This window comes from Geotrypetes seraphini, chromosome 12, assembly GCF_902459505.1.
Source record: "Geotrypetes seraphini chromosome 12, aGeoSer1.1, whole genome shotgun sequence".
NCBI lineage: Eukaryota > Metazoa > Chordata > Amphibia > Gymnophiona > Dermophiidae > Geotrypetes > Geotrypetes seraphini.
In genome coordinates, this window is record NC_047095.1 from 119,277,692 (window position 1) to 119,336,336 (window position 58,645).

Here is a 58,645-nt window from a genome sequence, read left to right on the forward strand (position 1 = left end):
CACAAGGAGCAGCGTGGGCTTGAACCCACAACTAGAGAAGGACACGTTTTTTCCCCATCCCCATGAGTTCTTTTCCTGTCTCTGCCTCATTTCTGCAAGCTCCGTCCTCATCTGCACAAGCCTCAAACCCTTTAAAATCCTAAGTAGCAACATTCTAGAGCTCAGATTGTGATGTCATAATGCCTCATTCCACCAATGCCTAAGCTCCGTCCTCATCTGCACAAGCCTGAAACACTTTAACATCATAAGTAGCAACATTCTAGAGCTCAGATTGTGATGTCATAATGCCTCATTCCACCAATGCCTAAGCTCCGTCCTCATCTGCACAAGCCTCAAACCCTTTAAAATCCTAAGTAGCAACATTCTAGAGCTCAGATTGTGATGTCATAATGCCTCATTCCACCAATGCCTAAGCTCCGTCCTCATCTGCACAAGCCTCAAACCCTTTAAAATCCTAAGTAGCAACATTCTAGAGCTCAGACTGTGATGTCATAATGCCTCATTCCACCAATGCCTGAGCTCCGTTCTCATCTGCACAAGCCTCAAATACTTTAAAATCCTAAGTAGCAGCATTCTAGAGCTCAGTTTGTGATGTCATAATGCCTCATTCCACCAATGCCTAAGCTCCGTCCTCATCTGCACAAGCCCCAAACACTTTAAAATCATAAGTGTTTGAGGCTTGTGCAGTTAAGGCAGAGCTTACAGGAAAGGGGGCGGGGACGAGATGAGGAAATTGAGTTCCTGCGGGGACGGGAACAAATTTGTCCATGTGCCATTCTCTACCCACAATCTCAGGGTGCTGAGGCTGTAGCTTTAGCCACTGTGCCACACTCTCCCCTGATTCTAAGGATCCATGCTTTAAAAAATGGCAGGTAGCAGGAGAGGAACTGGTGAATAACAGCATGGATAACCTGACCTGATAGGAGTTGGGAACTCGTTCTCCTTCTCCCACCGCCCAAATTCAGCCAGATGTTTATGATTTCAACAGCCAAAACAACCCACCAAAATCAATCCAACCCATAATCGACATGCAAGGAAGATAATGAATAGGAAAAGGGCTCATATTTATGGTGAAAACCTTGAAATCGTGACTAGATCACGTTTGCAGACTCCCCTATCCTAGAGAATCAACCACTCAATCAGGGTTGGGAAATAGAACCATGAATCTGAAAAAAGTTTAAGGCTGGGCCAGGTACCGCCACTAACCATCAATACACGGAGTGAGCACAGCACAAACGATGGCACCGATAGCCAATGAATTACATTTAACAAAGGGAGAACCCGGAAATTCCAACAGCCACAATATTAGATGCATACCCAACAGGACAGCACAGCGACAAAAAATACTCCAGACCAATGAAGAACATCTCTAACCTCGGTATCAAGCACTGGGAAAATCAAACAAAATCAGATGGAATGGATTACAGAAGGATACTGGACTCACGCTCACCTTTCTACCCGTCTCTCCGTGATTACACAAAGCACGTGCATACGCACCACTTACACACAACCAGCGCAAGTCAAAAGAAGGAGCTCCTTTGGCTCTAGAGCAGGGGTGTCCAACCTGCAGCCCGGCAAGGTGTTTTGTGCAGCCTGGCTGGTGCTCCCGGCCTTGGAGTCATGGTCCGGGAGCTTACCATTCTCACGGCCCATCCCCAAGGCTCTGGGTGGTCCCTGTGGCCCAGCATGAATTCCTCCTTCTCTCCGCGCCGGTCCGATGTCACCTTCACCCGCTGAAAAATCTGCCAGCCTCAGTAGTGATTTAGCAATATTGACCGCAGCTTTTCTTCCATCTGCCTTGGTCTGTCTCCAATGACGCAACTTCCTGTTTCCACCCGGGTGGAATGAAGCAGACGGAAAGCAGGAAGGGGAGCCGCGGGCAACTTTGCTACTTCACTGTTGAGGCCGGCAGATTTTTCAGCCTGACAGAAGGTGAGGGTAACATCGGCCTAGCGCGAAATGGGAGAACATGCTGGTCATGCAGAGAAGGGTTCAGAAAGAATGTTGGAGCACATGCTGGGGACGGAGAGAAGGGGAAGGACATACTGGGTATGGAGAGAAGGAGGAGAACATGCTGGGCCGAGGAAGCCTCCTGGACTAACTGTTTTTTTATTTTAAGTACAAAGGGTAAGGGTATTACAAGAAGTGCCCAAATGGGCGTGGTGGCAGAACTTATGGGGCCAGAAACAGAGGACAGAGAGAGCGAGCTGGTGGGCAAGGGTCTGAAGGGAGAGACGTTGGACCTGGGGTGGTGTGGAGGAAGAGGGAAAGAGATACTTGAAGGGAGAACTGTTGGGAAGAGAAAGGAAGAAATGGTGGACCCGGGGGGAGGCAGGAAGGCAGGGGGAGAGATGGCAGTTGGGAAGAGAAAGGGAGAGAAGTTGGATTTGGGGATGGAAGGAAGGGAGAAACATTAGGCCTGCAGATAGAAGGCAGAGAGAGATGCAGCATCTTTCTTTTTTTCCCTTCCATTTCATTGTTCAGCATCAAAGGGGGAGGGAAGAAGAAAAACAGAAAAGAGAGGGAGCAAAATGTTGGACCATGGGGAGAGAGGAGGAGAGATGGACCCATGGGAGGGCAGGAGGGAAGAGAGCTAGGATAAGAAGGGACAGGGAGTTATACCCTGACCAGTGGAGAGAGGGAGGGGGATTCTGAAAGTGGTGAGTCATGTGGATGAGGTCAAAAGGGAGATGACAAGATACGTGAGAGAGCAGTGAGTACAGTGGTAGAAATGTGGTAATGGGGAGTAGATAGAAGAGAATAGGAGGCTGGGAAAGGAGTGAAATGGGAGAGCTAGAGACAGAGAAGATGGAGAATTGAGATAGCTGAACATTTAAAAAGAAGAAGGGTGAGAAAGAAGGCAAGATTTGAGTGGACAGAGGCAAAAAAAGAAAAGAAAAAGTTAAGAAAGCTGAAAGAGAACAATCAATACGTTGGAGAGAGGCATAAGGAGGGAATGGAACAAGAGAGAAGAGGAGAAACAAATGGACAGCCTACACTGGAAAGAGAATTAGTTGAAGATAGAGAAAAAGCAGAAAGAGAAACTGGGACCAAGATGATGGAAAAACAAAACATCCAGACAACAAGGTAGAAAAAATGGTTTTATTTTGAATTTATTAACTGGAATATGTTAGCTTTGGGATATGTGCATCACAATTATTTTTGTATTCAGTGGCGTAGTCATATACAGCTGATTTGGGGGAGGGACTGGAGCCCAAAATTAGTGAATGGGCACCAAAGTTTCTCCCTGCCTGAGTGCAATTTATAAACACTTGAGCTATTGGGGAGTCCCAAGCCCTGCCAACTGAAGACATCTTCCTCCAGTCCTGCAGGCCGAAATCTCCAAGCCTTGCAGCCTATGGCAATATCCTCAAGCTGCCCCTGCTTTCATGCTTGCATGAAAGCCAAGGAGGGAGGAGGGAGGAGGGAGGGCAGCATCTCTTCAACATTGCTGCCAGCTGCAGAACTTGGGAAGTTGGAGGGGTTGGAGGTGGCTGTCAGTTGGCGAGGCTTGGCGATCCCTACTAGCTACAACAAGGGAGATGTTCATTTTTGAGGGAGCCTAAGTTCAAAGTGGGAGGTCCAAAAACACGGTAATACTTACCCTGACTGAGCGATCCTCCACGTGTGCCGCTGACAGCTGATTCATCAACCCCGCTCTGATGAGGCTCACTGTAGCTGTACTAGAAGCGAATGGGAGAACCAGGAGCACGCGTCCCTGCTCATCAGGGTGGGGATGCGGAAGCCTATGGCTGTTCCCTCTGTCAGCAGTACACGTGGAGGATCACTCAGTCAGGGTAAGTATTACTACTTATTTGGGTTCCTTGCCACAGTGTCCCTTTAATGAAGGTTTATTATTAGATACGTACATCTTCTGTATTAGTGATTGCAAATTTGGGACCTGCTCAGTCTTTTTTTTTTTTTTGCTCATCAGATAGTGTTAGTGTTTGAGGGGCCGCAGAATTTTATTTTTCTTCCATTGCGGCCCAGGGAAGTCAAAAAGTTGGACACTCCTGCTCTAGAGTTTAAACCTCGCACTGTAAGCTGGGAGGTGGGGGAAGAAGGAGGCGGGGAACTTTCAGGACCCTGCTAGGTTCTTCAATCTGTAGTGGCATCCTCCCCCTCCCCCACCCAGCTAGCCATCATTGCTGCCTAACCCAATGCCTGCATATGTGAACCAAAAAAAATTAAATTAAAAAAACCCTCAAATAACTATTAAAAATATTACAACATGGAAGAGCAATATCGCAATGTATATCTTAGCAATTTTTTTAATGATTGAAATTGATTAGCTCAGCCACCCCATGGCCTTGGAGACAGCTGTATTTAAAGAGCTCCTTGAGGGTTTGGACTCTATGGAGGTTGGGGGGTGTGGTTTTGTGCTAGGAACAGGTGAGTGAGGTGCCTTCAGAATGACCTGGAGCAAACTGTCTGGGTTCATGTTTTAATTTCTTTCTCTTAATTTTAAATGAGGGGGTATTGAGTATAAGAAGTGGGGGGACTTTTTATAACTCTGCTTGTGTTTCATTTTAGGAGTAGGTTATAGTTTTGAGCTGGAAAATTGGTGCTTATCTTTTGTGGTGCCAATTATTTAAGACTAGCCAAAAAAATACTAGTTTTAGTTAATTATTCATTTCTTTCTTTTTCTCTTATTTTAAGTGTATTAATCTGGGAAACTGTTGTTTGTCTTCTGATGAGTTTAATTGATTCTTTACAGCATACAGTTAAATTCTACCTTCAAAAGCAATGTGTGCTATAGCATTTTTAACTGGGGTGACTCTACTAGCTAGATTTACAGATTTGTAACTTTCTCCCTCTATATGCTACTTGGAGCAGTAGTTAATGACTAGATATGACTCAACTTAACAGTTGTAATTCAAAGTGGTTTTCTGTCCTTAGAGGACTTAAACTTTGTACCTGAGGTAATTGGAGTTGGGGAGGGTGTATGTGTGTGTGAAAAGTGACTTGCCCCTATGTCTTTAGGAGCTCCCTTTTGACAGTTAATTGTTCTAACCTTGAGGCTGTTTCTCCACTTACTTTCTGTTAAGGCCCCTAAAATGTGTAGTATGGAGTGCATAATAACCCATATAGAAAGTGACTTATGTCTCTTGTATGCCAGGAATTTTCTATTGGTAGATAGAGAATAAGATCTTAAGTTGTGTTGAAATTGAGAGGTAACTGCTCCTGGAGAAGATGACAGAAGGGTGTAGTAGACCTAATCTTTAAAGGCCATCTAGATATGCTGTTAGATCCAGGACACTCCTGCAGGTTAAGATGTCTGTTGATGGAGGCAGCCATTTTGTGCTAGTGGGGGCAAACTGGTATTGGGCTTCTCCCTTTCCCTGTCTAGATAACTGATTCTTTATAGAGAACAGATATGCCTGAATAACAGAATGCCTCTTTAATTTGTGTTGTGTCTTCCTTCCCATTCTCTTCAGCACCTTCTCCCTTTTATCCCCTCACCCCCTCTTTAGGGTCTGGGCCATGGCTGTCGACATCATAAAGTTGTGGAAGCTGCATTTACTGCTGTTCCTCTTCTGGGTCTGGTGCTTGCCTCCCCCACGCAGAATTGTGTGGCGGTTGTGTATACTGCTATCTGTCTGCATCTTATGTTTCCTGATGCTGGGTTTTATATATTGGCTCTTCTTTAAGACTTCGATGCAGGAGCCATTGACTCAGGAGGCAGCCTTTAATCCCGGGCAAGCTATGGTCCATGTTACAAGTCCATGGAATGATAACAGCACATCTTGGGGGCAGAACTCGCCACCACAAGAGGATGAAGGGTCCATGGGCGGCCTCCCTGACTACTATTCTCCTGATGAGCTCCAGCCCCACTTCCAGCGGCCTCCCCAAGACCCCTGGTTCCCTGGCGCAGCAGGAAAAGCATACCGGGTGTCAGATTTGACAGCAGAAGAGAAGATGGAGCAGAATTTGGGCTATGCAAAGTATAACTTGAATGCCTTTGTCAGCGATCGTATCTCTCTGCTTCGGGACCTTGGACCAGATACCAGACCCCCTGAGTAAGATGGGAACAAAACTGTGTATAGTGTACAGTCTTTATTATGTGCTTCTTGCTTTCCTGTCATGCTCCCCTCATCTCTACACAGAGCTTAGTTTTCCTAAGGTTACTAACAAGCCTGATGTCGGTAGAAACAGTCTGAGCTGGCTCTGGCTTTGTCTCTATTGCCACTATAAATTTGTAGACCTAGTGGATGAGCAGGAAATACATAACCCAGCATGCAGTGGGGCAATGCCAGGGCTTAGCTGAGCCTGTCCCAGATGACTCTTTGAAATCCTGCAAGAATTGGTCAAACACATGCGTTTTGACTTACACCTTTAATCCTCTTTTGCTGATGTTATGGTTGGACTACAGACTCTATTTCCAGGTCTCCTGTCCAAAGAAGTCATATTGGGGGGGGGAGGGGGCGGCGTTTGACAAACCTGACCAGCTTAGGTAATGACTAGTGAGAGAATGAAAGAGTTGTCAATTGTATTTGATTTTATCTTGCTTGAAACTTGTACTTGGTCAAGGGGAACCATTTAATCTGAGACTGAAGAGGTGGCTTGACAGCACATGGGATAAGATTTTGTAGCCTGAAATGGCAGGTAGGGCAGGCCCAGTCTTAAAGGCCGGCAATTATTTCTAGTTTTACTTTGCATAAGTATACCAAGAGTTGGGAGTGAGATCCCCTGTGCAACTGGGCTAGAGTTGCTGGTCCCACAATGGGGCATCTTCCGTCTAAAAACTATTAAACTATTTCTATACTGCTACCGGACACATGTAGCACAGTATAGAGTTGGTCAACAATCCTTGCTTGACAGAGCTTATAATCTAAAACAAGACAGACAAAAGATGTCATTTAAGGGGAGCAGTTATTCTGCTGGCTGTAGCTGGATTTGCTGAAATTATGCAGCAAGGTTGACCCAGAAAGTTCAACATTCTCACACACAGTTCTAGGTTACAATTGTACTAGATTGAGTTCCAGACTTAACACAGACTACACTTATAAAAACAAAACACTCTTTCTAGCGCGGGCAGCCTCTCCAAATGGGTTTATATACCATGAGAGTAATAAAAACATAAGAAGTTGCTGAGTCAGACCAGAGGTCCATCTTGCTCAGCGGTCTGCTCCCGCGGCGGCCCATCAGGCCTAGTGCCTGAACAGTGGTCCCTGATTAATTTTGTAACTTACCTCTAATCCCATCCCTATAATCTACCTTTACTCTTATCTGTACCCCTCAATCCCTTTGTCTTCCAAGTACCTATCCAAAGCTTCTTTGAACCCCTGTAGCGTGCTCCTGTTTATCACATCCTCTGGTAGCGCGTTCCATGTATCCACCACCCTCTGTGTGAAAAAGAACTTCCTGGCGTTTGTTCTAAACCTCTCCCCTTTCAATTTTTTCTGAGTGCCCCCTTGTACTTATTGATCCCCTTAATTTGAAAAATCTGTCCCTGTCTATTTTTTCTATGCCCTTCATGATCTTGAAGGTTTCTATCATGTCTCCTCTAAGTCTCTGCTTTTCCAGGGAGAAAAGCCCCAGCTTTTTCAGTCTGTCAGTATATGAGAGGTCCTCCATGCCCTTTATTAGCTTAGTTGCTCTGGAACGTAACTTGTATGAAACGCTCCCTCTAAGGCTTGATCAGGTGAAGGCAGTTTGTTTGGGGGGTTTTTTTCCCTCATCTGAGCGACACTCTAAAATTTAACAATTTTCCAAATTTGCAAGTAATTTTCAACCACCATATAATATCTGAGCGATGCTCCTAAAATGTAGGAGCCACTTGCCCATGTCCTCTGCTTCGAAGGAATGTTGGGGATGACTTCAGAACTCAGATTTACTGCTAGCATTGGGCTGAAGAGACCTGCCAGAGGTCAGAGGGTGTAATGTAAAACATATCTAGGTTGGAAAATCTTTTTAATGAGGGCAACTGGCACCATCTTCCACCACATTGCTGTAGTTTCTAATTGCAGATGTTGGGTACCTGAGAAATAGCCTCTTGGTAATGAAATTTGTTTCTGTGATGGAAATCAGGGAGGCATTGGGATCACTGTCCTTATTTAAGTATTTATATACCACTTATAAACCTAAGTGGTTTTTATTCAGGTACTTGAGCACTTTTTCCTTATCTGTCTCAGTGGACTTGCAATCTTACCTAAAGTACCTGGGACAATGGAGGATTAAGTGACTTGCCCTGGGTCAAAAGGAGCAGAACGGGATTTGAACCCACAACCTCTGTGCTGAAGCTGTAGCTCTAACCACTGTGCCACACAGTCCCACACACGATTTTGAGGGTTTAGGTGCAGGAGACACTGCCTGGGAGCAAGGGATGGAGTAATGTCTTTCCATGCCTCTAGTGAACCCCTGAGACAATCCTTTATTGCTTATGATGTTACTTTCTGCGGTAACATAACCTACTCCTCTTGTCCCCTCCCCTGAAAGGTGTGTGGCGAAGGAGTTCAAGCGCTATCCGGCCCTGTCCCCTGTCAGTGTGATCATCATCTTCCATAACGAGGCCCGTTCAACTCTGCTGCGTACAGTCTACAGTGTCCTCTCCACTGTACCCCACTTTCTCTTGCTTGAGATAATTCTTGTAGATGATGCCAGTACCAACGGTAAGCCACTCCACCCCATAATGTGGTATCTTGGACAGGGGATATAGCATGAGATGTGAGAGAACCTTAGGAAACCCTCCTACCCCTCTTTGGTTTGACTAAAATGGTGGTCTGCTTTTTCGAGACCATAATGTACTGTTCTCTGGCTTAGGTGGGTGAAATGAGGTGCATTCCTCACTTGCCAGTGAATGAATACATGAACCAGATTTCATAACCTTCAGCTCTCTTCCCTCTGGAAAAGGCTAAGGAAATAGTTTATCAGATACAATAGTGTAATTTAAAATTTAAAGGCCTTGGGAGTTGTTGGCGTCCTAACTGGTAGGGAACCAAGCAAGAATGACAAGTGACTGGCCATTCTGTGTCTCTGGTGTTGAGATGCTGAAGACATGAAAAGGATGATTTATTAGAGCTGGAAGAACCTACTGTACACAGGGGCAGTAGATTCTGGGTGGACCAAGATCCCGGGCTGGCATTAGAGTGCAAACATGACTGTTGCCCAGGGTGTCCTTGGTGCAGGTGTCCCTAAGCTTGCTTAAAGCTGAAGAAGATGCAGCCTGCTAGTGGGCTTCAGGGGCTCCATTCCAAGTTTCTGTCCATAGACCCCCCCCCTCCCCAATATTACCATTGCTGACTCTGTTTAGGCCCTGTTAGGCCATTCTGCTATGTATGTTCCAGGTTGCACTTGGAAGAACTAGACCGTTAATCAGAGTTGGTGAATCTGCAATTTAAACAGATCAGAGTGGAGGTGTGTAAGCAACTAGAAGCCTCAACCTAGGATTAGCCTAGAAAGGGGTGCACAACCTTGATCCTCTGACCTCAACCCAGTCAGGTTTTCAGATTTCCCCTATGAATATGCATACAATGGAAGCCATACATGCAAATAGATCTCATGCATATGGATTGGAAAATCCTGAAAACCTGACTGGACAAGGGCCAAAGTTGGTCAGGGGTTGTCGACCCAGGCCTCGTGACATCATCAGGATTACGGGATACTAGCAACGAATATACATGAGAAAAATTTAGTCTCCTTTGTATGCAAATTCATTGCACATATCCTAAAAACCTGCCTGGGTTGAGAACCCTTGGCATAGACTGACCCGATAGTATGCTCCAATGGAAGTTACTATGTACTGGTTCTGACGAAGGTTTTGATGGGGGCTGGGGGGCTCCTGTTTGTAGGTAGATAGGGGGTGGGTCTTTGGTGTGAGCAGACTGGATGGGCCGTGGCCCTTTTCTGCCGTCATTTTCTATGTTTCTCTACAGAGGACTTGCAGAAAACACTGGATGAGTATTTGAGACAGCTGCCATTGGTGAGGCTCTTACGGCAGCCAGCGAGAAAGGGGCTGGTAGGTGCCAGATTGCTGGGAGCTGAGGAGGCTAAAGCAGATGTACTGGTGTTCCTGGATGCCCATTGTGAGTAGAGGGCCCACCGGAGGTGAAACTGGTTTGAGGGGGCACAGGAATAGCTGGAACCAGGAGGGGAACATATGATGAAGGAAATGGGGCACTGCACTTGGAGGTGAATTAGTGGTGGCGGATTAGGCATTCAACAGCATGTGTGATAGTCTCACAAGAGGTGTCCTGGTACTTGGTAGTCTTCCCACTCCCATTTTAGACTTCAAGGGTACCTACGTCTCTTCTCGCCTGTAGGCGAGTGCTGGTCAGGATGGTTGGAACCACTTCTGGAGCGGATCGCTTTGGACAACACCCTTGTTGTGAGCCCTGACATCACCATCATCGACCTGAACACCTTCCAGTTTCGGCAGCCTGTCCCCAAGCCCTCGATGCACACCCGTGGAACCTTTGATTGGTCTCTGGTGTTCATGTTTGAGCCCCTGTCCCAAGCCCTAGAGGACATGCGGTTGAATGAGACTCAGCCCTTCCCGTAAGCAACACCATACACTCGCCCCCCTACTCTGCTTAATTCTCTTAGGAAGGGACTTGAACAGCTTTCTCTTGTGTATCCAGGACACCAGCCATAGCAGGGGGAATCTTTGCTATCTCCAAATCCTTCTTCCAGCACATTGGGACCTACGATCCAGACATGCAAATCTGGGGAGGTGAGAATTTGGAAATGTCTCTTAAGGTAAGAAGCGGGAGCATTCTGCATGCCTTTTATGGTGTTCTCGGCTGGAGATGGGAGGGATTAAGCAGGAGGGTCAAGTCTTTCAAAAGATGTTCTCCCTCATCAGGTATGGATGTGTGGAGGAAAGCTGGAGATTGTGCCCTGCTCTGTGGTGGGTCACGTCTACCGCATGGAGAACCCTCACATATTAGCTGAGGGAAGCTCAATGGTGTCCCGGAACCTGGTACGAGTCGCCGAGGTTTGGATGGATGAATACAAGGTGCTGTTCTATCACAGGCATATGGAGGCTGCCCGTATATTCAAGGAGGTAAAACTTGGGCTTTTGTTTAAAACTGCCTTCCCTTCGCTCCCCCCCCCTCATTGTGTAGAAGACCATAGCTGGATTTGGTTCACATATCTGGTATAGTAGAAAACTCTTAGTTGAGGGGAGGGAATGGTGGAATTCCTGACGCTTCTCTTGAGCTAGTTGGTGCAGCCAAAGCCCCAGTGACCCATCCCATTTTGCTGTTTGTCAAGAACAGAGGCTTGACTGCTGTTTTTGTTTGTTCCTCTGTTTAGAAGTCATACGGGGACCTGAGCCAGAGACATAAGTTGCGAGAGCAGTTGGGCTGTAAATCTTTTGGCTGGTACATGAACACCGTCCGCTCAGACTTCTTTATCCCAGAACTCAACCCACGCTTTTATGGTGCTGTGAGTACTCTAGGCCTCTGTATAAGGATATGTTTAGTGGCACCTTCAGAATAGTTATCAATATGGTTGGAGTTGAATTCCGAGGCAGCTCGATAGACATTCCAGTTGGGGACTTCAAACTGGTTGTGATTCCCATCTGTGGGAGGGGGACTTTGAGACCACAGCAGACCTGCTGTATGTTGAATTACCAGGCTGGTGACATTTTCCCAAGTGGCCTTTGGGTAACCAGTTGTTGTTTGTTTTTTTGTTTGTTTGTTTTTTACCAGCTTGTGAATTTAGGTCTGAAGAGGTGCCTGGATGTTGGCGAGTTGGAAGATGGAAAGGCTGAAGTAGGCACAAGTAAATGCAGAGATGATGACCCAGATACACAGGTAAGAAGGGGGCTTCTTTGTGTGTAGGGGTGGAAGGGTACTTAATTATAGTAAGGGCCAGATCTGATCTGTCTAGGGTAGGGTTGGGTTTGAGGTTTCCACAATGGAACACAAATGATGTGTAAATATGCCTTGTTTCCATTGTGGAAACCTCAAACCCAACTGGGTTTTGGTCCTCAAGACTGGTTGGGCAGCATTGTTCGGTAGGGTGGCAATTACTCCTGGCAGAATTCTGTACATACAATTTGCAAATTCTGCAAGTTTGACAACGCTAAATTTTGCTAATTATCCTGAATGTCAAATACAATTCAGTAGCTTCATTAAACTTAGGCCCCCTTTACTAGATGTTATAACACTGCTCCAGCGCGCAGAGGAATTCTGAGTGTCGGAGCATTTGGCAGTCCAGGCTGCAGTAGAAACGGCTACCATGGCTTAAAAGGTGGGGGGAGCTGGTGAGCTAGCAGAAGAAATTGATCAGTGTAAAACTTCTCTGCATCCCTAGTTGGGGATGGCATTTATACGACTGAAGGCTAGGCTACATTGAGCCCCCCAAAAATCAGATACCCATTAAGGACAGCATGCTATAAAAAACAGGTCAAATATCAAAACTATCTTGGAACTTCCAACCAGAGATTGGAAGAAATGCACTTTGGATGACTCTTTGAATGAACCTCTTTTCAGGTTCAACTGGTCAAAGCTGGTAAAAGGCCAATAACCCTTCAAATAGCTTGAACATTGTTCAAGAACTGGTGCTATGGAAACAATGTACAGCCCTAAGATTTAAAAATGTGCGATTCAGTCTACAATTGGGTTTCTCTTAAGCCAATGATTTGATATTTGACTACTTTGTAGAAGTTATGTTGACCATAGCAGGGGTCTAGGTTTTAGTTTTGCTTCAGTGGGAAACTCAGTACAATCCATCCAATTAAACAATATCCCCTGTCCTTACTCCTCCTTCCCCCATCTCCCTCATAATTCTCACCCTATCTTCCCCAGCCAGCACTTCTCACTCTTCCCACATCCCCAATCCAGCCTGTGTACCTTGGACACTGCTTTTAACCTACAGTGCTGGCGGGAAGGCTGCCTTTCTCCACTGTAGTCCATCCAGAGGAAAGTGACATCTAGGGTGGGACCATAGAGGGAAGCCTGAAAAGCCCACCCTGGCTGCCCAAAGATGTCGCCAGCATTTATTTGTGTTGGAACTGATCTGATTGGGCAGCAGGAGAAGGCGTTCAGAAATTCTGCACAGAACACTGGTAATTCAGCATCCCTGTAGAACTCTACACAGAAGTAAATTTGATATCATCTTCCCTCTTGTCTCCTGGTGCTATACTGCTTGTCCTGTCTCTCCAAAAACTTACTCTGATTTGTTTGACAGCCCTCAAATGCTGCTTTGACTCCTCCCACAAAGGAGATGAATTGTGGAGGACGGGCTTTAGCACTTGCTTAGTAACATTCTGATGTGGCACAGAAGAGATAGGGGAGAGAAGCTGGACATAATGCCAGGGTAGGAAATATGATGGGAGAACAGGAAAGGGGAGATTTTGGACTATAGTAGTGGTCTCAAACTTGCAGCCCAGGGGCCACATGTGGCCCGCCAGGTACTATTATGAGCCCTTGGTATGTTTTATCACAAGCTTTTTTTCAGAGGCACTCCAAATACCTACAAATCCAAAATGTGGCCCTGCAAAGGGGTTGAGTTTGAGACCACTGGACTATAGGGGATGGGATGCATAAGGCCTTTAGCTGTGGGCCATGCTCTCTTCCCCCCCTCCCCCCTCCAAGGCAGGTCAATGTTTACCTAGGGTAGTGATTCCCAACCCTGTCCTGGAGGACCACCAGCCAGCTGGGATTTTGGGATAACACTAATGAATATGCATTGAGCAGATGCATGCCTGTCGCATCCATTATATGCAAAGCTCATACATATTCATTAGTGCTATCCTGAAAACCTGATTGGTCGGTGGTCCTCCAGGACAGGGTTAGGAACCGCTGACCTAGTGTGTTGGATGCTCTTGTGCATAAGTTACTTTTCCCAGCATGCTGGCTGAACAAAGCTTTTTTTTTTTTTTTTTCTTTTTTATAGTATTTTGAGTACAGTTCCCTGAACGAGATACGACACAACATCAAGAATGAGCTGTGTCTCAGTGTGGCACATCCTCGTGTGGAACGTCCTGTCTTTACATTCCAGGCCTGTGTTGTCCAGGACGGGGAAAGAAATGTACCGCCACATCAAGCATTTTCCTATGATAAGGTATGTGATGTGTCGCCTCACATTGTAAATTACAAAAACGGGGACAGATGGCCTTGCTTGAGGTCAAGTCACCAGCTCAGCTGGGGCTTAGAACTTAACTGCCTCCCCCCCCCCCCCCCATGGCTGTGATGTCTTCATCTGCTGATCTTGTCTCTTTTCAGGACGGTCTGCTTCGGAGTCAGAAATTCAACCTTTGTCTTCAGGCTGGGCACCATGCCCTGTCTTTGGCTTCCTGTTCCTCAGAAGAATATACACAAACCTGGGTTTTTGTCCCTGTGCTGCCAAAGTGAAGAGGCCAATGTCCTGGAAAACCTGCTGCATGTTTCTCTAAGAAGTTTCTAGAACAGACTAGTTTAGTTTTTTTTTTTTAGTTGTCAGTTTTTTGTTTTTTTAAACATGCCAGATTCATGGGTTGGGATGGAATAAAGTTGAAGATCTTAATTTTAAATTTGTTTTTATTTCCTAACATGATGGCCTATTTTATATCCTGTAGCTAGGTTATGACTTTGTATCTCTTTGCATGTTGGTATAATAAAGCATATTGAAAAGCATATTGGATCTGATCTATTCTTTCACTTTTTTTGTTTCTCTTCAAAAGGGTCTTTTTTTTTCCCCCTAGATTTGTGTGCAAAGCCTTTTGCAGAAAGGAGTTGCTCTATCACAAATTTGTGTGGAGCGTATGAAACATGACAAAAAGGTGTGACTAGACTAGAAAATGTAACCTAATTCTACTAATGCCCAGCTAAACATCATCAGTGATCCTTTTTTAGGCTTTCTAAAAGGAATAGTAAGGCATAGTTGTGTTTCTCAGGTAGAGCTACAGCCTGCCTTCCACTGAAGGCCCCAAAGGCTAGTCACTTGCTGTAGATCAGTTTTCCCATGTCAATCCTGGAGTTGCCACCTTTCCAGTCAGGTTTACAGGATATCCACAGAGAATATGCATGATTTGCATGCAGTAATGTATGCCATGCATATTCAGTAAAATCCTAGTAAACCTGACTGATAAAGAGGTACTGATGGGGGGGGGGAAGGGGTGGAGGTGGAGTAGGGTGCAGCTCCATTTGGCCTAAAGCTTGGGCCTATAACACCCAAATTGCTCCAACTTCAGCCTGACACCATTGAAGACTTTAACTATCAGAAATGCCAATTTAAAACTGATGGTTTGATGCTGAACTGTTAGCTTTAAACAGGAATTAAGAAAAATGAAAAGTATTTGGTTAAAATCAGGCAGAGGAGGATTATAAGTTTGATCAATGAAAAACATCCCAAATGCTATGCCCAGAAAATAGGTATATCAAAAATTAACAGATCTGTTCAAATTGGTTAATACTTTAACTGATACTGAATTGATCTTGAGACCAAATACAGAATGTCCACCGTCTTCTGAAACTCTTGCAGAGTTCTTTAATAATAATAATAAAAATTAAAATAAAAAAAATCTGAACTGACTAACTTAGTCACCTACTAGTAACTATGCCATCCTTTAATTTGGCTGTTGGTTTGAGGGTAGGCATGGTCTGGAATCATTTCCAGACTGGCAACAGTTTATAAAATTGTTTTTAATAAATGTTCAAATTGGTTACTGGACTCCTGCTCCCCCTGACCATCATGAATGTAAAGCAGATTTATTTGAAAGGACTGGATCATTTCCTGATGAATTGGGTCAAATTTTAATTACCTTTATCTTAAGACCAGAGAGTATGAATTGTTAAATGTAATTATAGATCGGGGATCTCAAAGTCCATCCTTGAGGGCCACAATCCAGTCGGGTTTTCAGGATTTCCCCAATGAATATGCATTGAAAGCAGTGCATGCACATAGATCTCATGCATATTCATTGGGGAAATCCTGAAAACCTGAACTGGATTGCGGCCCTCAAGGAGGGACTTTGAGACCCCTGCACTACAGGATCATCTGATCTTCTAAATCAGGGGTAGGGATCTCCGGTCCTCGAGAGCCATATTCCAGTCGGGTTTTCAGGATTTCCCCAATGAATATGCATGAGATCTATTTGCATGCACTGCTTTCAATGCATATTCAGTGGGGAAAACCCAACTGGAATATGGCTCTCGAGGACCGGAGTTCCCTACCCCTGTGATAAATGCAGGTATTTTACTGGGGAATACACCATAGATCTCATGCATATTCATTGGGGAAATCCTGAAAACCCGACTGGATTGCGGCCCTCGAGGAGGGACTTTCAGACCCCTGTTGTAGATCCATCACAAGTATTCTGTAGTTTACCAAATTGCTGGCAGGATTGGTCAACTTAGAATTAGTAATCTATTTGGAAAAATTGAATTTTTCATGAATAAGTCGTGTTTCAGATGAGGCTTACTTGCCTTACTGATTGACCATCTCCACTGTCTATTTAACAAAGGCACAAGTGCTTTAATTCTCCAGCTAGATCTTGGCAGTGACTTTGATCAAGTAGATAACAAGATCCTGTTGGGATGTTTGGATACAAATAGGACTCTCTGGAAAGGTATATAGCTGGTTTCAAGGTTTCTAAAAAAATCTTATCAAGTTGCCTGCATTGGCAACTATTTTCATTCTTAGAACAACTCTTGTGGTGTGCCCCAAGGTTCACCTTTGTCACCCACTTGGTTTATAATATTTATATTTCTTCACTGGGGAACTTATTGCAGAGTTTAAACTTGAAATTCCATATCTATGTTGACAATATCACTTTGATTCACCGCCAAAATGTTAAATCGAATATTGTTCATAATGAATCGCATTGAACAGTGGACTACAAATTTCAAGTTGAAACTCAATACTGAAGACTAAATTTTTTTCTGGCCAGTCCTAACAATAAAATCAGATACATCACTACTCCATCTGGTTAAAAAAAAATAAATGCTCTTGTCTTGTGGAAATTGCAGACCATCAAAATATTTTGATCAGTATCATTTAGATTACTGGTACAGTCATTAAATTTTATTCATCTTGGATTATAACAAGGAAAAAGTTGTAAAAATTCAGACTATTGAATTGACTTTTCAATTTGCTTTTCCTGTCCAAATGAGTATTCTTTTCAAACATTCTGGTGGCTTTATTTTGTAGTCTCTTCACACACCCCTTGCCCTCTAGCCCCATCCTGCTGCTGTGATGTGAACAAAATGAAACGGACTTTTTACTCTGTTAGGTCCTAGAGTAGGGTTGGGCAACTCTGGTCCTCGAGCACTGGAATCCAGTCAGGTTTTCAGGATTTCCCCAATGAATATGCAGATAGATCTCATGCGTATTCATTGGAAATCCTGAAAACCTGACTGGATTCCGGCCCTCGACGACTGGAGTTGCTCACCCCTGTCCTAGGTCATGCTCATTATCTAACACTAGCTCTGGCAGGATGCACATGTCAATCTGACATATTGCAATCACAAAATAGAAATGACATTTTCTACCTGTTTTCTAGTCATTTTTATATTCAAATAATGGTGGTCCCAGGTTCTGGTTTGGGGTCATCATTGTCCTCCACCGCTCATAAAACCGACCCAAATGCTCAAAAACACAACCAGGACCGAGAGCAGAGACATCAGCAACCTCCAACGTTCTGAAAACGGCACAAGCTGTACGAAGTCCCCATCTGAAACTGTATATCAGGAATTTGGAAGGATGGCAAAGGCACCCTGTAAAGATCACCTGAGTTGATAGCTGTGAAAGAACTCACGGCTATTCTCCTTCACTGACCGTATCTAAGAAGAAAGAATGACCGCATCACACACTGTGTGCCTTAGAAGATTGATGATATTTTATTATAAAAATGCTATAATGAACAGCAAATAAAATAATAAAGAAATATTCAGCATAGACTCAGACAGCACACAGGAGAGAAATTTACAACATGACAGAGCGCCGACCAATCTATCAGTGTTAAAAAATTTCTTTAACCAGGGTTGTAGTCTGGCCACATTTTTATAATGTCACTACAGCAGGGATCTCAAAGTCCCTTCACGAGGGCCGCAATCAAGTCGGGTTTTCAGGATTTCCCCAATGAATATGCATTGAAAGCAGTGCGTGCACATAGATCTCATGCATATTCATTGGGGAAATCCTGAAACCTGACTGGATTGCGGCCCTCAAGGATCATCTGATCTTCTAAATCAGGGGTAGGGATCTCCGGTCCTCGAGAGCCGTATTCCAGTCGGGTTTTCAGGATTTCCCCAATGAATATGCATGAGATCTATTTGCATGCACTGCTATCAATGCATATTCATTGGGGAAATCCTGAAACCCGACTGGATTGCGGCCCTCAAGGATCATCTGATCTTCTAAATCAGGGGTAGGGATCTCCGGTCCTCGAGAGCCGTATTCCAGTCGGGTTTTCAGGATTTCCCCAATGAATATGCATGAGATCTATTTGCATGCACTGCTATCAATGCATATTCATTGGGGAAATCCTGAAACCCGACTGGATTGCGGCCCTCAAGGATCATCTGATCTTCTAAATCAGGGGTAGGGATCTCCGGTCCTCGAGAGCCGTATTCCAGTCGGGTTTTCAGGATTTCTCCAATGAATATGCATGAGATCTATTTGCATGCACTGCTATCAATGCATATTCAGTGGGGAAAACCCAACTGGAATATGGCTCTCGAGGACCGGAGTTCCCTACCCCTGTGATAAATGCAGGTATTTTACTGGGGAATACACCAGCCTTTTTTTTAATAGACTTAGGTTTCAGTCTGTGCCATTTTGTATGCCTTCCTTGCCTCCAGCAATTTTAGACAGGTCCAGGTCCATCTCGGCTAGTAAAAAAATATTTTTTTATTATTTAATTTTCTCTATACTGTTCTCCCAAGGGAGCTCAAAACAGTTTACATGAATTAATTCAGGTACTTGAGCATTTTTCCCTCTCTGTCCTGGTGAGCTCAAATCTATCTAATGTACCTGGGGCAAGGGGGGGATTAAGTGACTAGCCCAGGGTCACAAGGAGCAGTGAGAATTTGAACCCACAACTTCAGGAAGCCTGAGGCTGTAGCTATAGCCACTGTGCCATACTCTCCTCTGATCCTAAGGATTCATGCTTTAAAAAATGGCGAGGTAACAGGAGAGAAACTGGTGAATAACAGCATGGGTGACCTAAACTTATGGGAGTTGGGAACTCGTTCCCCCTCTCCCACCGCCCAAAATCAGCCAGATCTTCATAATGTCAACAGCCAAAATACAAACTAACACAAAGCAACCCAATCCACAATAGGCATGCAAGGAAGATCAGGCATAGGAAAAGGGCACAGAGGACGGGTTTTACTTCCTTTGAAAGCAATGGACGTAAAAGCCGGATGTCTCAAGCCGTCCTCCTTTTTCTGGTGCCATATGGTAACCCTGGGGCCCACTACCCATCTCTTATTATCAACACACGGAGTGGACAAAGGATGGCACCGATAGCCAACGGATTACGTTTATCAAAGGGAAAACCATATTAGATGCTCACCCAACAGGAAAAAAAAGAGAGAGACCCAGAGATAGCACAGTGACAAAAAACACTCCAGACCGATGAGGAACATCTCTAACCTCGGTCTCAAGCACAGGGAAAATCAAACAAAATCAGATGGGACCGATTACAGAAGGATACCGGACCCGCGCTCATCTCTCTACCTGTCTCACTATGATTACACAGAGCATGCGCACCACTTCTGCACAACCAGCGCAAGCCAAAAGAAAGAGCCACCCCCCCCCTCCGGCTAGAGCACGGGTGTCAAAGTCCCTCCTCGAGGGCCGCATTCCAGTCGGGTTTTCAGGATTTCCCCAATGAATATGCCTGAGATTTATTAGCATACAATGAAAGCAATTCATTCAAATAGATCGCATAAATATTCATTGGGGAAATCCTGAAAACCCGACTGGATTGCGGCCCTCGAGGAGGGACTTTGAGATCCCTGCCCTAAGCTATAGTGTTTAATACCTTGCACTGCAAGCCAGGATGCGAGGGGGGGTGGGGGGGGGGGGAAGAAAGAGGTGGGGAACCTTGAGGACCCTGTTAGGTTCTCTAATCTGCAGCAGCCTCCTCCTCTCCCTCCCACACCCTGCTAGCCTTCACTGCTGTCTAACCCAATGCCTGCATAACTGAACCAAAAATTTTAATTTACAAAACCCCACAAAACTATTAAGAATGTTACAAGTGGGAAGAGCAATATTACAATGTATATCTTAGCAATTTTTTTTAATGACTGAAATTAATTAGCTCAGCCACCCCATGGTCTTGGGGACAGCTGTATTTAAAGAGCTCCTCCAGGGTTTGGACTCTATGGAGGTTGGAGGTGTGGTTCTAGTCCAGAAACAGGTGAGTGAGGTGCATTCAGCAGGGCCTGGAACAAACTTTCTGGGCTCATGTTTCAATTTCTTTCTCTTATTTGGAAATGAGGGGGTATTGAGTATAAGAAGATGGGGACTTTTTATAACTTTGCTTTGTTTCATTTTAGGAGTAGGTTATAGTTTTGAGCTGGAAAATTGGTGCTTATCTTTTGTGGTGCCAATTATTTAAGACTAGAAAAAAAAACTAGCTTTTATTTTAAGTGTATTAACATGGGATGTTGTTTGTCTTCTGATGAGTTTAACTGATTCTCTGCAGCATGCAAACAGTTAAATTCTACCTTCAAAAGCAATGTTTTCTATAGCATTTTTAATTGGGTTGGTAGAAGTTTCTAATTCTAGCCAGTAGTAACTTCTCCCTATATATGCTACTTGGAGCAGTAGTTAATAATTAGATATGATTCTCAACTCTCCCAATTACCTTGGGCACAAAGTTAAGTGATTTCCCCCATGTCATAAGGAGCTCCCTATTGTCGGCCAATTGTTCTAACCTTGAGGTTGTTTCTCCACTTACTTTCTGTTAAGGCCCCTAAAATGTGTAGTAGAAAACCTATATTCTAAACAACAATATGTTCCTCTTCTGCAGAGTGCATAATGTACCCATATGGAAAGTGACTGTTATGTCTCTTGTATGCCATGCTGTGCTCAGGAATTTTTTATTGGTAGATAGAGAATAAGAGCTTTAAGTTGTTTTTGAAACTGAGAGGTAAATGCCCCTGGAGAACATGATAGAAGGATGTGGTAGACCTAATCTTCAAAGGCCACCTAGATATGTTGTAATTCAAAGTGTTTTTCTGTGCTTGGAGGATTTAACTTTGTACCTGAGGTAATTGGAGTTGGGGGAGGGATGTGTGTGTGTAAAATGACTTGCCCCAATGTCTTTAGGAGCTCCCTATTGTCAGTTAATTGTTCTAACTGTTAATTGTTAATTGTTTCTCCACTTACTTTCTGTTAAGGCCCCTAAAATGTGTAGTAGAAAACCTATATTCTACACAGCAATATGTTCCTCTTCTACAGAGTGCATAAGTCACCATATGGAAAGTGACTGTTATGTCTCTTGTATGCCATGCTGTGCTCAAGAATTTTTTATTGGTAGATAGAAAATAAGAGCTTAAGTTGTGTTTGAAACTGAGAGGTAAATGCTCCTGGAGAACATGATAGAAGGATGTGGTAGACCTAATCTTCAAAGGCCACCTAGATATGTATTTGGATAAGGTGTCTTATTGATGGAGGCAGCCATTTTGTGCTAGTGGGGAAAACTGGTGTTGGGTTCCACATCTTCCATATCTAGATAACTGATTCTTTTTAGAGAACTGATATGAATAACGGAATGGCTTTTTAATCCTTGTATCTTCCTTCCCATTCCCTTCAGCTCCTCCTCCCTTTTTATCCCCTTGCCCCCTTTTAGGGTCTGGGCCATGTCTCCCCCACGCAGACATGTGTGGAGGCTGCGGCGACGGTTAATGCTGACGGCCTTCCTCCTCATCTTATGCCTCCTGATGCTGGGTTTTATGCAGTGGTTCCTCTCTAATGCTTTGGTACAGCAATCAATGAGTCGGGAGTCGGCTTTTAATCCCAGGCATACTACGGTCCATGTTACGAGTGAACACAGTGATATCAGCACCCTTCAGGAGCCACCACAAGAGAATGAAGGGCCCATGGGCTGCCTTCCTGGCTACTATTCTGCTGCTGAGCTCCAGCCCCGCTTCCAGCGGCCTCGCCAAGATGCCTCATCCCCTGGCGCAGGGGGAAGCGGATACCGGGTGTCAGATCTGACAGCAGAAGATGAGATGGAGCTGAAAATGGGCTATGTAAAGTATAACTTGAATGCCTTTGTCAGTGATCGTATCTCTCTGCATCGGGACCTCGGACCAGATACCAGACCCCCTAAGTAAGATGGGAACAAAACTGTGTGGTGTACAGTTCTTTATCGTGTGCTTCTTGCTTTCCTGTCATGCCCCCCTTTCATTTCTACACAGAGCTTAGCTTTCTTATAGATGCCATCTAAGGTTACTAGCAAGTAGAGAATGACATGGTGAGTGTTACACTTGAGGGTAGCTGCAGGTAACCCGCCAAAACAGGGATGAAAACAACCCTGGTTGCTTCGGGTACGTGGACAAGGCCATTCACCGCCCCATGGAGCGGTGAATGGCCTTGTCCCTGCAGTCAACGCACGCAAAATACTTCATAAATCTGATCGCGTGGTCTGCATCTCCCTCCCTTCCTTGCCTTTACCTTCGCTGGTGAATTTCCTCTTAACAAGCAGCCGGAGCATTTCCTGAAGTAGCTTGCGGCTGACCAGCTGCCTGAAACTTCTTTAACGCAACCGGAAACAGGAAATTGCGTCGTAGCAGAGAAGTTTCAGGCAGCCGGCCAGCCAAATGCGACTTAAGGAAATGCTCCGGCTGCTTGTTAAGAGGAAAATCGCCAGCGAAGGTAAAAGCAATGAGAGATGCACGGACCGCAGAGGGAGGGAGTGGGGCTGCTGTTGGACATAGGAGCAGAGAATCTTGACGCAGGACAGTAACAGAAACAGAAAGGAAATTATGTACATGGAGGCATAGGGAAAGAGACAAAGGGGAGATACATGGTGACGGTATATGTACACAGGGAGTATACAGATACAGAAGGAAGATTATTAGAAATGGGGAAAATAGGAACACAGAAGGGAGAGTTTGTAGATGGGATCATATGGTTTGTGAGGATGGGATGGGGACAATTTCCCCCCCCCCACCCCCAGTGTCATTCTCTATTAGCGAACCTTATTAGTAGAAACAAGTCTGAGCTGGCTCTGGTTTGTCCCATCACCTCTATAAATTTGTAGACCTAGTTGATGAGCAGTAAATACATAACCCAGAATGCAATGGGGCAATATCAGGACTTTTTGTAATCCTGCTTAACCAAGTATTGGTCCTAAACACATGTGTTTTGACTCGCACCTTTAATCCTCTTTGCTGAGGTTATGGTTAGACTACAGACTCCATTTCTAGGTCTAATGTCCAAAAGTCATATGGGGGGGGGGGTGTTGACAAGCCTGAGCAGTTGAAGTAATAACTAGTGAGAAAATGAAGGGGTTGGTCTTAATCCATCTATTCTAGAACTACCTACTGTATTTGACTTATCTTGCTTGAAACTTGGGACTTGTCAAGGAGAACCAGTTAATCGGAGACTGAAGTGGTGGCTTGACAGCAAACTTCATGCAGCTTAAAAGGTGGTTTTAACAACAAAGGCAAGGACAGAGATAGGTCACGCCATCCGCATTGGGGGTAAGATTTCATAGTAGCTCTAACCACTGCCACACAGTCCCACACATGATTCTCTGGGTTTAGCTGCAGGAGACACTGGCTGAGAGCAATGGATGGAGTAATGTGGTGGTTGTGGTCTTTCCATGCCTCTAGTGAACCCCTGAGACAGTCCTTTATAGCTTATGATTTTACTTTCTGCTGTAAACATAACCTACTCCTCTTGTCCCCTCTCTTGAAAGGTGTTTGGCAAAGAAGTTCATGCGCTGTCCGGCCCTGTCCCCCGTCAGTGTGATCATCATCTTCCACAATGAGGCCTTCTCAACTCTGCTGCGTACAGTCCACAGTGTCCTCTACACTGTACCCCGCTTTCTCTTGCATGAGATAATCCTTGTAGACGATGCCAGTACCAATGGTAAGCCACCCCCACAATGGACGTGTTATTTTGGAGAGGGGCTATAGCATCAGATGCATGGGAGCCATAGGGAACCGTCTCGCCCTTCCCCCCCAACACACTTTGGTTTGACTTCCATGGTAGTTTGCTTTCTAAACTAAGCCTCAAGTTTATATACTGCATCATCTCCACGGATGTTGTGGAGCTCGGCACGGTTTACAAGAACCTAAAATATAGGAAGAGAAGGAAAAGTTTACATGAGTATATATATATATGCCAGGTTTTCAGTTGCTTGCGGAATAATTGGAGGGAGGCCAGGTTCTGCAGCGGGGTAGGTGGGGGAAATGTCTATTCCTCAGTTGACTACATGAATAATTTCATACCCCTTGGCTTTTTGTTCATCTCTGGAAATGGCCATCCCAGCTAAATTAATATTAACGGTGGCTCTTCAGCCAGATAAAGCATGGATTTTGAGATTATTCTTTAAAAATACACAAGGAATTTCTTGGATTTAAAATTCAGATGTTTCCCGATCTATCACGTGAGACGCAGAAGCATTAACGTGAGTTTCTTCTAAAACAAGATGCCTTAGCTTTAGGGGCTACATTCTATTTAAGACATCCTTATAAGTGTATAGTGTGTCACCGTGAAATTAAATGTGCTTTCTGGGTGAACCTTTTCAACTAACTACCTTGTCACTATCCCGTTTGAGAAAAAATCTTTAGCTCTTTAGATTGATTTAGGCATTAGCTCTCGGCTCTACAGCCTCAATATACTTTGAATAATTGGTTATTTCATCTTGGATCCCATTAGAGAACTTGAGTAAAGCATGTATACTTTTTTTCTTATTGTTAGTGTTAACATTTAATGGAAATTTTTTTCATACGTTTAATTTTCTGTACAAGTTATGATTTATTTAAGTTCAAAAATTATAGATTAAAAAAAAGGTAAATGGTTACCAGACACAATAGTGTAGTTTAAAACATCAAGGCCTTGGGAGTTCTTGGCGTCCTAACTGGTAGGGTACCAAACCAAGAATTTGCCCAAATTACAAGTGACTGGCCATTTTTTATTGGGTTTGACATCACTTAACCCTTTCAGGACCATAAGGATCGTAGGCCAATTTTTGTGGTTTTGACGACATTTTTATGGTAAAAAGGGCTTGCAGATGCCAAAAAATTGATTTTTTTTGTGAAATATCATTTTTTAAAAAAAAAATCACACTTCTGGCTTATGGACAGTATGGCAAGTGAATCTTCTCGTCAATCTGGCAACGACGCTAATGAATGAATGTCGAAACCAGTTTGTTTACATAAAGGCAGTATCATATGGAATCCGTACATATCAAATTTAGAACTGTAGACTATCCCAATCAAAATTTATAGGATTTTAAAGTTATGGGACAAATATGTCCCTTGGTCCTGAAAGGGTTAAGGAAACAAATAGACATACATAATTGGTACATCTTCATTAAGGTCCAGTGTTAAAACTGCATACTCCAGCATTGTTCTGTTGGTTTGAAGTCGTATGGTTTCTTAAATCTTATTTAATTAGTAATCTTCCCTAGCAATAGTAATGACTTAGAACACCCCTTAGCATGTGATAACTGTTTCAGTGTATTGCACAGCTTGTAACGTTCATTTAGGGTACACTGATCTTGTTCCTATTCCCTAGGACATAAGTATTTCTATTAAAAAAAAAAACCCAACAAAAACTAACACTTGCCAGAAATACTAACAAAGCAATATCCTCTTACTGTAAGTCTGAAGCATTTCTCTATCCTTCAGCTTTCATATTTCTATTTATACATACATTTATATAGTCTGTCTTCAGATATCCCAGGCAAGGAGTGTCTGTTCCATATTAGGAACAGTTGTATCAACTTGTTTCCTTAGGTGCAGTAAGCCCATAATGGGCTGGATCCCCTGTATTGCACACAGGATAGGTCCCTGTTGCAATTCTAAAGCATAGTTGCTTAACCCAGTCCACAGTACACTTATCCTGTTGGGTTTTCAGGACAAGGAGAAGATGACTGACCTACTGCACTTTTTTTTTTTTTTTTTTTACCTGGGTGGACCAAGATCCAGGGTGTCCATGTTACAGGTGCCCCTAAGCCTGCTTAAAGCTGAAGGAGATGCAACCTGATGGTGGGCTTTGGGGGCTCCTTCCCAAGTTTCTGCCCAGGGACCTCCAATATTCCCATTGCTGTTCAGGCTATGGGTCCCACCCCATTCTGCTATCTATGTTCAGGTTGCATTTGGAACAAGAACTAGACCATTCTTAATCCTAGAGAAAGTGGAGGGTGTGTGTGTAGAACTTGGTGAATCTGCAATTAAACAGATCAGAGTGGAAATGGATGTAAGCCTGCAACTAGAAGCCAAGAGCTGTTGTAGGGTAAATTTAGGATTAGCCTAGCCAGGGGTGCCCAACCTTGGTCCTCAAGAACCACAACCCATTCAGGGTTTCAGGATTTCTTAATACATATGCATGGCATTGTATGCATATTCATAGGGGAAATCCTGAAAACCTGACTGGGCAAGGGCCAAAGTTGGACACCCATAACCTAGGTCAGGGGGTTGTCAACCCAGGCCTCATGACTCCCAGTCGGAGTTCCAGAATACTCAACTAATGTATATGAGACATTTGCAAACAGTCTTTGTATGCAAATTCATTTCACATATCCTAAAAACCTGCCTGGGTTGAGAACCCTTGGCCTAGACTAACCCAATAGTGTGCTCCATTGGGAGGTACTATGTATTGGTTCTGATGAAGGTTTTGGTGGGGGATGGGGTGCTCCTGTTTTTCCTGTCTACAGAGGACTTGAAGAAAACACTGGATGAGTATGTGAAACAGCTGCAGGTGGTGAGGGTCCTACGGCAGCTAGAAAGGAAGGGGCTGGTAGGTGCCAGGTTGCTGGGAGCTGAGCAGGCCAAAGCAGATGTACTGGTCTTCCTGGATGCCCATTGTGAGTAGAGGGCCCATCAGAGGTGAAATTGGTTTGAGGGAGCACAGGAATAGCTGGAACCAGGAGGGGAGCACTTGGTCAAGGAAACGTGACACTGCACTTGGAGGTGACTTAGTGGTGGTGGTTTAGGCATTCAATAGCACGTGTGATAGTCTCACAAGAGGTGCCCTGGTACTTGGCATTCCTTCCCCCTCCCATTTCAGACTTCAAGGGTACCTACATCTCCTCTCACCTGTAGGCGAGTGCTGGCCAGGGTGGTTGGAACCACTTCTGGAACGGATCGCTTTGGACAACACCCTTGTTGTGAGTCCCAACATTGCCTCCATCGACCTGCATAGCTTCCAGTTTGAGCAGCCTGTCCCCAAGCCCTTGATCCATTCCCGTGGAATCTTTGACTGGTCATTGGTGTTCATGTATGAGCCCCTGCCCCAAGCCCTAGAAGACATGCGGACTGATAAGACTCAGCCCTTCTCGTAAGTGACACCATACACTCGCCCACTATCTCTGCTGCTCTGCTTAATTCTTGTGGGCAGGGACTTGACAGCTTTCTCTTTGTGTATCCAGAACACCAACCATAGCTGGGGGACTGTTTGCTATCTCCAAAGCCTTCTTCCAGCACATTGGGACCTATGATCCAGGCATGCAAATCTGGGGAGGCGAGCATTTGGAAATGTCTTTTAGGGTAAGAGGCATGGGAAGTGGGAGCAGGCTGCATGCCTGTTATGGTGTTATCGCAGCAGATGGGAGGGATTATGTAGGAGGGTCAAGTCTTTTCAAAAGATGTTCTTCTTCAGGTATGGATGTGTGGAGGAAAGCTGGAGATTGTGCCTTGCTCGGTGGTGGGTCACGTCTTCCGCAATCGGATCCCTCACAGCTTCCCTGAGGGAAGGTCGGTATCACGAAACCTGGTACGACTGGCCGAGGTTTGGATGGATGAATACAAGGTGCTGTTCTATAACAGGGATATGGATGCTGCCCGTATAGTAAAAGAGGTAAAACTTGAGCTTTTGTGTTAAAGCCTCCTTCCCTCCTCTCTCCCCTCCCCCCCCCTCATTGTGTAGAAGACCATAGCTGGATTAGGTTCATGTATTGGGTATAGTAGAAAACTCTTAGTTGAGGGGAGGAAATGGGGGAACAGAAACCAAATTCCTGACTATTTCTGAGCTAGTTGGGAGAGGCCAAAGCCCCAGTGGCCTACTCCATTTTGCTGAGGCCTGACTGGCTGTTTGTTTTTTTGTGTTCGTTTTGTTCCTCTTGTCCAGAAGTCATACGGGGACCTGAGCCAGAGACATCAGTTGCGAGAGTGGCTAGGTTGTAAATCTTTCAGCTGGTACATGAACACCGTATGCTCGTATTGCTTTGTCCCAGAATTCAACCCACGCTTTCATGGAGCTGTAAGTACTCTAGGCCTTCTGTATAAGGAGATGTTTAGTGGTGGACAGCTGGGCAGACTGTTTTTATGGCGCTGTGAGCTCATGAGTTGCCAATTAAGTCTCTTAATGCCTTAAATTTTTCTTGATGTTTTATAATTGAAACCTTTAGAGCAGTGTCTCAAACTTTCTCAAGCCAGGATACTCTTCTCTTCTCTCCTCATTCTTCCCCCCAAATGTGACATTTCTCCCTTTCTCTCATCACTCACTCTGTAACAATTTTCTTTCCTTCTTCCCTCCCCCAAACCCACTCACAGCTAATATACTCTCTCCATCCATCATCTAACCCTTCCCTTCTACCAGGTCCAGCAGTACTTCTCTCTAGCGGCAGGTCAATGTATGCTTTTAACTTGGTCACACAACTGCTGCTAGGACTAATTTAGACAGTTTCATCTGGGAGCCTCGGGACCTTTGCTAGGCCTGCCTGTTTCAATGATGTAACTTCTCTTTCGTCAAGGTGGGTCAGCCTAGCAAAGGCCCTGGGAGCCTTGGGGCCTTTGCTAGGCCTGCCTGTTTCGATGATGTAACTTCCTCTTTCGTCAAGGCAGGCCGGCCTAGTAAAGGCCCCGAGGCTCCCAGATGAAACCACATCTAAATTAATCCTAGCAGCAGGCCCTACTGGTGTTGCCTCTTGCAGCGAGAGGCAAGACAGCTGGCCTCTGCTTCTCTTCCTCAATGTGCCGCAGCACACACTTTGCAATACACTGCTCTAGAGCATTGCTATCTAGTTCTGAAAGGGTGTACTTAACAGGGCTGTCCTGAGTGGTACAGCCACATAGTATGCTAGGAGGCTTGTTAGCACAGGGTACAATTCAGGCTCCAGATGCTCCAAATACTTGAAGAGCTGAGTCTGTATCTAAATATACAAGCCACAGGCAAGACAAAGCAGAAGTATTAAGTGTATAAAATCTGAAAATGCAAAACCTTTCTTCGATGGCAAAGGTCTCATTGGGAGGGGTTTAAACTTGGCACCCCTCTTCTCTAAAGAGCACCTTAACTTGGGTGCTGGTAAGTGCCCTACCAGTGATTAAATTGAAATAAAAAATGCTGTTAAGAGGATTTGAATACAATTCAAGGTGCCTAAAAAAGCACTGGAATAGCACTTCTGGAGGTGCTTCTTAGTGGCCCACAGCACTGTGGGCATGGCTGGGGTTACCAGACATCCAGAATTTACCAGACATGCCCTACTTTTGGTAGCTTGAGGATCAGTGGCTGGGCCCATTTATACTCTGATTCTTCCCTCTCCTTAAATAGTAGCAAGATTCCAGAATCTCAAAGAGGAAGCAAGATTCTGTCCCTGTGCTACTCTTTAGGGTTCCAGAATTTATCCCATTAATCTCTGCGGGAAACAATCCTGTGTCTTGCCCTTAATTTCTTCTACACCAGTATTCAATGTAAGGCTTGAGGGTCAGTGGCTAGGCCCATTCAGTCTCTGATTCTTCTCTATCTCAAAGAATGACACAGGGATGGTTTTCATAGTTCAAAAACAAAGGCCTATGCTCCGTAAGGACTCGGGCTATATACTGCCCTGAACAGGCTAAAGGGGGTCCACTTGTGCTCAATCCTTCAGTCACTATCTATAACAAAGGAAGCATATAATTATATTGGAATTTCTGCATAGCCTCTTCAGTATCTCAGAAGCAAAAGGCAGAAAAGTTAATCGCAGAGAAACCAAGAGCTTTATTGGTCTCCCCCACCTTATGTTACAAATGAGCCAGAACAGACTTGACTTCTAACACTGCAAGGCAGTATAACCCCAGCCCATGATTGCTGCAGCAACTGGAGTGTGGGGGAAAAGGGAGCAGTATGTATAGGGGCACATGGCACCTTTAGAATGGTTAACATCAATATGGTTGGAGTTGAATTCCGTGGCAGCTCAATTGACATCTTCCACCTGGGGACTTCAAAACTGGTTGTGATGCCTTTCTGTGGGTGGGGGTCTTCAAGACAACAGCAGGCCTGCTGTATGTCAAATTACCAGGCTGGTGACACTTTCCCCAATGCTCAGTTCTAAACCCCTGGGCAACCTGCTCCTTTTCTTTTAAATTCATTTTATTTTTTTTAACTAGGTCCTGAACAGAGGTTTGAAGATGTGCCTAGATGTCGGCGAGTTAGTTGATGGAAAGGCTCAAGTAGGCCTAAGGAAATGCCATGGAAATCCAGTTATGCAGGTAAGAAGGGGGCTTCTATGTGTGTAGTTAAGGGGGGGAAGGTACATGTCTGTAGTAAGGGCCAGATCTGATCTACCTAGGGTAGGGGTGGGCAGCCAAAAGTCAAGTCCATAACCCTGTTGGGTTTGGGGGTTACACAGTGGGAACACGAATGATACTGTTTACGTGCAAATAGCTGTAAATGCATTGAGGCATGTTTCCATTGTGGAAACCTCAAACCCAACAGGCTTATGGCCCTCAAGACTGTGGTAGGGTGGCAATTACTCCTGGCATAATTCTCTGTGCACAGTTTGCAGATTCTGCAAGTTTATTTGACACTTAAACATTTTTGCTAATTTAAAATGAATTTCAGTACATATCGGTATTTTCATTAAATTTATACTAGAGAAAATCAAAGCGTTCAATTCACTTGGCCCTTTTTTTTTTTTTTTTTTTTTTTACTGAATGTTAACATTGCTCTAGCGCACATAGGAATTCTATGAGTGTCGGAGCATTTGGCACTCCAAGCTCCAGTAGAAACCGCTATCATGGCGTAGTAAAAGGGGGGAGCTGGTGATCTAGCAAAAGAAATTGATCAGTGTAAAACTTTCTGCATCTCTAGTTGGAGACGGCATTTATATAACTGAAGGCTAGGCTACATTCTACAAAAAAACAGGTCCCTGGGGGAACTTCCAACCAGAGATTAGGGGGAAATGCACTTTGGATGACTCTTTTGGAACCTCTTCATGTTCAACTGGTCACAAAGCTGGTAAAAGCCAATAACCATTTAATGGTGTCCTCCCTCCATCCCTCTTTCTTGGAATTCCTCAAACCCTAATACCACCAGATCCTCCCACAAATTAAAACTATCCTTCCCCTCACTAAAAGGCATTTCCCACACAGGAAAGCTAGGGACCTCCCTCCACTTCAAAATCACTGAGCTCTGGAACAACCTTACCTCCCCTCTTCGGAACTTGAGCTCTCCAAGTTTTCCGCAAACATCTGAAAACCTGGCTTTTCTCAAATCTAAGTCTCCCTCCGACTTAGGAATCGAGGAAACTTATCTTGGCATACCAAGTCCTCTAAATTGTCTTCACTCTTCTACCTCTAACCCTCTGTAGTTCCTTCCTATTTCTCCTACTGTAAACCACATCAAGCTCTACGAACGTGGAGATGATGCGGTATACAAACCTAAGGATTAAATTAGATTAGAAATAGCTTGAACTGGTCACATAGAAGCCATTTACTCCATCAAGGTTTTTAAAAAGTGCTATACAATTAAGTTTCTCTTAAACCCAATGATTTGATATTTGACCAGTTTGTAGAAGTTGTGCTGATATAGCAGGGGTCTGGATTTTAGTTTTTGCTTCAGTATAATCCAATTAATAAAAATACAGATTACCACCCCCTATCTCCCTCATCCCTATTCTCCCCAGCCAGCACTTCTCACTCACTCCCCCATTGTCCCCAATCCATCCTGTATATCTTGGATGCTGCTGTTAGCCTACAGAGCAGGCGGGAAGGTTGCTTTTCCTCTACTGCAGTCTTTCCTGAAGAAAGAAGTGACGTCTAGGGTGGGACCATAGTAGAGGGAAGCCTGCAGAGCCCACGCTGGCTTCCCAATGATTTGGGCTACAGAGAAGTGCTGATCTGACTGGGCAGCAGGAGAGGAGGTTCAGAAATTCAGCACAGAACACCAGTAATTCTGCATCCCTGGAGAATTCCACACAGAAGTAAATCTTCCTTCTCCTAATGCTGTCCTGATTTTTCCTCTCTCCAAAATGTACTCTGCTGCTATGGCTCCCCTCGCACAAAGGAAATGAATCGGGGGCAATTGCTAAGTAACATTATGATGTGGCACAGAAGAGGTAGGGGAGAGATGCGAGACATAAGGCCAGGGTAGGAAATGAGAGCAGAACTTGGGGAAAGCAGGAAAGGGGAGATACTAGAGACTATGGGGGCAGGATGCATTAGGCCTTCAGCCCCCAAGGCAGGTCAATATTTACCTAGGGAAGGGGTAGGCAATTCAGTCAAGCCAGAGCCAGGTCAAGTTTTCAGGATATCCACAACAAATATGCATGATAGATTTGCATCTCAAGGAGGCAGTGCATGCAAATCTATCTCGTACATAATCATTGTGGATATCCAAAAAACCTGACCTGGCTCTGGCTCTTGAGGACTGGAATTGCCTACCTCTGACCTAGGGTATGGATGCCCTCAGACAAGCCCTTCAAGACTTTTCCCTACAACGGTGCATGCCGACTAAACATTTCTGATTTTTCTTTTATAGTATTTTGAGTACACGTCCCTGAAGGAAATCCGGCACAACATCAACAGTGAGCTGTGTCTCAGTGTGGCACATCCTACCCTTACACTCGAACCTTGTGTGGCTCAGGGCGGAGAAAGAAATGTACCTCCACATCAAGCATTTTCATATGAGAAGGTACATGATATATGATTTCACCTCACATTGTAAATTACAAGATGGGGACAAATGGCCTTGCTCAAGGTCAGTCACCAGCTCAGCTGGGGCTTAGAATATACTAACTGCACCCACTCCTCATTATGGCTAATGTCTTCATCTGCTGATCTTGTCTTTTCAGGACGGTCTGCTTAGGAGTCAGAAATTTGACCTGTGTATTGAGGTGCTGAACTACGCCCCGTTCCTGGCTTCCTGTGCCTTGGGCGAGTCCACACAGGTCTGGGCCTTCATCTCTGAGCTAGCATAGTGAAGAGGGGCCAGATGTGCTGGAAAATCTGCTGAATTATTCTTTTTAAGTCTCTAGAACAAACTAGTTTAAACACAATTTAAGATGCCAAATCGTAGGTTGGGGCTGTCAAAGGGAATGGGGATATAGTTGAAGACTGAAGCCTTTTTTTTTAATTGTTTCCTACCATGGCCTATTTTATATCCTGTAGCTAGGGCATCTGTTAGTCTGTTAAGGTAATAAAGCATATTGAAAAAATATTGATCTCAGCTACTCTTTATTTCTCTTAAAGCTTCAAGCTTCATTTTTTTTCTAGAGCTTTTGGAAAAGGGAGTTCCTCTTAACTCGAATTTGTGTAGAGCATTTGAATCATGTCAAAAGGTGTGACTAGACTAGAAAATGTAACCTAATTCTACTAATGCCCAGCCAAACATCATATTGGTGGTCTTTTTTTTTTTTTTTTTTAATTTTGTTAGGCTTTCCAAAGGGAATAGTAATGCATAGCTGTGGTTCTCAGGTAGAACTACAGCCTTACTTCAACTGAAGGCTCCAAAGGCTAGTCACTTGTGTGCCAAAACTTGCTGCTTTACTTTGAAAGTTTGCTAAAATCCAGAATTTCCTTCTTGAGCATGCTAAGCCCCTCAGCCACTCTGGTCTGGATTACTGCAACTTGCTTCTGGTAGGTCTACCACTTGGCCATCTCTCTCCTCTTCAGAATTCTGCTGCACATCTCGTATGCCACCAGTGTTACACTTGCATTACCCTCTCCAAGTCAGTTCATTGGCTTCTATCCACTTCTCATACAATTTTTAAAACTCCTTACTAAGCTCAAGTGTTTCCTCTGTAGCTCTCCTTTCATCTCTCCCTCTACTCTGCCCTGGGACCTCTGTTCATCAGGCATGTCTCTCGCTCGTGTCTGTACCCTTCCCTTCTGCCTTGCTGCACCATATACCTAGAACAACCTACATGAGTTGGTAGACAAGGTCCAGCTCTAGCGGCATTCAAATCTAGGTTTAAATCCCACTTAAACTGCATAAGCTCTAACCCTACTAACTGGTAAAGCACCATATTTTTCATTCCCGCTGTAGTGCAGCCTGATGTGCAAGAGTTTGATTTTTGTGCTACAATTTCACAGGAAGAAGCATCCCATGCCGACCTAGATTGGAGCTCCTTTGAGGAACTAGAGTGGAACAATTTTATACAATTATACAACAGATGCACATTCATACTGCATTCTAGATTCTTGCCCTCCAGCAATAATGAAAGCTGTTGGATCATCTGGCATATAACCAAAAGATAGGAAAATTTCCTTCAAATGAGGGACACATTATCAGGCCAATTGCTTTCATTCCATTATTTAAGATAATGGAAGGTCTTATTCAAACTCAACTGCAGGAATACAGGAACCACCACTCTCTCCTGCATGATTCCCAATCAGGTTTTAGATGTATGTACAGCACTGAGACTATGATTGCTACCATTCTAGACCATTTACACACTTTGGTTAGCTTGGTGAGGCAATTTGATACAAGTTCCACTTTTGATTTGGTTACTCATAGCAAATTGCTGGAATGCATGGATGCCATTGGCATCCATGGAAGAGTGTTGGAATGGTTTTCTTGTAATATGAACTTACAACTCTGACTTAATGATACTCTATCAGGTAATTGGAGTAATCCATGCAGAGTACCTCAAGGGTTACCATTGTCCCCTTTACTCTTTAATGCCTTCACCAGGAGATAGGCCAACAAATCTGGGAATAAAGCTGTTTAGTTATGCAGATGACATGCCTATTTTGACTTCTCTCAAGTCACAGAAGTATTTAGACTAATTGAACAATGGATGACTGAATTTAGACTGAAACTAAATTCAGAGAAAACAAACTTTTCTCACTTCATGTCAATCGCATCGAAACATCTGACTTTAAACATTACATACCCAATTGACTCTACCATTAAGATACTGGGTGTAATCTTGCACCAGGATCTGACTGACAAATCAGGTGGATGGATGCTCTGGTACAGAAGGGCTTTCACACTCTATGGAAGCACCGCTCAATCAGAGCATATGTTAAGTCACCTCATTCAGACTCTTGGTTCAGTCCCTGGTCCCGAGTCAATTAGACCGCTGGTCTGCAGGAAATTTCTGACAGTCCACACAGGGCCGGCAAGATTAAGGTGACCATAGGTCCCATTTTCAGACCTCCTGTCCCGTTGTCCCCACACACAGCTTTGGGATGCCAAAATGTCCCGTTTTCAGGGACAATAGGATAAGCAATCATTTCCTGTCCCTACCTTTCATGCAAAAAAAGCCTCCTTTCTTTCACCTAGTCCGCTGGTATCTTACCACCCTGCTGCTGCTAAAGCCGACAGGAAGTCTTCTTTCTGATGTCGGAGAGGATGTTCTGGGCCAGCCAATTGCTGCCTGGCTGGCCCAGAACATCCTCATTGACATTGGCAAGAAGACTTTGTCGGCTTTAGCAGTAGAGCGGGAAAGGAAGGAGGGAGGCTTTTTTTTTTGCACGTGGCAGGGAGGGAAGGAGGTAGGCAAGTAGGCTGGCTTTGGCCAGGGAGGTAGACAAGCAGGCAGGCTGGCTTCAGGGGTGGGGGTGGGACAAAGTCTGGAAGGAAGTGAGGGACATGGGAAGGAGGTACCTGGGGCACTAAGGACATAGAAGGAAAGAGGGAGGGAATAGAAAGGGACAATTCTTGGGCCTGAGTAAAGAAAGAAAGGAAACGCAACCAGAGACTCATGAAATCACCAGACAGCAAAGGTAGGAAAAATGATTATCTTCAATTTAGTAATCAAAGTGTCAGTTTGAGAATTTATATCTGCTGTCTATTTTGCACTATTTGTCTTTCTATAGTTATTGAGGTGACCGAGCTCGCGGAGATGGGGCAGAAACAGGGTTTTAAAATTTTTAGTCCTAGTAGTTTGCCGGTCCACAAAATAATTCTTTTATTTCTGCCAGTCTACGGGTGTTAAAAGGTTGAACCCTGAAAACTTGTAGTTATTGCACACTGTCCAAAATGCAGCGTGAGACTCATTTTCAAGCTACAGAAATCAGACCGTGTCACTGCTGCCTTTCCCAAATTGTACTGGTTGCCAGTGGAGGCTCTGAGTGTAACATAGTAGATGACGGCAGATAAAGACTTGAATGGTCCATCATGTCTACCTAACCTGATTCAATTTAAATTTTTTCTTCTTAGCTATTTCTGGGCAAGAATCTAAAGCTCTACCCGGTACTGTGCTTGGGTTCCAACTACCGAAATCTCAGTTAAAACCTACACCAGCCCATCTAAACCCTCCCAGCCATTGAAGCCCTCTCCAGGCCATCCTTCCCCCAAATGGCCATATACAGACACAGACCGTGCAAGTCTGCCCAGTTACTGGCCTTAGTTCAATATTTAATATTTTCTGATTCTAGATCCTCTGTGTTCATCCTACGCTTCTTTGAACTCAATCACCGTTTTCCTCTCTTCCTCTTCTCTTGGGAGTGCATTCCATGCATCCACCACCCTCTCTGTAAAGTAGAATTTCCTAACATTGCTCTTGAATCTACCACCTCTCAACCTCAAATTATGTGTTCTGGTTTTACCATTTTCCTTTCTCTGGAAAATATTTTGTTCTATGTTTAATACCCTTCAAGTATCTGAATGTCTGAATCATATCTCCCCTGTCCCTCCTTTCCTCTAGGGTATACATAGTCAGGGCTTCCAGTCTCTCCTCATGTCTTCTGGTGCAAACCTATCATTTTCGTCACCCTCCTCTGGACCGCTTCAAGTCTTCTTACATCCTTCGCCAGATACATAGAAACATAGAAGATGATGACAGAAAAGGGCTACAGCCCATCAAGTCTGCCCACTCTGCTTACCCACCCCCTGTCTATGCCCTAATGACCCAATTTTCTTATCTTGACCCTCATAGGGATCCCACATGGGTATCCCATTTATTTTTAAAAGTCTGGCACGCTGTCTCCCTCTATCACCTGCACTGGAAGCTTGTTCCAATGATCAGCCACTATCTGAAGAAATACTTTCTGGTGTCGCCATTAAATTTTCCACCCCTGAGTTTGAGCGGGTGCCCTCTTGTGGCTGAGGGTCCCTTGAGAAAGAAAATATCATCTTCCACTTTGACATGTCCCGTGAGGTACTTAAATGTTTCGATCATGTCTCCCCTCTCCCCGTCCGTGCATATTAGCTTCTCTCCTCCCAGCACATACAGTTCTTTCTGATTTATTAATCCCCAAATGCATTACTCTGCATTTCTTTGCATTGAATTTTAGTTGCCAGGCATTAGACCATTCCTCTAACTTTTTTGCAGATCCTTTTTCCACTTCCTCTTCGGTGTCTACTCTGTTACAAATCTTGGTAAAAAAGGCACTTTTCCTTCTAATCCTTCATATCACTCACAAACATATTGAACAGGATCGGCTCCAGCACTGAGCCCTATGGGACTTCACTACTCGCCTTTCCTTCCTCCGAGCGACTTCATTAACCACCACCCTCTGGTGTCTCTGACAGCCAGTTTCTAACCCAGTTCACCATTTTGGATCCTAACTTCAGCCCTTCAAGTTTGTTCAACAGCCTCCTATGAGGAACCGTATCAAAGGCTTTGCTGAAATCTAAGTAAATGACATCTAGCATGTGTCCTTGATCCAGCTCTCTGGTCACCCAATCAAAAAAATGCAATCGGGTTCATTTGGCACAATTTACCTTTTTGTAAAGCCATGTTGCCTTGGATCCTGTAACCCATTAGATTCAAAGAAGTGCACTATCCTTTCTTTCAGCAACACTTTCATTATTTTTCCAACAACTGAAGTGAGACTCGCAGGCCTGTAGTTTCCTGCTTCATCCATGTGACCACTTTTGTGAATAGGGACCACATCTGCGCTCCTCCAATCCCCAGGAACCACTCCAGTCTCCAGAGATTTGTTGAACAAGTCTTTTTAATAGGACTCATTAGAACCTCTCTGAGCTCCTTTAGTATCCTGGGATGGATCCCGTCTAGTCCCATCGCTTTGTCCACCTTCAGTTTTTCAAGTTGCTCCAACACTCTCCTCCGTGAACAGTGTAGAATCTACTCCATTTTCTTGTGTAACTGTGCCAAACAATCTCAGTCCTTCTCCAGGATTTTCTTCTGTGAACACAAACAGAAGTATTTGTTTAGTACATTTGCTTTTTCCTCATCACTCTCCACATAACGGTTCCCAGTATATTTTAGTTTAGCAATTCCATTTTTCATCTTCCTCCTTTCACTAATATATCTGAAAATTTTTGTCTCCCTCTTTTACATTTTTAGCCATTTGTTCTTCTGACAGACATCTCTCTCTTGGCTTCTTTCAGTTTCACCCTGTAATCCTTTCTGCACTCCTTGGGTTTTTTAAATATTTTACAAACACCAACTCTTTCGCCTTTATTTTCTCCACCACTAGTTTGGCGAACCATATCAGCTTCCTTTTTCTCATGTTTTTTTATTTATTTTCTTCACATAAAGGTCCATAGCCATTTTTATCGCTCCTTTCAGCTTAGACCATTGTCTTTCCCACTTCTCTTATGTCCTCACATCCTAACAGCTCTTTCTCTCCCATTGCATTAAAGTCCGCACATTTGAAATCTAGGACTTTAAGTATCGTGCGGCTGCTCTCCACTTTAGCTGTTATATCAACCAAACCGTTTGATCGCTATTTCCCAGGTGAGCACCCACTCAAACATGAGAGATACTCTCTCCATTTGTGAGTGGGTTTAAGTTTGGGTGTGTTTTGCTAGAAAACCTTGTTTGGTCTTAGCCCAAGTTGCCTTATGAGTTCATTTTCACTCGCAACTAGTAATGCCATTTTCATTTTTTCCATCAGTAAATTCAAAAAATTCCATCATCTCTTATATCAGGCAGCATTCTGGGGCAAAGACTTACATTTCTTAAGTGTGACTTGCAGCTCTTATTTAGATGTCAGGAGGTATTTGAAAACATATATTCACCAAGTATATAGGAAACTAACCCCCTCCTACCACGTGGCGTGGGATTTGGCACCAGCTACGCATTAGTAAAGGAGGAGGATAAGTTATTCTAATCAATTGCAACAACTTTCTCTTTTTTTTTTAAACTGCATAGAGTTTCACTGTCCTGCAGTATGGAAATAGTATGTTATAATATGAGGAAAATTTTTAAGGTTAGCCTATTGAATTGACTGTTCAATTTGATTTTCCTGTCCAATTGAGCATTTTGTAGCCTCGTCACACCCCCTCTGCCCTCCAGCCCCATCCTGACACTGTGGTGTAAACAAAATTGAACAGACTTTTCAGCTCCCTGTTAGAGAGTGAGCATGAGCTAGGCCCCAACACCAGCTCCGGCAGGATACACATTTCAAATCTGATATGGTAATTACATAATAGAAAATAAAATTATTTTTTCTACCTGATTGGTCATTTTATATACAAATCATGTTTGTCCTTAGCTCAGGTTTGGGGGTCATAACTGGCCCAAATGCATTAAAAATGTAACCAGGACCGAGAGCCCAGATATCAGCAAACTCAAGCGTTCTGAAAACAGTCAACACAAGGTGAACAAATCCCTGACTAAAACTGTACATCAGCAATTTGGAAGGATGACAAACACCCTTTAAAGATAACCTGAGTTGAGATAGCTAATTAGCTATGAAGAATTACTTTATTTTATTATTTTTCTATACTGGTCTCCCCCAAGGAGCTCATACTGGTTTACATGAATTTATTCAGGTACTTGAGCATTTTATCTTGTCTATCTAACGTACCTGGGCCAAAGGGGGATTAAGTGACTTGTCCAGGGTCACAAGTAGCAGTGTGGATATGAACCCACAACCTCAGGGTGCTGTGGCTTGTAGCTCTAACCACTGCATCACTCTAGAAATCAAAATGTAGTAAAGGTGAGCCAAGTATAGGACAATCAAGCTATTGTGACATCACTTGAGGTTGGTACTTATTGGTGGAATGAGACATTATGATGTCACAATTTCAGCTCTCATCATCAGAGGCTGAAACTTTTCACACCTTATTTATTAAATTTTCTATACGGTTCTCCCAGGGGGGCTCATAATGGTTTACATGAATTTATTCAGATACTCAAGCATTTTTCCCTGTCTGTCTTGGTAAGGTCACATTCTAGCTAGAGTACATGGGGTAATAGGGGGATTAAGTGACTTGCCCAGGGTCCCAAGGAGCAGTGTGGGTTTGAACCCACAACCTCAGGGAGCCTGAGGCTGTAGCTTCAGCCACTGTGCCACACTCTCCCCTGAGTCTAAGGATCCATGCTTTAAAAAAAAATGGTGAGGTAGCAGGAGAAGAACTGGTGACTAACAGCACAGGCGACCTGAACTGATAAGATTTGGGAACTCGCTCCACCTCTCCTGCTGCCCAAATTCAGCCAGATCTTCATGATTCCAACAGCCAAAAAACCCCCACCAAAATCAAGGAAGATAATGCATAGGAAAAGGGCACATGCATATTTATGGGAGAAATCCTGAAATCATGACTAGATCACAGTTGCAGACTCCCCTACCCTAGAAACTCAATCAGGGTAGGGAAACAGAATCATACATCTGAAAGAAATAGGGGCTGGACCAGGTACTGCCGCTACCCATCTCTCATCATCAACACATGGAGAGAACACAGCACAAACAATGGCACCGATAACCCATGGATTACGTTTATCAAAGGGAGAACCCGGAAATTCCAACAGCCACCATATTAGATGCGCACCCAACAGGAAAAAAAGAGAGACCTAGAGAAAGCACAGTGACAAAAAATACTCCAGATAGATGAGGAACATCACTAACCTCGGTATCAAGCACAGGGAAAATCAAACAAAATAATAATAATAATAACAGTTTATATACCACAATACCGTTAAGTTCTATGCGGTTTACAGAAGATTAGTGGAGTACAAGTTGAGTTGATGTACAAGTTGAGTTAACTTAAGGGATGTGGGAACAATGGGGAGAAAGGGCAAGAGAGGGGAAGGAGGGAAGTGGGTCAGCTGTCTAGGTATTTCAGGAATAGGTGAGTTTTGAGGCGTTTCCTGAATACCTCATAAGTGGTGGGCAATAGGAGTTGTTCTAGGTCTTTACCCCATAGAGCAGCCTGATGTGAGAGAAGATGCTCATGGTGTTTTTTTAGTTTGCATCCTCTAACCGGGGGAGAAACGAAGTGCGAGTAGGAGCTTCTCTTGTGTTTGTTGGCTGAGAAGGAGAATAGGTCAGTGATGTATTTAGGGGTTAGACCGTAAAAAACTTTAAAACAGAGGCAGGCGAACTTAAACTTTACACGAGCTTCCATCGGCAGCCAGTGTAGCTGTTTGAAGTATGACGTCACGTGATCGAACTTCTTTAGACCGAAGATTAGTCTGACCGCAGTGTTTTGCATTAGTTGTAATCGTCGCATATTCTTTTGGGGGATTGCTAAGTAGGCGATGTTACAGTAGTCGAGTTGACTTAATACGAGGGATTGTACCAAGATTCTGAAGGTAGAGTTATCAAAGTATGCTTTAATGGATTTAAGTTTCCAGAGGATGAAAAAACTTTTTGATTAGGGAGTCCACCTGATCTTTCATGGGACGGATTACAGAAGGATTCCAGACCCCCGCTCACCTCTCTACCTCTCTCGCCATGATTACACAGAGCACGCACTTGCGCACCACGTCTGCACAACCAGCGCAAGCCGAAAGAAAGAGCTCCCCCTTCTGGCTAGAGTGTTTAAAACCTTGCACTGCAAGCTGGGGGAAGGTGGAGAAGGAGGCGGGGAACTTTCAGGACCCTGCTAGGTTCTCCAATCTGCAGCCTCCTTCTCCCCCCTCCCCCAGCCCACTAGCCATCGCTGCTGCCTAACCCAATGCCTGCATATGTGAACCAAAAAAATTAAATTAAACCCCCTCACAAAACTCTTAAGAATGTTACAAGAAGGAAGAGCAATATCACATTGTTTATCTTAGCAATTGTTTTTAATGATTGAAATTAATTAGCTCAGCCACCCCTTGGCCTTGGAGAAAGCTGTATTTAAAGAGCTCCTCCAGGGTTGGGACTTTATGGAGGTTGGGGGTGTGGTTCTGTTCCAGAAACAGGTGAGTGCGGTGCATTCAGAAGGGCTTGGAGCAAACTTTCTGGGCTTATGTTTCAATTTCTTTGTCTCTTTCTTAGTTAGAAATGAGGGGATATTGAGTATAAGGAGTGGGGGGCTTTCTGTAACTCTGCTTTTGTTTCATTTTAGGAGTAGGTTATAATTTTGAATTGGAAAATTGGTGTTGATCTGTTGTGGTGCCAATTATTTAAGACTGGACAAAAAAATACTAGCTTTAGTTATTCATTCCTTTCTTTCCTCTTATTTTAAGTGTATTAACCTGGGAAGCTGCTGTTTGTTTTCTGATGAGTTTAACTGATTCTCTGTAGCATGGAAATAGTTAAATTCTACCTTCAAAAGCAATGTGTGCTATAGAATTTTTAATTGGGTTGGTATAAGTTTTAAAATATATCCAGTAGTAATTTTCTCCCTCTATATGCTACTTTCTCTATATGCTCTATATGCTAACTTTCTCCCTCTATATCTAGTAGTTAATGACTAGATATGACTATTAACTCTTTACAGTTGTAATTCAAAGGGTTTTTTTCTGTTATTGGAGGCTTTAACTTTGTACCTGAGGTAATTGGGGGTGGGGTGTAAAGTGACTTGCCCCCCAATGTCATTAGGTGCTCCCTATTGTCAGCCAATTGTTCTAATCTTAAGGCTGTTTCTCCACTTACTTTCTGTTAAGGCCCCTAAAATGTGTAGTAGAAAAGCTATGTTCTACACAGTAATATGCTCCTCTTCTGTGGGGGTGCAAAATGAACCCATATAGAAAGTGACTCTTATGTCTCTTGTATGTCCTTTCCTCTCCTCTCCTGCTTCCCTTTCTCCTAATCCTTCCTCTCTCTATGTTGCCTTGAGCCTAAATAGATATGCATGATGCACAAAGAAAAGATTAGATTGTATGCCATGCTGTGTTCATGAATTTTCTAGTGGTAGGTAGAGAATAAGAGCTTAGGTTGTTTTGCAATTGAGAGGTAACTGCTCCTAGAGAAGATGATAGAAGGGTCAAAGGCCACCTAGACATGCCTTGAGGTCCAGGACACTCCTGCGGGTTAGGCTGACATTTTGTGCTAGTGGGGAAAACTGGTGTTGGGTTTTGCCCCTTCCCTGCCTAGATAACTGATTCTTTTTAGAGAACTGTTATGAATAACAGAATGCCTCTTTAATCTTTGTTGTGTCTTCCTTCCTATTCTCTTCAGCCCCTCCTCTGTTATATCCCCTCTTCAGGGTCTGGGCCATGGCTCCCCCACTCATAAAGGTGACCAAGCTGCGTGTCCTGCTGATCCTCTGCATCTTATGTCTTCTGATAATGGGTTTTATGAATTGGTACCTCTCTAAGATTTCGGTGCAGCAGCCATCGAGTCAGGAGTCGGCCTTTAATCCCAGGCATGATGCGAATGTATACAGTGATAACGGCACCCTTCAGTGGCAGAGCTCACCATCGCTAGAGAATGAAGGGCCCACGGGCTGCCTCCCTGGCTACTATTCTCCTGCTGAGCTCCAGCCCCACTTCCAGCGGCCTTCCCAAGATCCCTGGATCCCTGGCGCAGGGGGAAGACCATACCAAGTGTCAGATCTGACAGCTGAAGAGAAGAAGGAGTTGAAATCAGGCTATGCAAAGTATAACTTGAATGCCTTTGTCAGCGATCGTATCTCTCTGCTTCGGGACCTTGGACCAGATACCAGAGCCCCTGAGTAAGATGGAACAAAACTGTGTGTGGTGTATAGTTTTTATCATGTGCTTCTTGCTTTCCTGTTATGCCCTCATCTCTACACAGAGCTTAGCTTTCCTATAGATGCCATCTAAGGTTACTAGCAAGCCTTGTGTCAGTAGAATCAACCTGAGCTGGCTCTGGCTTTGTCCCTAATGCCACTATAAATTTGTAGACTTAGTTGATGAGCAGGAAATGCATAACCCAGCATGCAGTGGGGCAATGCCAGGGCTTGGTTGAGCCTGTCCCAGATGACTTTTTGTAATCCTGTGTAACTAAGAATTGCTCAAACACATGCATTTTTACTTACACCTTTAATCCTCTTTGAGGTTATAGTTGGACTATAGACTCCATTTCCAGGTCTCTTGTCCCAAGAAATCATGGGGGGTTGACACTCTTGAGCAGCTTAGGTAATGACTAGTGAGACGATGATCTTAAACCATCTAGAGCAGCCTATTGTATTTGATTTCTATCTTGCTTGAAACGTAGACTTGTCAAGTAGAACCAGTTAATCTGAGACTTTAGAGGTGACTTGACAACAAACTTGTCACTTAAAAAAAAGTGGTTTTAATGATGAAGGCAGGGTTAGGTCATGCCATCTGCATTGAGGATAAGATTTCGTAGTCTTAAATCACAGCAGGGAAATGGCAGGCAGGGCAGGCCCGGTCTTAAAGCATCAGCAATTATTTCTGGTCTACTCTGCTTAAGCACACCAAGAGTGAGATCCCCTGTGCAACTAGGCTAGAGTTGATGGTCCCACAATGGGGCATCTTCAGTCTACATTACTATTAAAGTATTTCAATAGTGCTACCATACATATGCAGCACAGTACAGTATAGAGTTGGTCAACAGTCCCTGCTTGAAACAGCTTATAATCTAAACAGACAGACAAAAGATGTCATGGATACATTTAAGGGGAATAGTTAATCTGCTGGCTGTAGCTGGATTTGCAGAAATATGCAGTATGGTTGACCCAGAAAGTTCAACATTCTCACACACAGTTCTAGGTTACAATTGTAGTAGATTGAGTTCCAGACTTAACACAGACTACACTTAAAACAAACTTTCTAGTGAGGGTAGCCTCTCCCAATAGGTTATGTACCATGACAGTAATGAGCGTTACTTGTATGCAATGCTCCCTCTAAGCTTGGCCAGGTGCAGGCAGATTGTTGGGTATTTTTTCCTCATCTGAGTGACATTTTTAAACTTTAACAATTTTCCAAATTTTCCAATTTTGAACGACCATATAAAATCTGAGTGACTTGCTCTTGTGCTTGGAGGGGATGTTGGGGATGACTTCAAAACTCTGATTTACTGCTAGCATTGGGCTGAAGAGACCTGCCAGAGGGTGTAATGTAAGGAACATATCTAGGCTGGGAGTTCTTGTTAACAGCTGGCACCATCTTCCACCACATTGCTGTAGTTTCTCAATTGCAGATGTTGGGTACCTGAGAAATAGCCTCTTGGTAATGAAATCTGTTCCTGTGATGGAAATCAGGGAGGCATTGGGATCACTGTCCTTATTTAAGTATTTATATACCACTTATAGCCTAAGTGGTTTATATTCAGGTACTTGAGCACTTTTTCCTTATCTGTCTCGGTGGGCTCGCAATCTTACCTAAAGTACCTGGGACAATGGAGGATTAAGTGACTTACCCAGGGTCAAAAGGAGCAGAACGGGATTTGAACCCACGACCTTAGTGCTGAAGCTGTAGCTCTAACCACTGTGCCCACAGTCCCACACACAATTCTCTGGGTTTAGGTGCAGGAGACACTGCCTGGGAGCAAGGGATGGAGTAATGTCTTGCCATGCCTCTAGTGAACCCCTGAGATAATCCTTTATTGCTCATGATTTAACTTTCTGCTGTAATATAACCTACTCCTCTTGTCCCCTCCTCTGAAAGGTGTGTGGCGAAGAAGTTCAAGCGCTGTCCGGCCTTGTCCCCTGTCAGTGTTATCATCATCTTCCACAATGAGGCCTTCTCAACTCTGCTGCGTACAGTCTGCAGTGTCCTCGCCACTGTACCCCGCTTTCTCTTGCTTGAGATAATCCTTGTAGACGATGCCAGTACCAACGGTAAGCCACTCCACCCCACCCCATAATGGATATGGTATCTTGGAGAAGGAATCTAGCATGAGATCTCGGGGAACCGTAGTAAACCCTCCTGCTCCTCTTTGGTTTGACTTCCATGGTGGTCTGCTTTCCGAGACCATAAGTACTGTTCTCTGGCTTATGTGGATGAAATGAGGTGCATTCCTCACTTGCCAGTGAATGAATACATGACCAGATTTCATAACCTTCAGCTCTCTTTCCACTGGAAAAGGCTAAGGAAATAGTTTAGCAGATACAATAGTGTAATTTTAAAATTTCAAGGCCTTGGGAGTTGTTGGCATCCTAACTGGTAGGGAACCAAGCAAGAATGACAAGTGACTGGCCATTTTGTGTCTGTCTCTGGTGTTGGGATGCTGAAGACATGGAGAGGATGATTGATCAGACCTGGAAGAACCTACTGCACACGGGGGCAGTAGATGATCCTGTTTTGTCTGGGTGGACCAAGATCCCGGCCTGGTATTAGAGTGCAAACAGGGCTGTTGCCCAGGTGTCCTTGTTGCAGGTCCCCCTAAGCTTGCTTAAAGCTGAAGGAGATGCAGCCTGCTGGTGGGCTTTGGAGGCTCTGTCCCATGTTTCTGTCCATAAACCCCAAATATTACCATTACTGACCCTGTTTAGGCCCTGGGTTCCACCCCATTCTGCTATGTATGTTCAGGTTGCATTTGGAAGAACTAGACCGTTAATCATAGAGAAAGTGGAGGAGGGTGTGAATAGACTTGGTGAATCTACAATTTAAACAGATCAGAGTGGAGGTGTGTGTAAGCCTGCAACTAGAAGCCCAAACTTACGATTAGCCTAGCCAGGGGTGCTCAACCTTGATCTCCGAGGACCACAACCCAGTTAGGTTTTCAGATTCCCCTATGAATATGCTTATAGTGGAGGCAATGCATGCAAATAGATCTCATGCATATGCATTGGGAAATCCTGAAAACCTGACTGGGCAAGGGCCAAAGTTGACAGGGGTTGTCAACTCAGGCCTCTTGACACCGTCAGAGTTCCGGGATACTTGCAACTAATATACATGAGAAATTTGCATACAATCTCCTTTGTATAGAAATTCATTGCACATATCCTAAATATCTGCCTGGGTTGAGAACCCTTGGCATAGACTGACCCAATAGTATTCTCCAATGGAAGTTACTATGTACTGGTACTGATGAAGGTTTTGGTGGGGGGATGGGGACTCCTGTTTGTCCCCTCTACAGAGGACTTGCAGAAAACACTGGATGAGTATTTGAGACTGCTGCCATTGGTGAGGCTCTTACGGATGCCAGTGAGGAAGGGGCTGGTAGGTGCCAGGTTGCTGGGAGCTGAGGAGGCCAAAGCAGATGTATTGGTGTTCCTGGATGCCCATTGTGAGTAGAGGGCCCACCAGAGGTGAAACTGGTTTGAGGGGGCACAGGAATAGCTGGAACCAGGAGGGGAACATGGTGAAGGAAACGGGACACTACACTTGGAGGTGACTTAGTGGTGGCGGATTAAGCATTCAACAGCATGTGTGATAAGTCTCACAAGAGGTGTCCTAGTATTTGGTAATCTTCCCGCTCCCATTTTAGACTTCAAGGTACCTATGTCTCCTTTCGCCTGCAGGCGAGTGCTGGTCAGGGTGGTTGGAACCACTTCTGGAGCGGATCGCTTTGGACAACACCCTTGTTGTGAGCCCCGACATCGCCATCATCAACCTGAACACCTTCAAGTTTGAGCGGCCTGTCCCCAAGCCCTTGATGCACTCCCGTGGAACCTTTGACTGGTCACTGTCATTCATGTTTGAGCCCCTGCCCCAAGCCCTAGAGGACATGCAGATGGATGAGACTCAGCCCTTCCCGTAAGCAACACCATACACTCGCCCACTCTCTGCTTAATTCTCATAGGCAGGGACTTGACCAGCTTTCTCTTGTGTATCCAGGACACCAGCCATAGCGGGGGGAATCTTTGCTATCTCCAAATCCTTCTTCCAGCACATTGGGACCTACGATCCAGACATGCAAATCTGGGGAGGCGAGAATTTGGAAATGTCTCTTAGGGTAAGAAGCATGGAAAGCAGGAGCAGGCTGCATGCCTGCAATGGTGGTCTTGGCAGGAGATGGAAGCGATTAAGCAGGAGGGTCAAGTCTTTCAAAAGATGTTGTTCTCCCTCCTCAGGTATGGATGTGTGGAGGAAAGCTGGAGATTGTGCCCTGCTCTGTGATAGGTCACATCTACCGCTTGGAGAACCCTCACGTATCCCCTGAGGAAAGTTCAGTGGTTTCTCGGAACCTGGTACGAGTCGCCGAGGTTTGGATGGATGAATACAAGATGCTGTTCTATCACAGGCATATGGATGCTGCCCGTATATTCAAGGAGGTAAAACTTGGGCTTTTGTTTTAAACTCCCCTCATTGTGTAGAATACCCTAAACTGGATTTGGTTCCTGTATCAGGTATAGTAGAAAACTTAGTTGAGGGGAGGGAATGGGGAAAGGAAACCAAATTCCTGATATCTCTGAGCTAGTTGGTGAAGCCAAGACCCCAGTGGCCCATCCCATTTTGCTTTTTTGAACAGAGGCCTGACTGCTGTCTTGTTTTGTTCCTCTCCTACCTCTGTCCAGAAGTCATATGGAGACCTGAGCCAGAGACATCGGTTGCGAGAGCAGTTGGGCTGTAAATCTTTTGGCTGGTACATGAACAACGTCCGCTCGGACTTCTTCATTCCAGAATTCAACCCACGCTTTTATGGTTCTGTGAGTACTCTAGGCCTCTGTATAAGGAGATGTTTAGTGGCACCTTCAGAATGGGTTAACATTGATGTAATTGCAGTTGAATGCCAAGGCAGTTCGATAGATCCTCCAGCTGGGGACTTCAACCGTTTGATCTCCATCTGTGGGTGGGGGATTTCTGGACCACAGCAGACCTGACTGTATTTTGAATTACCAGGCTGACACTTGCCCCAGTGGCCCAGTTCTAAACCCTTGGGGCAAACGGCTCTTTTTTTTTTTTTTTTCCCAGCTTGTGAATTTAGGTCTGAAGAGGTGCCTGGAAATTGGTGAGTTGGAAGATGGAAAGGCTGAAGTAAGCACAAGTAAATGCCAAGATGACGACCCAGCTGCCCAGGTAAGAAGGGAGCTTCTTTTTGTGTAGGAGGGGGGAAGGGTACTTAATTGGAATAATTAAGGGCCAGATCTGAGCTGTCTAGGGTAGGGGTGTTTGAGGTTTCTACAATGGGAACACAAATGATACCATTATATGCAAATAGATGTAAATATTATGCCACTTTCCCACTGGAAACCTTAAACCCAACTGGGTTTTGGCCATCAGACTGGTTGGGCAGCAGTGGTTTGGTAGGGTAGCAATTACTCCTGGCAGAATTCTGTACACAATTTGCAAATTCTGCACATTTATGACAACACTTTTTAAAGTTTGGTTGTTATTTATTTTTTTTTTGCTAATTATCCTGAGTTTCAGTATAATTCAGTAGCTTCATTGAACTCCCCCACGCCCCCCACTTAAGCCCCCTTTTACTAAATGTTACAACTGTTCCAGCACGCATAGAATTTCTATGAGTGTCGTATTTGGCACTCAAGGCTGCATTAGAAAGGGCTAATATGCCTTAGTAAAAGGTAGGGGAGCTGGTGTTCTAGCTAAAGAAATTGATCAGTAAAACATCTCTGCATCTCTAGTTGGGAGAAGGCTAGGCTACATTGTGACCCAAAAACTTTTTTTTTTGTTGTTTTTCTGTAGAATGCTGTCCATAACTGGTCAAATATCAAACAATCTTGAGAACTTCCAGTCAAAGATTGGAAGAAATGCACTTTGGATGACTCTTTGAAACCTCTTTCAGGTTCAACTGGTCAAAGCTAGTAGAAGGCCAATAACCATTCAAATAACTAACATTGTGGGATTTTTTTTGGTTTTCTTTTCTTATCATTGCATAAGAAAAAATTTTTAAGGAGATACTGGGTATGCCCAATGCAGAGACTTTTACTATAGTAATTACTATATTCCCCAGAAAGAAACTTGAATCCAAACTGGATCTTGACCAACTGGTATCAACAGTAATAAATTTGACTATTTCTAGAGGATAGTCAAGGTATGATCTAGATTCGGTCCACCCTGGTAATAACCTATATGAATGAGATGGATAAGAGATTACTAATGAAAATATATTTTAAAAATAGGTTGACAAAATTCTGTGGAGACTTGGTAAGAATTTTTGAAATGAAAACTTGGTGATAGTTTTGGAGGCTTCTTTCTATCTAAAATTTCCTTGTAAATGTTTGGTTAAACTGCAAGATTCGGAATTTGTTTGAGATCCTATACAGTTACAATTTTTTCAGGCTAGAGAAATGAAACTAGTACTGTTTCATCTACAACAGAAACAATAATTAGCTTGAACATTGTGTTATCAAGGAACTGGTCCAATGGAAGCCATTTATGGCCCCAAGATTTAAAAATGTGCTATTAGGTCTACAAGTAGGTTTCTCTTAAGCCAATGATTTCATATCTGATCACTTTGTAGAAGTTATGCTGACCATAGCAGGGATCTGGGTTTTAGTTTTGCATCAGTGGGAAATTCAGTACAATCCATCCAATTAAACAATATCCCCTGTCCTTACCCCCCCCCCCATCTTCCTCATACCTCTCACCCTATCCTCCCCAGCCAGCATTTTCTTGCTATTTCCACTTCCCCCAATCCATCTTGTGTACCTTGGATGCTGCTATTAGCCTACAGAGCTGGCGGGAAGGCTGCCTTTCTCCACTGCAGTCTGCCCAGAGGAAGTGACATCTAGGGTAGGACCATAGAGGGAAGCCTGAAAGCCCACACCGGCTGTCCAAAGATATCACCAGCAATTATTTGTGCTATAGAGAAGTGCTGGTCTGATTGGGACAGCAGGAGAAGGAGTTCAGAAATTCTGCACACATGTGATAATCTTCCCTCATTTCCTGATGCTGCCCTGCTTGTCCTGTTTCAAACTTACTCTGATTTGGTTGACAGCCCTCAAAATGCTGCTTTGACTCCTCCCACAAAGGAGATGAATTGTGGAGGATGGGCTTTAGCACTTGAGATCATGCCATCGCTTAGTAACATTCTGATGTGGCACAGAAGAGATAGGGGAGAGATGCTAGACATAAGGCCAGGGTAGGAAATGAGATGGGATAACAGGAAAGGGAAGATATTGGACTATAGCAGTGGTCTCAAAACTCACAGCCCACCAGGTACTATTATGAGGCCGTGGTATGTTTATCATAATCGCAAAGGTAAAACAGTTTATTTATCATGTCTCTTTAGCTATAAATTACAATATTATTAAGACTTGGTCAAAAGGAAAGATTTATAAAGTAAAGTTTTTTTACCTCATGCAAAATTCCTAGCCTTTAATAGGACATTAACTATTTTTTTTTTTTTTTTTTTCAGAGGGCCTCCAAATACTACAAATCCAAAATGTGGCCTTGCAAAGGGTTTGAGTTTTGAGACCTCTGGACTATAGGGATGGAATGCATAAGGCCTTCAGATTAGTGCCATGTCCCCCCCCCCCCCCCCCCCCCCCGAGCCAAGTTAGGTTTTCAGGATATCCACAATGAAATATGTATGAGATGGATTTGCATGCACTGCCTCCTTGAGATGTAAATCTATCTCATTCATATTTTATTGTGGATATCCTGAAAACCTGACTTGGCTCTGGCTCTCGAGGACCGGAATGGCCTACCCCTGACCTAGGGCAGTGGTTCCTAACCCTGTCCTGGAGGACCATCAGCAAGTTGTGTTTTTGGGAAAATGAATATGCATGGAGCAAATTTGCATGCCTGTCACCTCCATTATATGCAAAGCTCATACATATTCATCAGGGCGATCCTGAAAACCTAACTGGCTGGTGGTCCTCCAGGACAGGGTTAGGAACCACTGACCTAGCGTGTTGGATGCCCTTGAACAAGCTCTTGTTCATAAGCCATTTTTCTCAGAACTGTATATGCTGGCTGAACATAAAACCGTGGGGGTTTTTTTTTTCTTTCATAGTATTTTGAGTACAGTTCCCTGAACGAGATAAGGCACAACATCAGGAAAGAGCTGTGTCTCAGTGTGGCACATCCTCGTGTGGAACGTCCTATGTTTACATTCCAGGCCTGTGTTGTCCAAGACGGGGAAAGAAAAGTTCCTCCACATCAAGCATTTTCCTTTGATAAGGTACATGATATGTCACCTCGCATTGTAAATTATAAGACAGGGACAGATGGCCTTGTTTGAGGTCAGTCACCAGCTCAGCTGGGGCTTGGAACTTAACTGCCCCCCTCCCCCCCCCATATCTGATGTCTTCATCTGCTGATCTTGTCTCTTTTCAGGACGGTCTGATTCGGAGTCAGAAATTCAACCTGTGTATTCAGGCTGGGCGCTACGCCCTGTTTCTGGCTTCCTGTTTCTCGGAAGAATACGCACAGGTCTGGGTCTTCATCCCTGTGCTGCCAAAGTGAAGAGGCCAATGTTCCTGGAAAACCTGCTGCATTTTCTCTAAGAAGTTTCTAGAACAGAGCAGTCTAGTTTAAACTATTTTTTTTACCTGCCAAATCATTGGCTGGAGCTGTCAAAGGGGATGGGGATATAGTTGAAGACCTTAATTTTTTAAATTTGTTTTTATTTCCTGCCATGATGGCCTATTTTATATCTTGTAGCTAGGTTATGACTATCTCTTTACATGTTAGTCTAATAAAGCATATTGAAAGGCATATTGGATCTGATCTACTCTTTCACTTTTTTTTGTTTCTCTTGAAAAGGGGTTTTTGTTTTGGGGGGAGGTGGGGGGTCTAGAGCTGTGTGCAAAGCTTTTTGCAGAAGGGAGTTCTCTATCAAATTTGTGTGGAGCATGTGAACCATGATGACAAAGGTGTGACTAATTCTACTAATGCCCAGCCAAACATCTGTGATCCTTTTTTAGGCTTTCCAAAAGGAATAGTAAAGCATAGCTGTGTTTCTCAGAGCTACAGCCTTACCTCAACTGAAGGCCCCAAAGGCTAGTCACTTGCTGTTGATCCTTGAGTTGCCACCTTTCCAGTCAGGTTTACAGGATATTCACAGAGAATATGCATGATTTGCATGCAGTAATGTATGCCATGCATATTCAGTAAAATCATGAAAACCTGACTGGTAAGGGGGTACTCCTGGACTGATTGTGGTGGTGGGGGGGGGGGGAGACAGACGGAATGTAGCTCTATATGGCCTAAAGCTTGGGCCAAAAACACCCATACTGCTCCAACTCCAGTCTGGCACCATTGAAGACTTAACTATCAGATATGCCAATTTAAAACTGGTTTGAATTCTTAGCTTTTAAACAGGAATTAAGAAAAATGGAAATGATTTGGTTAATCAGGCAAAGAGGAGGATAAGATAAATTGGAAGATTTAAAGGATTATAAATTTGATCAATGAGAAACGTTCCAAATGCTATGACCAAAAAACAGGTATAGCCAAAATTAACAGATGTGTTCAAATTGGTTAATACTTTACAGATACTGAATTGATCTTGAAACCAAATACAGAATGTCCAGTCTTCTGAATCTCTTAGTAACTTTAATCGCCTACTACTAACTATGCTGTCCTTCAATTTGGCCATTTGGAAGATGGTTCAAGGGTAGACATGTTCTGGAATCATTTCCAGACTCTGGACTAGCAAGATTATAAAATTGTTTAATAAATGTTACATTTGAATTTCTTACTGGACCCTTGCTCCCCCTGCCCATAATGAAGAATGCTCTGTTCACTTTTAAAAGAGGATTTATTTAAATGGACTGGATTGTTTCATGATGAATTGGGTCAAATTTTGATTATCCCTATCTTATCAATTGCTACTAAATCTAATTATAGACCTATCACAAGTATTCCTTTGTATACCAAATTGCTGGAAGGATTGGTCAACTTAGAATTAGTAATCCTATTTGGAAAAATTTAATATTCTTCATGAATAAGTCATGTTTCAGATGAGGCTTTAGTACTGAGAGGTTCTTGCCTCACTGATTGACCATCTCCACTGTCTATTTAACAAAGGCACAAGTGCTTTAATTCACCAGCTAGAGCTTAGCAGTGCCTTTGAGCAAGTAGATCACGAGATCCTGTTGGGATGTTTGGATACAATAGGACTCTAAAGGAATGGAGCTGGTTTATTGAAAAGATCTTTTCAAGTTGCTAGTGACTATTGTATTCTCATTCTTGGAGCAACCCATGTGGTGTGCTCTAAGGCTCACCTTTGTCACCCACTTTGTTTAATATTTCTTCACTTGGGGAACTTATTGCAGAGTTTTTAAACTTGAAATTCCATATCTATGCTGACAATATCACCATTTTGATTCACCACCAAAATGTTAAATCGTATATTGTTCATAATGAATCAGATTGAACAGAGGACTATACATTTCAAGTTGAAACTCAATACTGAAAAGACTAAATTTTTTCTGGCCAGTCCTAACAATAAAATCAGATACATTACTCCATCTGGTAAAAAAAAAAATAAAAATGCTCATGTCTTGTGGAAATTGCAGACCATCAAAATATTTTGATAAGTATCATTTAGATTACTGGTACAGTCATTAAATTTTATTCATCTTGGATTATAACAAAGGAAAATTTTTTTAAAAAATTCAGCCTATTGAATTGACTTCAATTTGCTTTTCCTGTCCAACTGAATGTTCTTTTCAAAACATTCTGGTGTCTTGTCTTGTGGAAATTGCAGACAATAAAAAAATATTTTGATCCAGTATTTCAGTCATTCATTTTATCCATCTTGGATTATTGTAATATCTACTTAGGATCTTGCAAGAAAATCTTAAAACTGAGGATAATCCAAAATATAGCTGTCCGTTTGTTTGGTTTAAGTGATGGACTCACGAGCCAACAGCAAGTGGGAAGGCACTGTCAAGTGGGAAGGCACTGTCAAGTGCTTCTAAAGTACTATCTGAAGGTTACTATTCCTTACCCCTTGTCCAACAGGTCACAGAGGAGGCTTTCCTATAGATGTCAACCTATTTGTTTACCTCCATCTTGCTGCTTCTCCTCAGTCAATTCCATCTGTCTATTTGCTCCCTTTCCACATAGAAGGATTTCTCGGGTTCTAATCTTCCTTTCTGACTTCTCTTCAACTTCCTTACTGACCTTTACAATCGGCCCTGTGTTTTATTTTGTCTCAAGCTAGTCTAGGGCTTTAGCCTTCTCCCTTCTAAGGAAACTGCCCTTGATAAACTCTCCATGGACCTGCTGCTGCCCAAATCTAAAATTCTCTACTCCAGTCCTCATCTTCCTCAATCTTATCAGTGGCATTTTACACAGTAAATCACAGCCTACTCAAGGATACTGTTCTCACTTGGTTTTCGAGGCTCTTATCTCATCTCATGGTTTTTTGTTTTTCCTATCTCCTGTGGCCAGCATGCTTCAGGGCTCTTTCCTGGGACCTCCTTTCCACCCCCCCCCCCCACATCTACACTATTTTCCCTGGTGCTCCAATCACCTTTAGGATGACTACTAACATTTTACTTCCCTAAGCCAAAAATTTCTACAAGAATCCAGTCTCGAGTCTAGACTCAACCTTTAGGATGACTACTAACATTTTACTTCCCTAAGCCAAAAATTTCTACAAGAATCCAGTCTCGAGTCTAGACTCAATTAGGGCACCGGCCTTTGACCTAAGGGCTGCTGCAAGAGCGGACTGCTGAGCACGATGGACCACTGGTATGACCCAGCAGCAGCAATTATGTTCTGGATGTCTTGCTGCCATTTGAAATAATGAGTTCAGTCTTGGCCACATCATTCCTCTTAAATCTGCCTCCTTCCCCCTTCCTCCAATGTCTATTATGATGGTAAACACATCCTCTCTGTCTCTTGGCTTGCAACATTGGGCGGAGTCATCTTCATATACATCGGGCGCCAAAACTTGTTGCTTTCTCTAAAACGCCACTAAAATTCAGAATTTCCTCCTTGAGCATGCTGCCAAGCCCCTTATCCACACTCTTGTCACCTCATGCCTGGATTACTGCAACTTGCTTTTGGTAGGTCTACCACTTAGCCATCTCTCTCCTCTTCTGTATGTCTAATTATGCTTGCACTAACCACTCCAAGTCGCTTCATTGGGTCCCTGTCCGCATACAGTTTAAACTCCTCTTACTGGCCACCAAGTGTATTTGCTCTGCAGTTCTATCTTATCTCTCCCTACTCTACCCTGAAAACTCTGTTCATCAAGCAAGTCTCTCTTGTCTGTACCCTTCGCCTCTCCTGACTCTGTCCCTTCTGCCTTGCTGCACCGTATGCCTGGAACAACCTAACTTACTGGGTAGTCGGGCTCCATGTCTGGCGGGTTTCAAATCTAGGCTGAAATCCCACTCTTTTGAAGTTGCGTTTTTAAGTCCTAACATTACAAACCAGTAAAGCACCATATTTTTCATTCCTGCTGTCGTGCTGCCTGATAACAAGGAATCATTTTTAAATTCAGCCTATTGAATTGGCTTTTCGATTTGCTTTTCCTGTCCAATTGGGCATTCTTTTCAAACATCCTGGTGCCTTTATTTTGTAGCCTCTTCCCATACTCCCATCCTGCTGCTGTGATGTAAATAAAATTAAACAGACTTTTACTCTGTTAGTCCTAGCTCAGGGGTGGGCAACTCCAGTCCTTGAGGGCCAGAAACCAGTTGGGTTTTCAGGATTTCCCCAATGAATATGCAAATACATCTCATGCATAGTCATTGGAGAAATCCTGAAAACCAGACTGGAACTGCCCACTCCTGTCCTAGCTCTATATCTAACACTAGCTTTGGCAGGATGGACATGTCAATCTGACATTACAATCACAAAATAGAAATTACATTTTCTACCTGTTGTCTGGTCATTTCTATATTCAAATGATGGTGGTATCAGGCTCTGGGTGGGAGTCATCGTCTTCCACCACTCATAAAACAGACCCTGATGCCTTAAGAAATGTTTAAACGCAACCATGACCGAGAGCAGAGACATCAGCAACCTCCAGCGGTCTGAAAACGGCACAAGGTGTACAAAGTCCCCGACTAAAACTGTACATCAGGAATTTGGAAGGATGGCAAAAGATCAGGTGAGTTGAGATAGCTGTAAACGAACTCACTGCTATGCTCCTTCACTGACCTCTCATCTAAGAGAGAATGACCACGCCATGAACTATGTGCCTTAGAATGATGATATTTTATTATAAAAATGCTATAGTAATAAATGAACAGCAAATAAAATAATAAAGACATATTCAGCATAGACTCAGACAGCCCCCAGGAGAGAAATTTACAACATGACGGAGCACCGGCCAATCTATCAGTGTTAAAAAATTTCTCTAACCAGGGTTGTAGTCTGGCCACATTCTTATACCATCACTAGAGGATCATTGGATGTGGTAAATGCAGGTAGTTTTCTGGGAAATACATCAGCCATTTTAAAAATAGACTTAGGTTTCAGTCTGTGCTATTTTGTATGCATTCCTTGCTTCCAGCAATTTAGACAGATAAAAAAAGTATTTTTTATTTAATTTTCTATACTGTTCTTCTCAAGGGAGCTTAGAACAGTTTACATGAACTTATTCAGGTACTCTAGCATTTTCCCTTGTCTGTCCCAGTGGGCTCAAATCTATCTAATGTACTTGGGGCAATGGGGGGATTAAGTGACTTGCCCAGGGTCACAAGGAGCAACGTGGGTTTGAACCCACAACCTCAGGGTGCGGAGGCTGTAGCTTTAACCACTCTGACACTCTAGAAATCAAAATGTAGTAAAACTGATCTAAGTATAGGACAAGCAAGCCATTGTGACATCACCGATGAGGTTGGCTCTTATTGGGAGAATGAGGCATTATGATGTCACAATGCTGGTTATCAAGAGGCTGAAACTTTTCACACTATTTATTCCGTTTTCTATATGGTTCTCCCAGGGGAGCTTGGAACTGTTTACATGAATTTATTTAGGTACTCAGGTATTTATCCATGTCTATCTAATGTACTTGGGGCAAAGGAGGATTAAGTGACTAGCCCAGGGTCCCAAGGAGCAGTGAGAATTTGAACCCACAACCTCAGGGAGCCTAAGGCTGTATCCACTGTGCCATACTCTCCTCTGATTCTAAGGATCCATGCTTTAAAAAATGGCGAGGTAACAGGAGACGAACTGGTAAATAACAGCACGGATGACCTAAACTTATGGGAGTTGGGAACTCGCTCCCCCTCTCCCACTGCCAAAATTCAGCCAGATCTTCATATCAGCAGCCAAAATACAAACCGACACAAAACAACCCAACCCACAATAGGCATGCAAGGAAGATCAGGCATAGGAAAAGAGCACATACATATTTACTTTACATTAAAGGTTTCTATTCCGCCATTGCCTTGCGGTGCAGACTCTCCTACCCTAGAAAATCAACCACTTAATCAGGGTAGGGAAATAGAACCATGCATCTGAAAGAAATAGGGGCTGGAGCAGGTACTGCCACTACTAGGGTTACCATATGGCTCCAGAAAAAGGAGGACGGGTTTTACTTCCTTTGAAAGCGATGGAATTAAAAGC

General features: G+C 43.8%; 2 protein-coding genes across 4 annotated transcripts; both read left to right on the top strand.

Moving 5' to 3' along the window:
• Positions 1–4,354: 4,354 nt before the first annotated feature.
• Positions 4,355–14,569, top strand: LOC117346343 (polypeptide N-acetylgalactosaminyltransferase 6-like). Its single transcript, XM_033915744.1, has 11 exons — positions 4,355–4,392; positions 5,439–6,020; positions 8,440–8,612; positions 9,876–10,025; positions 10,263–10,497; positions 10,581–10,698; positions 10,805–11,005; positions 11,257–11,388; positions 11,655–11,759; positions 13,846–14,013; positions 14,175–14,569. The coding sequence occupies exons 2-11, from the start codon at positions 5,485–5,487 to the stop codon at positions 14,301–14,303; spliced, it is 1,947 nt and encodes a 648-aa protein (XP_033771635.1). The 5' UTR covers positions 4,355–4,392; positions 5,439–5,484; the 3' UTR covers positions 14,304–14,569.
• A 5,581-nt stretch (positions 14,570–20,150) lies between these two features.
• On the top strand, positions 20,151–52,825 carry LOC117346345 (polypeptide N-acetylgalactosaminyltransferase 6-like). Of its 3 annotated transcripts, none has more exons than XM_033915747.1 (11): positions 20,151–20,296; positions 21,698–22,216; positions 23,810–23,982; positions 26,777–26,926; positions 27,165–27,399; positions 27,491–27,608; positions 48,274–48,474; positions 48,718–48,849; positions 49,115–49,219; positions 52,122–52,289; positions 52,445–52,825. In XM_033915747.1, exons 2-11 carry the CDS (start codon positions 21,744–21,746, stop codon positions 52,571–52,573), a joined length of 1,884 nt encoding a protein of 627 aa, XP_033771638.1. In that variant the 5' UTR covers positions 20,151–20,296; positions 21,698–21,743; the 3' UTR covers positions 52,574–52,825. The 3 variants fall into 3 exon arrangements, with proteins under 3 accessions (XP_033771638.1, XP_033771639.1, XP_033771637.1); XM_033915748.1 differs by lacking the exons at positions 20,151–20,296; positions 21,698–22,216; positions 23,810–23,982; ... (1 more) ...; positions 27,165–27,399; positions 27,491–27,608 and adding exons at positions 42,155–42,304; positions 43,506–44,001; positions 45,923–46,095; ... (1 more) ...; positions 47,722–47,956; positions 48,038–48,155; XM_033915746.1 differs by lacking the exons at positions 20,151–20,296; positions 21,698–22,216; positions 23,810–23,982; ... (1 more) ...; positions 27,165–27,399; positions 27,491–27,608 and adding exons at positions 42,648–42,688; positions 43,534–44,001; positions 45,923–46,095; ... (1 more) ...; positions 47,722–47,956; positions 48,038–48,155.
• The last annotated feature ends 5,820 nt before the right edge of the window (positions 52,826–58,645 follow it).

What these genes read in the sequence shown, in the direction of transcription:
- LOC117346343 (XM_033915744.1), top strand. Translation starts at nt 5,485, where the DNA reads ATGGCTGTCGACATCATAAAGTTGTGGAAGCTGCATTTACTGCTGTTC. An exon ending in ATTTGGAAATGTCTCTTAAG is followed by an intron (nt 10,699 to 10,804) that starts GTAAGAAGCGGG and finishes CTCCCTCATCAG; the next exon opens with GTATGGATGTGTGGAGGAAA. An exon ending in ACCCACGCTTTTATGGTGCT is followed by an intron (nt 11,389 to 11,654) that starts GTGAGTACTCTA and finishes GTTTTTTACCAG; the next exon opens with CTTGTGAATTTAGGTCTGAA.
- LOC117346345 (XM_033915746.1), top strand. Translation starts at nt 42,663, where the DNA reads ATGTGTGCTATAGAATTTTTAATTGG. An exon ending in GCTATAGAATTTTTAATTGG is followed by an intron (nt 42,689 to 43,533) that starts GTTGGTATAAGT and finishes TCCCCTCTTCAG; the next exon opens with GGTCTGGGCCATGGCTCCCC. An exon ending in ACCCACGCTTTTATGGTTCT is followed by an intron (nt 48,850 to 49,114) that starts GTGAGTACTCTA and finishes TTTTTTTCCCAG; the next exon opens with CTTGTGAATTTAGGTCTGAA.